Source organism: Mesoplodon mirus, assembly GCF_964341445.2.
Source record: "Mesoplodon mirus genome assembly, chromosome: 3".
NCBI lineage: Eukaryota > Metazoa > Chordata > Mammalia > Artiodactyla > Ziphiidae > Mesoplodon > Mesoplodon mirus.
The window spans coordinates 176,889,475-176,959,681 of NC_138978.1; the positions used below are offsets into that span (position 1 = coordinate 176,889,475).

At 48.2% G+C, this 70,207-nt stretch overlaps 1 protein-coding gene across 2 annotated transcripts; it reads left to right on the forward strand.

Annotated features, from left to right (window-relative positions):
- The first annotated feature begins 4,793 nt into the window (after positions 1–4,793).
- Positions 4,794–46,984, forward strand: PARP1 (poly(ADP-ribose) polymerase 1). Of its 2 annotated transcripts, none has more exons than XM_082613519.1 (23): positions 4,794–5,090; positions 9,532–9,697; positions 17,591–17,706; positions 19,015–19,229; positions 20,846–20,945; positions 22,797–22,913; positions 23,543–23,719; positions 26,107–26,251; positions 27,894–28,034; positions 28,725–28,967; positions 29,271–29,339; positions 29,528–29,660; positions 31,520–31,715; positions 35,752–35,880; positions 38,897–38,980; positions 40,443–40,565; positions 41,130–41,258; positions 42,748–42,846; positions 43,352–43,504; positions 44,454–44,581; positions 45,365–45,426; positions 46,011–46,125; positions 46,406–46,984. In XM_082613519.1, exons 1-23 carry the CDS (start codon positions 4,971–4,973, stop codon positions 46,485–46,487), a joined length of 3,042 nt encoding a protein of 1,013 aa, XP_082469645.1. In that variant the 5' UTR covers positions 4,794–4,970; the 3' UTR covers positions 46,488–46,984. The 2 variants fall into 2 exon arrangements, with proteins under 2 accessions (XP_082469645.1, XP_082469646.1); XM_082613520.1 differs by lacking the exon at positions 4,794–5,090 and adding an exon at positions 9,185–9,444.
- The last annotated feature ends 23,223 nt before the right edge of the window (positions 46,985–70,207 follow it).

Below are 70,207 nucleotides of genomic sequence, written 5' to 3' on the forward strand. Positions count from 1 at the left end.
CTTACATGAAAACTGGTATTAAAAATACCTAGAGACACTGCCGAGGCAAGTGAGAGCAAGGGGCACCGAGCAACTCTGTGCCTCCCTGGGGAAAAATAACTAAACACGGGCAGAGGAAGTCCTAAAAAGCCTGAGGCCAAATGGCATCATAGGCACTCTGGGTAAACATGCTAGAAGGAGCTCAGGAAAAAAACATCCAGATGCTTCGGTCAACTTCTCAAGATGTTCTTTAAAATGCTCAGAAAGGTGGAAAGCTTTGTCTGTCAAAGAGAAAGGAAATTGGAGGAATGTCAAGAGTGGACAAGGCCCCTTATAAAACAGAAATGAAAACTTTTATTCCTCCCAAAATGGAAACGAAAAGAAGTTCAGGGATTTCAACCACCCAAAAAGCCTCCTATGGCCTCTTTCTCGTCTTCTGAGTACCACCCCCAAACCACAGGAGATCCTGTTCTGTCTATTGTCAATGATGCAAAGAAACTGGGAGAGATGTGAGTGACAGTGCTGCGGATGGCAGGCAGCCTGAAAAGAAGTCTGTTCAGAGGAAGGAAAAGTACCGAAAGGATCTTGCTGCGTCCTGAGCCAAAGGGAAGCTGATGGGGCAAAAAAAAAAAAAAAAAAAAAAAAAAGGAGGCTGTCAAGGCTGATCCAAGAAAAAAAGATAAGAAAAAAAAGGTAGAGGAGAAAGAGAAAGAAGGAGAGAACGATGAGGAAGAGGAAGATAAAGACAACAAAGTTGAAGAAGATGATGATGAATGAAGTGGTTCTAGGGCAGCATTTTTTTTTCTTGTCTATTAAGCATTTAACCTCCCTGGACACAATTCTTTTTTTTTTTTTTTCATTCCTTTTAAATTAAAAAAAATTGAAATGTAAAGCTGGGTAAGATTTTCTTTTAAACTGCCCCTTTTTGGTGTGGGGGGTTATTGTTAACAAGAGTTCCCAAATAATTTTTTATACAACCCTGTCCTGGTGATATTTTCCAAGGCCACTAACCTTACCTGGTATTGTATACAGGTTGTGACCCAGCATGGGAATTCAAAGCAGGTTCTTGTAGGTGCACAGGACAAATTAATTATATAGGGCACTGTCGTTTTTTCAGTTGTCTCTCATGCAGCTTATACGAAATAATTGTTCTGTTACTGAATTTTACTCTGTAATTAGGGGTTGGGGGAGTTGTAACCGTTTTGTGACAGCCTGAATGCTTCTAAGTAAATATAATAGTTTATTAGTTTTTTGAAAAAAGAAAACTATTTTACGGCATTATAATGAGAAGCAAACAAAATAATGTTTGGGAAGGCCCATTGTAAAACACAAAAATCTATATAAGTGTGAAGGAACCTTATTATTAAACAGGTGGGCTGTGCAGAGGAAGTGCCAAATGTGGATTCATTCAATCATTCAACAAAATATTTTTAGTGGGGCTTCCCTGGTGGCGCAGTGGTTGGGAGTCCACCTGCCGATGCAGGGGATGCGGGTTCGTGCCCCGGTCCGGGAGGATCCCACATGCCGCGGAGCGGCTGGGCCCGTGAGCCATGGCCGCTGAGCCTGCGCGTCCGGAGCCTGTGCTCCGCAACAGGAGAGGCCACAGCAGTGAGAGGCCCACGTACCGCAAAAATATATATATATATTTTTTGAGTGCTTGGCACTGTTCCAGGCACTGAGAATATTACTACGTGCAAAATGATTAAAACCCCTGCCCTGGTGGAGCTTATATTTTGGTGAAAGAGACAGACAATAAACATATACATGTCTATGAAATATGCTTAGGAGTAATAAGTGCAAAGAAGCACACAAGCAGGGCAAGAAGTTGAAGATGGCGTGCAGACGAAGCATCTTAGCTGGGGTCATCACAGTGATGTGTGAGCAGAAGCTGAACGAAGAGAGGGAGTGAGCCCTGCACTCACTGGTAAAGACTGTTCCGGGAAACGTAAACGCAAATCTCCAAATCTCCAAGGTGGGAGTGAATTTGTGGCGTTTGAGGAACAGGCAGGAAGCCGGTGTGGCTGGGGCAGCTGGAGCCCCCAGGAGACGGAGGCCGTGAAGTCAGGGTAGCAGACAGGGCTCAGATTCAGCCACAGGAAGAATTCTGGCTTTTATTCCAAGTGTGATGAGAAGCCTTTGGAAGGTTTTGAATGTCGAAGTAACACAGGTTGAGATCTAAAGTGACCTCACATGCTTCCATGGGGAGAAAAGACTGCAGGAAGGCCAGCAGGGAAGGGGACTGTCTCGGAACCACAAAAGATGATGGCGGTCCAGACAGTGGTGCTGTGTTGATGGGAAGGTGGTGAGAAACTATTGAGGTCATGGAAGTCAGGATTCAGTGATGGATTGGATGTGGAACAACAGAGAAAAGGAGTCAAGTTGACTCTAAGGCATTTGGCTTAAGCAACGTGGAGAACCACGGACCATTTCCTGTGGTGGAAAGTACTAGGGGAGGTTTTGGACATCACTGGATATATATATATATAAGACATCCAAACAGAAATATCAAGTAAGCAGTAGAATATACCTGGCTCTCCTTAGTGTTCTATGGCAGAAATTCTTTTCTTTCTTAATTGAAGTATAGTTGATTTACAATGTTGCATTATTTCTGCTGTACAGCAAAGTGATTCAGTTATACATATTACATATATATATATATATATATATATATATATATATATATATTCTTCATATTCTTTTCCATTACGGTCTATTACAGGAAATTGAATATAGTTCCCTGTGGCATATAATAGGACCTTGTTGTTTATCCATTCTATATATAATAGTTTGCATCTGCTCATCCCAAACTCCCAATCCAACCCTCCTCTTTGGCAACCACAGTCTGTTCTCTATGTCTGTGAGTCTGTTTCTGTTTTGTAGACAAGGTCATTTGTGTCATAATTTAGATTCCACATATAAGTGATATCATATAGTATTTGTCTTTCTCTTACTGACTTACTTCACTTAGTATGATAATCTCTAGGTCCATCCATGTGGCTGCAAATGGCATTGTTTCATTCATTTTTATGTCTGAGTAATATTCCATTGTGTATATATATATATGTATATATATATATATATATATATATATATAACACATTTTCTTTATCCATTCATCTGTTGATGGGCATTTAGGTTGTTTCCATATCTTGACTATTGTAAATAGTGCCGCTACGAACATAAGGATGTATGTATCTTTTTGAATTATAGTTTTGTCTGGATATACGTAGGGCAGGAATCCTTAACCTTTGTGTGCGCACCCAGGACCCATTTGTCAATCCAATGAAGTCTGTGGACCTCAAATGCAATGGTAGCTTCTAGATACACTATCAGGCAAGTTATCTAAGTCACAAAACAGAAAGCCCCACAGACCAAATTAAGATGCTTGAATTGTGGGGCTTATTAAATCCATCTGAAACACCTGGTTGAAACTTCCTGTAGCAGGGAACAACATGGGGTGCATAACATACCCAGGACAGGCTAGAGGTGAGGTGGAGCACACCATCTAAACCTGGGGTCATGCAATGTTCATTTTCTGTCTCTTTTTCTCTCTGTCTCTCTGCTTCATCATCCAACCCCACCAACAGTGGGGTTATGAAGACCAGAGCTGAGGATGCTCAAGGCTACTCAACAGAGAGTATCTGGAGCCAACTCACAGTCACCTATCAGAAAGACACAGGGGCAACTACGCCTGGCCACAAACATAGATGCCAATCAGCCTGCTGAACAGACGTGGGTTTTATCTGCAACTCTTGGGCAGAGCATAGGGGAGCCAGAATGGGACCATAGCGTTATCACCAGTGGGTGGTCATTAGGGAGGACATAGTTGTCAACCCAGACGTCGAATGATGATGCTCTTTGGTTTCTCTCCAAGTAAAATGCTTTTATTTGTTCCATCATATATTCCACTTAACTCTATTTATCTTCAACATATCTAACAGGTCACTACTTAAGCTTCTTGCCTATGTCCCACAACCTTCTTGCTTACTCAGCATCCATGTCTCAAAAGCTACTAGCTTTCTTCTTCTCCTCTCTGTTTAACAAGTTTTGTTTCATTCATCCCGTTTATTTTTCTTGTCCTCTATAGAACTGAATAGTCTCAAAGACAGCACACTCTGTTACAATGTTTTAAATGAATAAAATTAAATGCATAGAATTTTAAAAGAAACCAGTTATATAAAAACACAGTTCTACATTAAAAAACAAGATCTAGTAGCAGCAGGTCTCTTAACTACTGCAATTTAAGTAGCGATGGGCTTAATACTGAGTTCTCTCCAACAATCGCAAAGTGATAGGAAAGCACCTGTGCTAACTATTGCTGACAAAGTCACAGGTATTGCCAAGACTCCCAGAATCTGTATCCATGCATTAAAATTCATAATGAAGGCGATGCTAGATTTCAGTTAGTATTGGGTCCCAACGGTCTGCGGACTGCAGTTATAACGCCCGCCGAAGGCCAGCCCAGGTTGACCTCTCTTTGGCAGATCAACCACATTCCCGAGCCAGCCCAGCGCCTTCCAGACCTGTCCGCCCTCAGGGGAGAGAGGATACACGTATTAAAAAGGGACGAGGCTGGAATTAGTTGTGAGAGCACGTAAGCCTTCCTGGGGACAAATGGTTAAAGGGGTGGCGCTTCGTCCTTCAAAGAGCTACAGGCCTGGGGTAAGCCCGGCCTCGGTCCGCAGCAGCCGGGGTCTAGCTCCCGCAGCCTCAGGCGCCGGGGAAACGCCGCCCCACTGCCGGTAGGGGGCGCGCGCGCCGGCGGCCCCGCCCCGTGAGCGCGGACGCCGGGGCGTGCCCGCCGCCAGGCATCAGCAATCTATCCGGAGCGACGAGTGGCCTACGCGGCGTGCTCGGAGGCGGCGGTGGTTGCGTCTCTAGACGCTCGGGCGCCAGCGGGGAGTGAAGCGGCTGGCGAGGCGGCGGTAGCAGCAGCGGGTCTCCAGGTAGCGGCGTCGGGCTCCCGGAGCTGCAGCAGCTCGAGGAGGAGGATGGCGGAGTCATCGGACAAGCTCTACCGGGTCGAGTACGCCAAGAGCGGGCGCGCCTCTTGCAAGAAATGCAGCGAGAGTATCCCCAAGGACTCGCTCCGGATGGCCATCATGGTGCAGGTGCGGGCGGAGAGGCCGCTTTGTGCGAGGCTGGGGCTTCCGCGCGTCCGGGGAGGGTGGGGGGAGGGCTGGTCGGGAGCTGCAGGCCGGGCCGGCCCCTCCGAGCCCGCGCGGGGCCTGCGGGCGCAGCTGCTTCCTTTCGTCCCGTGTATGGCCCGCCGGGTGGACCCTTCTGAAAGGTTTTGCTGATCTTGCAGCAAAAGCCCGGGAAATACGGTCAGGAGCTAGTGGTGCCTTTTACTTTGTAAAAATAAGCAGCCGCTTCTGTCCTTATTTCTGGGTTTGTTTTATTGCCATTCGCCTTGGGAAGAAAACGTACGCGCGGTCTTTTGAAGCTAGTCTGGTTTTGACCTACCTTATTCTGGAAGATTTTTGTCCTACATTGATGGTGGCGACTGGCAAGTGAGGGTTTTTTTTTTTTTAATCTATTTTTGGCTATCATTTCAACACCCACTCACTCTCATTTTTTTTAATTATGCAAAACTATGCAAGTTGGTGTCATTTCAGTACAGTGCATTCACTTTTGGCTTAATTTATGGTTTAACGTTTTTCTCAAACTTTCCAAGTTCAGAGACACGTCCTCCTGATGCTTTTGCAGCTATCTGGTTTGAGTAAGAGTGGCTCCTGGGGTTCCTCAACTGGGCTTCTTGGCAGATTTGGGATTTCCCTCCGGTGGTCCCTGAGGCTTGCCCAATGGCAGGAGGGGTGTTGGAGTGAGGTAGTGTGTCTGGAGGTTCCTGCCTCCTTCAGCTCCCGTCTGCCTGCCTAATCAGGGTTCCCACCTGCCCTGTCTTCCCCACTCCCAACAGAAAGCTTTTATCCAAGCTTAGTGCTCATGGTCAAGGTAACTTGATTTTCCTTACGGGCGGTGAGGCAGTATGTGTTTTATGAAGGACCGGATGGTACTGCTGGATTTGCCGCAGTTACTGGCTGGAGGGGAGTGGGTACCATAGTGTACTTAGGCTGTCTCATTTCATACTATGGCAGGGACTGAGGTTGTCATCTTGGAATCAGCCTCAGGGCCACCTAGCCCAGTACCTGGCACACAATACTTATTCGTTCAGTAAACACTCGCTGAGCAGCTGCTAGGTTCTGGGCACTGTGTTAGGGGCACAAGGAGAGACTCCACCGCTGGGAGCTTCCAGTTTGGTTAAAGGGGTGATGACTGGTAAACATTGCTGTGCAGGGGTGGGTGCCACCTGATGGAGCTATTGCCTAGGCATGATGTGCCCAAGATGGGAGCTCACCACAGAAGTGGCAGGAAGTTGAGGATGGAGAAGTGGGCAAGGCCTACCATTTGAGGCGCTATATCTCCTGCAGAGCATCTTTTCACCCTAATGTTTGGGCCGCCGATCGTATGAAGTTAGTGCAGGGGCTCTTAACCTGGGGTCTGTGGGACAGCAGATAGAACTCAAGAGGTCCATGAGTTTCAGTGAGAAAAAATATGCATCCCTATCTTCACTAGACTTAAGTTACAATTCATTACTTCCTACAATTATGAATGTAACCTGCAAAGCAAAGGCGCATTAGCAGTACCTGTGATTTTTGTCATCAGTAGTAGTTACTGTTATTTTCACATCACTTTACAGTTGTTGGGGATTTCTTAGAATAACCACTTACACTCATCGCCACAAGATCACAGTAGTTATTAAAGTGGGTACTATGTCTCGTTATTTAATGCTTTAAAGCTTGTAGATTACTGTATCCCAGTAAACGTTTTAAATGTTTTGATAATTATTTCAATATAATTGATTTCCTTTTTGAGCCTGTGTATTTTATCATGCGTTTTAAAATGTTAGTCTGAGAAAGGGACATCCATAGCCTTCACCGGACAGCCAAAGATGACCGTGTTCTATTGGGAAAGACAGACAGAAAACCTCAGTCCAGCCAGTGTGTGGAGACAGGGACACTGGTGAGGAATGAAGAGGTGGGTTGGCTCTCTCTATCGGAGTCCAGGCAGTAAGAAAGTCTAACATTCTGGATCCTTCTTGATAGTGAAGGAAATTATTATTAAAATTAAGTGTGGTTTTCTCTAACTGTAATTGGGGGTGGGGTTTTAACTCAGAATGTAACGTTGGTCTTGGAGGCTGAGCTGGTGAAGGCCAGAAAGAAAGAAGCAATTCTTGCCCGCCCGCCCCCGCCCCACTTCCCTTGGATTTAAATACCTTCTCTTACATTTTGTATGGGAGGATTGTTCTCTGTGTATCAAATACCTGATACTTTAGCTGGCATGCCCTAGGGCAGCCTCGAGGGGATGAACTGGGCCTTCCAGCCTTTTGACTTGTTGGTGTTCTTGGGAGGGCCTGCAGCAAACTGCATGGTGACTTTCTTCGTGGTAGTGGTCATTCCGCTCTCTGCGGGGTAGGGTGGCTGTGGTGTGGCCTCCTTTCATGGCCCGTTTCTCTGGAAACAGACTGGGAGTGGCTGGGTGAGAACCCTGGTGTGTAGTAGGCGCTCATGTTTGCTGAGTATACAGCCAAGGATTCTGCTGCTTGCTCGAGCCTGGTAGCTGCCGAGTGGAGCCAGTAGGCTTGTGCCCTTGGTCCAGTTCCCTTACGGCTGTATCATTCTCAGTCCTAAGTTCTAAAGTAAAGCCTTGCCTTGGTTAAGGGGTCTTTCCTCTTTTGCGGGAGGACGGGAGCCCTAACAGTCCCCCAAGCCTGTGCTGTGAGTACACCCTTGTGCAGGCCTCCTCTCTGGTGCCTGGCAGTGAGCCAGTGGTTGGGGGCATGGCACCCAGACCGAAGTTTAAGGGGCAAGTGTCGGGCCCCAGCAGAGCCAGGAAGAAATGCCACGGCCATGAGTTCCAGTGGGGGCAAAGCCACTGAGCCACATGCCCCGCTTTGCTCTTAGAGCAGACTTAGACAGGGGTCCCAGGGCAGGAAGACCCAGGTCGAGGCCACCACAGATGTGGTAACAAGACGTCCAGACGCTTAACGAGGTGTCAGCTGCCTTGGTGAAAGTTTGAGAGCCAGGGCACAGGTCTACTCTCTGAAATACCGTTTGTCGTCTGGTTGGGGGTGGGGAGGGCTGTCTCAGGTTTGGAGGGAGCGTCTTTTCCACGGCAGGAGTTCCTCCATCCCACCTTTCTTCCCTCTTCCCTCCAGACTTGGGGCGCTCCGCAGACACTGTGTGAGTGCCCGCCGTGAGCGGGCGTTGCCGGTTGCTAGCAAGACAGGCATCGTGCCTCTCTGGGAGCTTCTAACCCGACGCAGGACACAGACATTGATCAAATAATAACCCAAATGGATCTTGACTCTGGGGGGCCATGGGAAGGGGTGTTATGGGACCTGAGGAAGTGCCGTTCGCCCCAGGTAGGGCTGGGGCACATTCTGGGCCCAGGGAACAGCTGATGCTGCTGTAAACCCAAGCTGCTTGATGCTGAAGAGTCCTTGTGCCCCAGCCTTATTGACCCTACACTTTATTTAACACCGTATATTAAATCCAGAGAGAGGCCGCTCACCTAGTAGGAGAGGGCCAGTTGGGAGATCTTGTCACTGCTTTTTCAGAGTACTTCCCCTGTCCGCACGACTCCATCCTGAAAGTTCTGCATGGTATTTATTTTTAATGCTGTTTTATGCCATCTGCTTGACATTTGGATTTATGTTCTATCAGAGCAGATGTCTGGGGCCTCTCTTGCTCCGGTCAGACCGTTTGTATATTTTTAAGTACCTCTTCCTGCCGAGCAGTGTAGTGGAAAGAACTGTGGTCACTGTTTCAAGTTGAGGCTGAGTCAGCTGCTGCCTGTCTGACCCCCACCCCCATGCAACTGTGAAATTAGGGTGCTGGTTCCCCAGAGGGAGGCAACTGCAGGGTGTCCCCTGGTGGCTGGTGAGGGGCAGGAGGGGCCTCCCAGCTGCTGGGGGTGAGGTGACACCCCCCCCCAGTCCATCTCACTCTCCCTCGTAGAAATCCTTCATCCCATGCACATCTGTGTGGCTCGCTGCCGGCGTGACACTTCTCTGACACATTTGCTCGGCCCGGCGCCTGAGCTGGGACTTGTTCCGCATTGTTCTAAGTGCACAGAGCCCTTTGGGCCCGGCGGCCGGGCCTGGCGGTGGCGCCTCTCCGCGTGTGGGCGTGCGGGACGCAGGACTTGCGTCTCCCGTGCTCTCACCGAGCTCTGGGCTGAGCCTGTGACTGAAGCACGGCAGCGACTTTGGTAACAGTACGCTGAACTCTTAGCCGAAATGCCGGTCAGTCCCGAGGGATGTCCTGGTCCCTGTCCCCAGGGCGGGCTCGGCAGCAGGCGCGCAGCTTTCATAGCTGAGGGGTGGGTGCTGATTGCCCATCCGTTTGCAGCTTTTCCCCTGCGATGTTGGGGAGTGGAGAGGAGGCTGCCCTTGGTTTACAGGTAAGCAAAAGGGGGCTAGGATGCCAGCTGCTGAGGGCCGGGCCTGAGGCTCACTCTCTTTCTCCTCCTCTGGTTCCGCCCTTCTAGTCGCCCATGTTCGACGGAAAAGTCCCACACTGGTACCACTTCTCCTGCTTCTGGAAGGTCGGCCATTCCATACGGCACCCTGACGTCGAGGTGGATGGGTTCTCTGAGCTCCGCTGGGACGACCAGCAGAAGGTCAAGAAGACGGCTGAGGCTGGAGGAGTGACGGGTGCGTGCACACCGGGGAGGGTGCGGGGGTCGCCCCAACCCCCGAAGCTTCCTGGGTTGTCGGGGGGGAGGGGAAGCTTTTCTGTGGCAGCAAAGAAAAGGGCCTTCAGCTTACCCCTCTGTTATTTCAGCAGCGCCTCAGTGACCCAGTGTTCTGTTTGGTGCAGGATATTATTTCTCCAGATGCTTGAAATGCAGCCTTTACATTTGTTGCGGCTGTTGTCTTTAATAGACCTTTTAGAGTAGTAGTTTTTAGAGTAGTTTTAGGTCCACAGCAAAATTAAGCAGAAAGTACGGAGAGTTCCCATGTACCCACAGAGGCGTGACCTCCGCCACCATCAGCATGCCCCAGCAGATGGTCCATTTGTTACAGTCACTGAACCCACACTGATACATCGTCACCCAAAGTCCATAGTTTATATTAGTCATCACTCGTGGTGCTGTATATCTTATATGGGTTTGGGCAAATGTATAATGACATATATCAATCATTATAACGGCGTACAGGGTATTCCCACTCCCTTATAAAATCCCTCTGTGTTCCACCTCTTAATCCCTCCCTCTCCCAGCCACTGACATTTTTCCTATCTCCATAGTTTCATCTTTTCTAGAATGTCACATAGTTAGAATCAAACAGTATGCAACCTTTTCAGATTGGCTTATTTCATTTAGTAATAATGCATTTAAGGTTCCTGCATATCTTTTCACAGCTCAATAACTTACTTCTTTTGAGCACTGAATAATATTCCATTGTCGGGAGGTAACCACAGTTTATCCATTCACCTATTTAAGGACACCGTGGGTGCTTCCAAGTTTTGGCACTTACGAATAAAACTACTATAAACATCCATGTGCAGGGTTTTGGGTGGACCTAAGTTTTCAACTCACTTGGGTAAATACCAAGGCACACAGTTGCTGGATTGTATGGTAAGAGTATGTTTAGACTGCGAGCTGTCTTCTAAAGTGGCCAAACCATTTACATTACCACCAGCAATGAACGAGAGTTCCTGTTACTCCACGTTCTTACCAGCATTTTTTACCAATGTTTTGGATTTTGGCAATCTAAAATGTTTGTAGTGGTATCTCATTTTAATTTGCAGTTCCTTAGTACCATATGATGTTGAGCATCTTTTCACATGTCTATTTGCCATCTGTATATGTTCTTTGGTAAAGGGTCTGTTCAGATATTCTCCCAATTTTAATCAGGTTCGTTTTATTGAGTTCCTCATATAGTTTGGACAACAGTCCTTGATCAGATGTGTCTTTTGCAAGTATTTTCTCCCGGTCTGTGGCTTGTCTTTTTTATTCTCTTGGCACTGTCTTTCACAGAGTAGACATTTTTGATTTTAATAAAGTCTAGCTTCTCAATTATTTCTTTCATGTACTAGGTCTGGTATTGTATCTAAAAAGTCATCACCATACCCAAGGTCATCTAGATTTTCTCCTGTGTTATCTTCTAGGAGTTTTATAGTTTTGTGTTTTATCAATACATTTAAGTCTGTGATCCATTTTTTTTTCCCCCAAAGACTGGGTGTGGGAGTACTATTGAGACAAATCAGTGATACACAGTATAATTCTGAAAACAATGTTTGTTTGTTTGTTTTTAAATGAAAGCTTCTTTATTTATTTATTTATTTTTGGCTGTGTTGGGTCTTCATTTCTGTGTGAGGGCTTTCTCTGGTTGTGGGGAGCGGGGGCCACTTTTCATCGCGGTGCGCAGGCCTCTCACTGTCATGGTCTCTCTTGTTGCGGAGCACAAGCCCCAGACGCACAGGCTCAGTAGTTGTGGCTCACGGTCCTGGTTGCTCCGCGGCATGTGGGATCTTCCCAGACCAGGGCTCGAACCCGTGTCCCCTGTATTGGCAGGCAGATTCTCAACCACTGCGCCACCAGGGAAGCCCCTATGATCCATTTTGAGTTAATATTTGTGACAGGTTTAATCTGTTGTCTAGATTAAATTTTTTTGCATGCGGATGCCCAGATGTCCCCGCAACACTCGTCTAAAAGGCTGTTCTCCATTGTGTTGCCTTTGCTCCTCAAACATCAGTTGACTGTATCTGTGTGGGTGTACTCCTGGGCTGTATTCTGGCATATTTATCAATTTGTGTATTTCACCAGTACCACACTGTCTTGATTATATAGCTTTCTAGCAAGTCTTGAAGTCAGGCAGTGTCAGTCCCCTGACTTTGTTCCTCTTCAATATTGTATTGGCTATTCTGGGTCCTCTGCCTCTCATATAAGCCTTGGTCAGTTTGTCAGCATCCGCAAACTTGCTGAGATGCCTTTAAATTTTAAACAGTTTTTTTTTTTTTGGTCCCCTTTTGAAGGAGATCTCCTGAGACTGAATTCTCATTTCTCTGCCTTGCTGTGAACTGACCCAGTTTAACCTGTTGTTGTGACTCCAGGCTGTTGATGAGAACAAAAAGTTAAATCGTCCCAGATCCTGTAATTTAGAGAGAACTATCATTAATGTTGCGGGTGTCTTATTCGAAAATTATTTTCTATTCAAATATTGATGCGTGTGTGTTTGTGTGTTTTCATTCCTGCAGAAGTGGGATTCTACCTTAGGTATTAACTTTTTTTAATGTTCAGTCACCTCTTCTTGTGATAAAGTATACATGACACAATATTTACCATCTTAACTATTTTTAAGTGTACGTTTCAGTGGTGTTAAGTGCACTCACATTGTTATGCAGTCATCACCACCATTCATCTCCATAACTTTGCCATCTTCCCAGACTAACACTCCATACCCATTAAACACTCATTCCTCATTTACCTCCCCCCAGTCTCTGACAACCACTCTTATTTCTGTCTCTATGAATTTGACTACTTCTAAGTACCTCATATGGGTGGAATCATAACAGTATTTGTCCTTTTGTGTTTGGCTTATACTGTGTTTGTCCATTTGTGTCTGACTTATTTCACTCCGCATAATGTCTTCAGGGTTCGTTCATGTGGCGTGTGTCAGAATTTCCTTCCTTTTTTTTTTTTTTTTTTTTCTTTAAAGAAGATGTTGGGGGTAGGAGTTTATTAATTAATTTATTTATTTTTGCTGTGTTGGGTCTTCGTTTCTGTGCGAGGGCTTCCCCTAGTTGTGGCAAGCGGGGACCACTCTTCATCGCGGTGCGCGGGCCTCTCACTCTTGCGGCCTCTCTTGTTGCGGAGCACAAGCTCCAGATGCGCAGGCTCAGTAGTTGTGGCTCACGGGCCTAGTTGCTCTGCGGCATGTGGGATCTTCCCAGACCAGGGCTCGAACCCGTGTCCCCTGCATTGGCAGGCAGATTCTCAACCACTGCGCCACCAGGGAAGCCCAGAATTTCCTTCCTTTTTAAGGCTGAATAATATTCTGTTACATGGCTATACCAGGTTTTGTTTATCCATTCATTCATTGATGGACATGTGCGTTGTTTCTGCCTTTTGGTGGTTGGTGAACATTGGTATACAAATATCTGTTCCAGACCCTGCTTTCCGTCCTCTTATGTATATACCCAGAAGTGGAATTGCTGGATCGTATGGTTTTTCTATATTCAATTTTTTGTGTAAACTGCAGTACTGTTTGCCACAGCAGCTGCAGGATTATACATCCCCACCAGCAATACATGGGGTTCTGATTTCTCCACATCCGTATCAACACTTTTGTTTTCTGGATCTTGGTGGGAGGGGAGGGGAGGTTGGTTTTTCAGGATTTTTTTTTTTTTAGTAACACTCTTCCTAATGATTTGAAGTGGTATTTCATGGTGATCTTGATTTGTATTTCCCTGTACTTACCTATTGCATTTTACAGCTTAATATTTACTCTTCATGTTAAAAGTTACAGATTTCCATCATTATTGTTAAAGGTACGTAGTATTCATTTCTTGAGGTCTTGCTAACTTTTGTGCATCATTCAAGTATTTGACATATATTAATTTCATTGAATCCTTGCCCCAGCCCTTTACCAGTTTTTCCAGTTGAGGAGCTGAGACACCTAGAGGTTAGGTAAGTGGCCCAAGGTTACGCTGGTGGTAAATGCTTGAGCTGAGATTCAAGTCCAGACTCTCTTGCTTTTGAAACTAGACTTTAAACCATTTGGCTCTATTACACATAGAGCTGCCACAGATTTCTGGTATATCCTGGGCACCTGTCCAGTTTTTTCTTTAATTCCAAGAGGGGGAAATACTGCTGAAAGAGATGAAGTATTTGAAGGCCTTCTGTGTGTGTGCCAACTTGCCTTTCAGAAAGGTTGTATCAGGTCCACTTGTACCAGCAGTATGAGATGTACCCATTTCTCCACTTCCACACCATCGCTAAGTATTTTCATTCCTTTTCATTTTGCTCCTAGTGACATGGAACATTTTGTCCTGTGTTGATCAGTCATTTGTGTTACTTTAATAGTTGTGTGTGTCTTTTCCTCATTTTTCTCTTAGGGTATTGTTCTTTTCCTTAGTGAAGTACAAAAGATACTAATTCTTGGTCTCATGTTTTGCAAATATTTTTCCTGGTTTGACATTTTTCTTTTAGATAGGTTATTTTCTGTTTCATCATATTGAAGCTTCATCTTTGACTAAATGTTCTTGTCATATCTGTTTTCTCACTTGAAGTACCTGTTTTTGGTATTTTGAATAAAGTATCTGTTTTTGGTATTTTGAAATCTTTCATCCGGAATTTTAAAAATAATGTACATACAGTTATATGCACAAACTTTACGTGTACAGTTCAGTGAGTTTTGACAAATGCATACACACATCTAATATTCACCCCATCAAATTTCTGTACCCGCCACCCCCAGAAAGGTCCCTTATGCCCTTTCCGAGTTATCCTCCCCCTCAGCAAGGTAACCAGTGTTCTGATTTCTATCCCTTTGGATTAATTTTGTGTGATTTAGAGTTTCAGGGAAAAAGGAATAGTATCTTTTTCTCTGGTAAGCTGCTTTCGCTCAGCATAATGTCTGTGAGACTTATCCAGGTTGTTTCATGTGTCATCAGTTCTTTTTTTATTACTGAGGGGTAGTCTTTTGAGTATATCACACTTGGTTTATCCATTCCCCTGTTGGTAACTTTTAAGTTGTTGACAGATTGGGGCCATTACAAATAAAGCTGCTACGAGCACTTGTGTACAAGCTCTGTACATACATGTGCTCTCATTTCTCTTGGGTATATACCTGGGAATGGAGTGGTAGATCATACATTAGATGTACATTCAGCTTTTTTTGTTTTGTTTTGTTTTTTTGGTGGTACGTGGGCCTCTCACTGTTGTGGCCTCTCCCGTTGTGGAGCGCAGGCTCAGTGGCCATGGCTCACGGGCCCAGCCGCTCCGCGGCATGTGGGATCTTCCCGGACCGTGGCACGAACCCGTGACCCCTGCATTGGCAGGCAGACTCTCAACCGTTGCACCACCAGGGAAGCCCGTACATTCAGCTTTTTAAAGAAAGTGCCCAACTGTTTTCCAAAGCGGTTGTACCATTTTACATTGCCACCAGCACTGTTTGAGAGTTCCTCCACACCCTCGTCAGCACTTGGTGTGGTCACTTTTTTTGATATTAGCCATTCCAATAAGTGTGTAGTAGTGATATCATGGTTTTAATTTCCACGTCTTTATTATTGAGTTGTAAGAGTTCTTAGAATTTTCTAGGTACGTGTCCTCTATTAGATATAAATAATGCAAATACCTTCTCCCAGTCAGAGGTTTGTCTTTTCATTTATTTACTGACTTTTTTTTTTTTTTTTTTTTTGGCTGCATTGGGTCTTTGTTGCTGCGCGAGGGCTTTCTCTAGTTGCGGCCAGCGGGGGCTACTCTTCATTGCGGTGCGTGGGCTTCTCATTGTGGTGGCTTCTCTTGTTGCGGAGCATGGGCTCTAGGTGCACGGGCTTCAGTAGTTGAGGCTCTCAGGCTCTAGAGCGCAGGCTCAGTAGTTGTGGCGCATGGGCTTAGTTGCTCTGCGGCATGTGGGATCTTCGCAGACCGGGGCTCGAACCCGTGTCCTCTGCACTGGCAGGCAGATTCTTAACCACTGCACCACCAGGGAAGCCCTACTGACATTTTCTGAAGAACAATAGTTTTTCATTTTGATGAAGTCCAATTTGTTGTTTTTGTGTGTGGTTTTTTTTCCTCCTTTTTGGGGTAGTAATTTCTGTCTCCTAAGAAATCTTTGCCTACTCTTTAAGGTCATTGAAGGATATGCTCCAGAACTTCTGGGAGTTTTGTAGTTTTAGCTTATCTTAAATTATTTAATTTTATTTATCTTAAATTAACTTTTGTGTTAGGTGTGAGGCACACGTTTTTTGTTTTTTTTCCATGTGGCTATTATTTTGTTCCAGCACCATTTGTTGAAAAGACTTTGGCTTCTGTATCAAAATCAGTTGATGATAGGTCTGTATCTGGTCTTTATTTGGTTCCATTGATTTATGCTACTCCACTGTCTTAATGATTGTAACCTTAGAGTAAGTCATGAAGTCTTGTAGTGTAATTCCTCTAAATTTGTTCTTCTTCAATAGTATTTTGACCTTTCTAGCCCCTTTGTCATCTCCTTACAAATTTTGTGGTAAACTTGTCAATTTCTCCCTCAGAAAAGCTTGCTAGGATTTTGATTGGCATTGCATCAAATCTGTAGATCCAATTGGGGATTATTGACATCTTAGTAAATTTAGTCTTTCGGTCCATAAACATGATATTCAGTTCTTTAATTTCAGCAAAATCTTGTAGATTCAGTGTAGAGAGAGATCTTGTATGTCTTATTGTCTTATTAAATTTATCTCTAAGTAGTCTGTGTATTTTAATGTTGTTTAAATAGTAGTGTGCTTTAGTTTCTTTTTCCAGAATGTTTATTGCTAATATATAGAAATGTTTTATATTGACCTTGTGCTCTGCAAGTTTGCTGAATTCACTTAACAGTACTAGTAGCTTTTTTGTAGATTCTTAAGGCTAATCCCAGTTACAGTCATGTCATCTACACATACAGATGGCTTTACTTGTTCTTTTCTACACTTACACGTTTTGTTTCGTTTTCTTGCCTACTGCACGTATTAGAACCACCAGTACGGTGTTGTCTGTGGTAAGAGAAGGCAGCCTTGCTTTATTCCTGATCTTAGGAGAGAAACATTCGGTCTTGGAGTTTATTTTTATATAAGAAAAGAATCTAGTTTTTGTCCCAAATGGTTGGCCATTTTTCCCCAAATTCTTTATTGAATGATTCAATCTTTCCCCGCTAATTAGGAATGCCACCTTACCACATATTTAATTTTTTTCTCTCTTGATTATGGAGGTTTTTTGTTTTTGTTGTTGTTGTTTGTCCGCTCTCTTGTTTTCATTTTTTTATTGAAGTATAGTTGATGTACAATAGTATATAAATTACAGGTGTACAATAGAGTGACTCGTGTAATATATTACATTTATATTTATAAAATATTGGTTATATTCCCCGTGTTGTACAATATATCCTTGTAGCGCCACATGTTTAATGCTTACATATACTTTTATCTGTTCCTATATCAAGATACTCCCTTTAACTCATCACTCAACTTTGATAAATGAAAGTGTAATGGAAATTAGAAGGCAGTGTTGGAATTTAGTATGCTACAAGGTTTTCATAGTAAGCACTTAGGTTCTTTCCAGAATGAAGAAGGGGGCTACAGAGGAAATGGAGAGGGGGGGACAGTGAGACCACCACCAGCTAACATTGTGCTGTTTCCAGAAGGCTGTCTGAGAAATTTTTTTTATTTTATTGCCAGAAAAGAACCTCTGTTAACCATCCACAATGGTTAGAAACAAGTGTAGATGAGATGGACCAGCTGTGGTCACCCAGAACACAAGGTGTCCTGGTAGAGGAATCCCAAGAGGTAGAGGAGGAGGACAGGGGCTCCTTGGAGCTGCGCGGAGGCCGCTGAAATGAGCGTGGCTGTGTTTCATGCTTCAGGCAAAGGCCAAGATGGAGTTGGCAGCAAGACGGAGAAGACACTGGGCGACTTTGCGGCAGAGTACGCCAAGTCCAACAGAAGCACGTGCAAGGGCTGCATGGAGAAGATAGAAAAGGTGAGAGCTTTGGACTTCACCTGTCTGACTTTTTGGATTTCTTGCATTGGATGTCATCGGATATCTCAAAAGAAAAGAAAAAATAGGGGCTTTAGGTGCTGGCTCAACACTGGTGGTTAAAAATAAAGTGAAGATCTTAGTAGAGACAGGAGATGACAGTGAATTTTCTTCCAGGCAGGTCTGGCCCTGATTATTCATGGTCCAGCCAATGTACGTCGCTGCACCTGCTTTTAGGAGACCTGGGAGAGTTTGAAAAACATTTACACAAGGGCTGTCTCCTGGGCGCTGCAGTGGCTGGGGGAAAGCTGTGTTTTATGGTAGCATTAAGTTTAAGGAGTGTGTTTCTTTCCTGGTGTGAGCCTCCAGGTTTCTTCCTCTTAACAGGAACTTCATTAACCACCCTTCCCTACCAACTCTGGTCCCTGAAGAATGACAGCTGGTCTAGCAGAATGACGGCTATCTGGGTAGCAGGGACACAGGTGGAGGGGTTGGCCTGTGCCCTTTAGCCTCATTACCCAAGATGCTCTGATCTTAGGTAAACATGCTGGTTGATTAATTCAAGGCATCGATTAAAGGTTTCTGCATCCTTGGTTTTATACAGGAAATTGAGGTGAGTCAGTGGGTGTTTAGAAAGGAAAAACATGAAATTGCTAGATCTTTTCCAGCTACCTTCAACCACAAGAATTTGAGGTAAAAGTTAAGGTTCCAAAGGGAATGCCCGAGACTGTGTGCTGCTGAGTGTTGCTTGGCCTGAAGTGGAGTAGTGTCGGTGCTCCTGTTCCGAGGTTTCCAATCTGGGCTCACAGGCATGAAACTCACTCGGAATGTCAGGCCTGGGAATTGTAAACCTGGGGAGGATGGCAGGACTAGATTCTAGCTTATAGATAGTTTATTACTGCATTTTAGGGGGTCTTCATATGTGTAAAGAGACTGAAGAGTCTGGGTGGGGGGATTGCAGAAAGTCCCTGCTAGAACTGGGGCCTGCACTGGCTCCTTCGGAGCCTGCGATAGAGCAACCCAGGCATTGTTCTTATGTCTGCACCAGGTCAGCAGAACATCCTCAGGGTAACGCCGTTACCTCCTCACTTGCCCAGGCAGCTAGGTAGTCGGGTAGCTGGTTGGACTTAACCCCTTCTTAAATGGGGTGCTGAGGCTTGAGGGAAACACAATCCTTGGTGGCATAAAAGAGCCAAAACCTCCCAGCAGCCCTCCCATTGCCTTCGGTGTGGACCTGGTCGCCCCTGGCCCCCCGATGTTTGACCATCCTTCCTTGTCTGTCTTCGGTAACACACGTGGATTCTCCTGCAGGGCCAGGTGCGCCTGTCCAAGAAGATGCTGGACCCCGAGAAGCCCCAGCTAGGCATGATCGACCGCTGGTACCACCCTAACTGCTTTGTTGAGAACAGAGAGGAGCTGGGCTTCCGGCCTGAGTACAGCGCGAGCCAGCTCAAGGGCTTCGGCCTCCTCGCCGCGGAGGACAAGGAAGCCCTGAAGAGGCAGCTCCCGGGCATCAAGAGTGAAGGGTGGGTGCCGGGGCCGGCAGGGTGGGGGCTTCACACAGGCCCAGAGTCCATATCACTCCTGCGTTCCCCTGGCTGCCCGTCAGAAAGCTGGGGGTGCAGGCGCTGGGAGGCAGCAGAGCTCCGCCCCTTCCCCAGCTGAGGCGGTGGGGGGACAGGGCAGGGAAGTCCTGGGGAAGCTGCAGTGCGCGTTCCTGCCGCTGCTGGTGGTCTGTTCCCTGTCCTGCATCTGACCTCCGTGGACAGGCAGAGAGCAAATCCCACTTCCCCCAGCTCCGTCTGAGCGTTCCCCTGGCTGGAGTCCACCACCGCCACCCTTCCTCTGACCCCTGCGTGACCCACTTTCACTTCCCCCCGATGTCCTCGTGTGTGGATGCGTCCCTGTGCTTCTGGGTCTCTCTTGAGAGCGGCGCTGGGAGAATCTTGACCATTTTTAAATGGGGGAGGGGGCGGTCGATAAGTTATCTGGTTGAGAGTTCAGAATGGTATGGCTTTCATACGGTGCTAACATTTAGGTCTATGTTGATCCTGTGGGCACTTCTTTCCTGTGTTCCCTCTGCCGGTCCCTCGGCTCCAGTCTTGTTGCTTGGTGACGAGCCCACCAAGGGGGGCGTGGCAGGGCTGTGGTGTACACTGTGCTCCTTGGACAGTGTAGGGTTGGGGGGACCCCACCTCCCCATCATCAGGCGGCCTTCGCGCAGTATTTCAGTTCAAAACGCACAAGTTTATTGCACCGCACACGTGGCTCTGGAATGTGAAAGAAAACTGGAAAGTTGGACCCACACATTTAAAAAGCCTCAGGGTGCTTTGATATGGGGTGTAGGTGTAGGAGTGAACAGGCTCACATTTATGCTTTAACAACCAGCATTGGTTGAGCACTTTTGGCACGCCGGGCACTATGCTAAGCCTTTTACAGAGGATATTTCATTTAACCATCACCGTGATGCTACAGAGTAGATGGTATTCTTTTCCCTGTTTTTACGGATGAGGAAAAATGCAAGGGTTTGATCTCAGGCCTGTGTGATGGCTGAAAGTGAGTATTAACCACCGTGGCTGACCCGCCCTGTTTCTAGGGCCTACTGATGACCCTCAGTGCCCTCTCTTAGGTCAGGAGTGATGCTGCTGATCTTAGTTGGCAGCGTTGGCTGATCCAGCTGAGGCAGACTGGTTGGCAGTGCCTAGACCACCGCTTCTTGTTGGGCTTCAAGTGGCAGCACAGCCTCCCCGGTCTGAGAACAGCCTCTTGGCCTCAGGAGCAGCCCTGTGTCTTAGATTGTCTCAGCGCCTGGCACTGATGCTTTGTCTTTCTGCAGTCCCCGCCCTCAGTTATGGTCTTACCTCTGGCATAGTCCCTGCCAGAACCTTCCAGGCCATCTCATCTGTGCTGCGCCAGGTTGTTCCAAGGCCCTGGAGGGACCGCTGGCCCCTCCTGGCAGCTGTGCTTCCTGAAATGGATGACGTCAGCCACAGACACTGCCTGAGCAGAGGGCGAGCTCCTCAGTGGGCAGGGCCTGGCTGAGCCTCATGAGAATGGCCTTAGGATGCTGTGTCCCAAAGCTGTTGGCTTTCAGGGCTTTAATGGCTCTGGTTCTTTCCCTTACATCCTTTGTCTCTTTCAGAAAGAGAAAAGGCGATGAGGTGGATGGAATGGAGGAAGTGGCCAAGAAGAAATCTAGAAAAGAAAAAGACAAGGAGAGTAAGCTTGAAAAGGCCCTCAAGGTGAGTCCCGAGCTGGGCGTCTCCTCTCGCCATTCAGTCTCACCTCTCTTCCTCATTCTGGGAAGAAAGTTCAAGGAGGTGCGTGTGTCCTGCTTAATGAGAGCTTTAAAAATTCCCAACTTCATAGCTGTTGTTAAATAGCCTGGCTTTTCCCCCAGGTTTTCTTCCCTCCTCACAAAGCAACAGTTCTTATGTGAAAGCACCCACAGTGGGCTCTAGATGCCTGAGCGGCAGTAGCCGGGCTCGGCAGGAGCTGAGCTGTCGCTTCCCGCTCAGCAGCCTCGCGCTGGGATGGGCACGTCATGCTTCAGCCACGCTGTGCATCACTGTGCCTCCCGGACCTGTAGCACGTTGGAAACGGCGTATTGAATTCAAGGATGCCACAGGTTCTTGGCACAGACAATGGCTGGAAGAGATGAAGTTCCGTGTTCTTTAATGAAAATCCCTTGTTAAAAAAAATAATCATAAAAGGCATGTATTAAGAGGAGCAAACTGCCCATTAGGTCAGCGGTCACTGACCAGAGAAATTCGTCACTGTGTTGGTTACGTGTGTATCGAAACGAAGTAAAAATTGTTAACCAGAAAATGGTGAGTGTTTGGGAAACTAGGGGAGAGCAGTCAGTCGCTTCTTGGGAGCGTGATTTCCACGAGCCCTCTGCTGTGCTCTTACGTGAGTATTCCGTTTTTGCCAGTGGTGTAAAAAATTAGAAGCAAGTCCTGGTGTGGTTCCAGCTGCTTGATAAGAATCACAGATTCGGTGTGGTTGTTCTTCAATTAACAGTGTGTCAGTTCGGTGCCAACCCCAGCTGCAGTGGAGCTGGGGTGCTCTTTTGCATTCGCCCGTCGTGCCCACCTTCCCCGTCTCCAGTGTTGTCAGAGGCAAAAAGAAAGGCAAGCTGGGAACGCTGCCCATGGTCCCCACCCTGGCACACCCATTTGTGCTGGCCTCCCGTCCTTGGTCGCGCAGATGAGATAGTTCTGCTTCTCTGATCTAACCTTGTACCCTTAGACTTTTGCCTCGTGCTCCCTCATCTCCGTCACCGGTGGCCCAGCATGTGGCGCTGCAGGCAAGGATGTTATCGAGAGGCCCTTACAGAGGCTGGGAAAGGGCGCGTGTGTGATGACCGTTGTTGTCAAGCAAATTTAACTCCTCCTCGCTCGGTGCAGAGAGGGCCGGCATTTGCCTGTTTTGCAGAGGTGGTGGGGTCTGAGGCTGAGACGTGAGTAACTCGCCCACCACCCTCAAACGGGAGGACGCTCTTCCCTGCCCCGCCTCTGACGTCGGGAGACTACTGCCTTGCTGGCCAAGGTGGTCGTGAGAGTGCGTGCGACGGCGTGAAAAGTGTCCCATGCAGAGTAGGCGCTGCATGAATGTTACCACCGAGGTTTAAAGTTCCATCTTCAGAGGAGCCTAAGTCTGTTCCTCCGCGCTACTGAGTATTGAGGAGGTGGGAGGTGTTTGGGGCTCGCCCCTGCTGCTGGCTTTCAGGTTGTTGAGGAGCCGCCCCTTCCTCCCTTAGGGGCCGGGTCTTGGGGCACATGAACCTGGTGCTTCGGGCGCGTTCCTGGGTGTCCTGGGACTTGTCTCTGAGGGGCTGGTTCCGGGGACCCCGGCGCCTGGGCCGCGGCCTCCCCACCTGCCTCGGCCCTCCCTGAGCGCCCACGCCCCAGGCGGACACCGCTGCCGCGAGCTGGGAGCGCGGTCCTGGGGATGCGGCAGCCCTGGGGCAGCTCAGCTGAGCGCGGGGCTGTGACTAGAGGCAGAAGCAAGCCAGGGTGGAGTCTTCCTCCAGTTGGGTGTTTCTTTCTTTGAGAGGAGCTGGTCTCTCAGCTGCTGGCTCTCGTGCACAGGCCCAGAACACCCTGATCTGGAACATCAAGGACGAGCTAAAGAAAGCATGTTCGACGAATGACCTGAAAGAGCTGCTCATCTTCAACAAGCAGCAAGTGCCCTCCGGGGAGTCTGCGGTGAGCTGCCTCTGTGTTACGGGCGCCGCGAGCCGAGCGGCCAGGCCGTGCGCGGTCACTGTCCCGGTGGAGTGCCGGAGGCCCTCCGGGTGAACACCTGCGGGTATTAATCGGGAGTGAAATTCCATAGTCGCGTTGCATGGTCATCGCCATCAAGGTCGCTGCTTGCGGGGGGCAGGAAGGGGCAGGCGCTCAAGGACCGAGGTGGGCTGCACATCTGCCTCGTGTGTTCATGCCACAAACTTCGGCCCGAGGAGCCCTCTCTGCTGCCTTCTTCTCACAGACTTCCCGAGGGCTGCGAGGGCTGTCTCCCTGCAGGCCCTGCCCTGCCGTCCCTCTGGTGCAGAAACAGTGGATGTTCTGGGTTCTCCCTTTATTTCTAAGTCACCGAGGGAAAGGGGAGCTGCAGGAACCCCTCATGCGTGGAAGTAAGGTCTCATAAAGCACAAAAATGCAAGCTCCAACTGTAAACCGCCTTCTCCGGGGAATGTTAGGAACCTCAGGGCAGTCCCTCCCTTCTTTTTTAGCGAGTGGAGTCCGTGCAGGTTCTTCATCCCACATTGGTAAATGTCCTCTCCTGTAGTTGCCCCTCTCCTCCTTGACTTGCTTCTCTTCTTCACTGGCTTCAGATCTTGGACCGAGTGGCCGACGGCATGGTGTTCGGTGCCCTCCTTCCATGCGAGGAATGCTCAGGCCAGCTGGTCTTCAAGAGCGATGCCTATTACTGTACCGGGGATGTCACTGCCTGGACCAAGTGTATGGTCAAGACACAGACGCCCAACCGGAAGGAGTGGGTGACCCCAAAGGTAAGTGGGGGTGTGGATCCTGGGATATATTTGCAGAAAAACCTGGTCCCATCTTCTGGGCTTGTCCACACTCCAGGTCACCACGACTGCAGAGCAGTTTCTCAGACCTCTTTACATCGGGGCCATCCTCATAATCAGATTATAGAATTATGTCCTTGGTTCTGTACATTTGCAAACTACACAGACGTAGTACCAAAGCACTTCCAGCTGGAGCACAGGTTTGTCCAACTGGTGTAAAATCTTCTTGCTTGCAAAGACCGTGAGTTACTTTTATTTCTGTTTATCAAGTGCCTACCCTCTGCCAGGCACTGTTCTGGGCACAAGGTGGTGAACAAATGGTAATTCCTGCCTTTATGATGGGAGAGTGTTTCTCAGAGCAAGACATTTCCTTGCCTTGGTGCTAGACGGGGTGTTGGGTCCAGAGTTCACGTCTCCTGTTGATCTCTCTCTCTCTCTCGAATTCTCAGAATGTAAAAAACCTCAGTTGGGGGACCTTGTTTGGAGCCGCACTGTTGGGGGAGCCAGCAGTGTCTTGGGGGGCTGGCTGCTGGATGGACTCCCCTGTGCCCTCAGACTCGGTGCGAGCTGGCGCCCCACCACCTGGGGCTGTCGTGGGCTCCCTGGGCTTGGGATTTGATATCCGTCAAGTTCCCTCACCGCCCGTGCCTTCTCCCCGGGTGGCTGAGCATTTGGACCAGTGGCACATAGTAAGCGCTCCATAATTGCTGCTTGTGGGCCCTGGTGGCACTATCACCTCAGCACCCAGAGCTGAACTCCACTTTCCCGCTTGCCCCTTCCACTCACTCTTTCCTTGCCCTCTCTGTTCACTACCATAATTACTGTATACGTATCTCTGTACTTTTGCTTGCTCGGTTGCTCTACAACAAGTCTGACCTTGTCCTTTCCCCACCCTTAAAACCTTACAGTGATTCCCCATTTCTTCTAGAAATATTTTCCCAGTTTTTCTGAGAATGCCATTGTTACAGGCCCGTTTGTGGTATTTGTATCCCTTTTAATATCTTAGGTTAGGAAAAAAGTAAGATCGTGATGTGAACTGTTTAGTATTTTGTATGTCAATTGCACTGCATCTATGTATATTTTTAAAGGGTTATTTTAAAACGGTACCTACAGGTGCAAGACATTTTGTCAGGTGGACAGTACTTGCTGCCCATGCAAATTCATTGATTTACAGACCATGGGTAGGGACTGTGCTGCCCCCAGGGGCTTGGATCACAGAATCATGGTCATCTCCTTAGCTTGAACTCCCCTCCCCCAAAGCCCTCCATGATCTGGCTGCAGCTACCTTCTGCAGCCCCTCTTTCTGCCACCTTTTTTCTCCTCACATGCCACTCACCACGCCTACACACACACACACACACACACTCTCTCTCTCTCTCTCTCCCTCTCTCTCTCTCTCTCTCTCTCTCTCTCTCTCTCTCTCTCTCTCTCCCCCCCTCCCTCCCTCCCTCCCTCCCTCTCCCTGCCCCTGACTTGGCAGGTCACTGCCTCCAAGGAGCCCTCCCAGCATTCCCAGTATTGCATCGCTTCAGCACGCCTCTGGTTTAGAAGCTAGCTCCTATGTAGAAGTTGCCTTCGTATATCTGACTGTCAGTCAAGGCTGAGCTTCTTTCTCAAAGGCAGAAACTCTTTCTAAACTCACTGTGATATGTGGCACTGTGTTAGATGCCCAGCATACATTTTATCTACCAGGCAGTCGTTGACCATGGATCTAGCAGGGAAGGGCTGTTTCTTGATGGGAAGAAGACTTAGGAGGGTAGGGACCTGGTCCCTGAGCCTGGTGTATGTGATGTTTATTGAGTGAATCGCCCGGAATGCCGGGGGACCGTGCTGGTGGCAGAGTTAATACTAAACACTGACTGTTGATGGGCCCCCTGCATTCACGGTCCCTTCTTCTAGGAAGGGAAGGGAATTGCCCTGATTTCCTTTCGGGTAATCATCTCTCTCCCGTGCTCTGGGGAGTCTGGGGGGGCTTTTGGTCATGGAATGGACATACGACCCCAGGAAGAGGCCTCTTCATTCTTGAGGGGAACAACTCCAGAATGAGGCCTGGGGGTTGTAATCAGGTTCCAGCAGTGGTTCCCTGACCAGATTATCAACTGGGTTTTTTTGTTTGTTTTGTTTTTGTTTTTTTAAGGAAAATATTTTTTCTCTTCAAGCGTCACAGTACCAGCTGTATTATAAATGTAGAAGTATTGCAAATAAGCACCATATCAGCAGTAATACTGTATTTCATGCTAAAAGCCTCACATTTTCCTATTTTGTGTTATTCTTTATCGTAAGAAGACAAAGATTCTTAAGTTCTTTTCTCTATCAGGTGGTTATTTCAAGGGAGAACTTGTTTCTTAACTAAAACTTACACTCTTTAGGAATTCCGAGAAATCTCTTACCTCAAGAAATTGAAGATCCGAAAGCAGGACCGTATATTCCCCCCAGAGACCAGCGCCCCGCTGGCGGCAGCACCCCTGCCCTCTGCAGCCCCAGCACACGCCACTGTGAACTCCGCTCCCCCAGGTGCAGCTCCGGGCCAGCCTCGGGGAGGGTGGGGGGACTGGGGCCCTGAGCTTAGGGTGGAGAGGGTGTCCGTCTGGGTTCTTCGCTGGCTGATCCTGGGGGGAGGCTCTGCCCTTCTTCTCCCCATCCCACCCCCAGCAGGAGGAGGTAGGTTGGGGAGGGGGGCTTCTGAGAAAGGCCAGGGAGACAGTTACCTGCAAGGGGCATTCGGACTCTCCTGCCTGACTGTGCTACGCTACAGAGCAGCATTCCAGGGCTCAGCTTTGTGCTTCTGGGCAGCCCTGCCCCCCACCAGTCATCCTGATGTGATGCTGGGTCTCTGTCGCCTGCAGAGACTTGCCGTACTTGTTGTGATCAGTGTCCGCGAGAAGTACTCCACACCAACAAAGACAGTGAGATGAGTTTGTGTTTTTGTGGCAGAAGATACTCCTGTCTTTGTTTACTCAGGGACACGTGGCGTAGTCTAATGGTTACGGCCACCGTGTGCTGAGTGGAGGATGAGGATTCTTCCGTGAACGTGAGCCCAGCAGTGACCTCCCTCCATCCTCTGGGGAGGGGACGTGTGGGTGGTCATCCCGAGTTCACCCTGCTACCTGCAGCCTGGGTCCAAGAGCAAGTGTGGTGGGCCCGGCGGGGTCGACATCCGGGCCCTGCCCTGAGGGTCCCTTCTGCTTTCCCCTCACTTGCGGTTCACAGCTAAGTGAGTCCATTCCCTGCGGAGACCTCGGCCAATGTTCAGTTAAACCCTATGGGTATCCCTATTAGTTCTCCCTCACAGGGACAGCTTAAAGGACTCCTCCCCACAGCATCTCTTGTGGACATGTGTAACCAGCTCTGTGTGTTCCCGTTTGCAACAAACAGAAGGCACACCCCTGACCCGGGTCTTTCTGGCCGGGGTCAGTGCTAAATACCTAAAATCCCAGGGTTCTTGGTGCCTGAGTCAGTTCTCTCAGCTCAGTGTGGTCCTGCTGACCAAAGCTCTCAGTGACTGCCATGGACAAGGCTACCCTTTAAATTTTTTATTTTTTTTTGGCCACGCCGCACGGCATGCAGGATCTTAGCTCTCCAACCAGGGATCGAACCCATGCACCCTGCAGTGGAAGCGCGGATCCCTAACTACCTGACTGCCAGGGAATTCCCCAAGGCTAGTTTTTTTAATGGGGTTGATTAATAAGCGTCCTGTGAGCAATGTAGTTTGCTTTTAGGCATGGGGTGAGGAGAGAATAACAGAAGGAATCGGGAGTTCACGTGACCCCGGCATCCCACCCTCTGGCCAGCCTCCTGGTCCTTCCTCGCCTGTCCGTGGAGCAGCCCCAGGGTGCCCCCGGCCACCTCTACTCGAGGCCTGCTGTGGAGCAATGTCAGTTCATGGCTTCTCCCCGGCCGGTCCTTTCTGTGCTGAGGACTGCGTACAGGTTGCTGTCCTGTCCTCTGCTTTCCTGCTACTCTTACTCTTTTCTTCTGTTTACGTAGACTTCTCCTCAAGGAGATCCCTTTCTCCCTGATCAAAGAGGGTGCTGAGGCCTTTCGGGGGCCTTGCAGCTGGTCTGGCTTTCCCCTGGGAGCTGCTGCCTGGTCTCCTGCTCCCACCCTCCACCCCGGGCAGCAGCCCTGCCTAGTGATCCTTTTCTCCCATCCCCAGACAAGCCGTTATCCAACATGAAGATCCTGACCCTTGGGAAACTGTCCCAGAACAAGGATGAAGTGAAGGCCACAATCGAGAAACTCGGGGGCAAGTTGACAGGGACTGCCAACAAGGCCTCCCTGTGCATCAGTACCAAAAGTGAGTTCAGTCTGCCTGTGAACCAGAGGGATCCCTGTCTGTCATGGTTGTGTTGAACATTAAATGAGGTGAGGTGCCAAGCACAGTGTCTGACACACAGAGGGACCCCAAAAATGTGTCTCTTATCATCGCTGGCATTGTTCAGGTTCTCTGGAAAGGGGTGTGGGCACTTGTACTTGTCACTGCTGCTCCGTGTTGTCTATATTCACGTATCTAAAACTCCCAAGTACAGACTGTAACAGCCCACTCTTCTCACCTTGTTCACAAGATGTTGGTAGGTTTGCCTCCAGGCAAAAAGTTCACAGCCTAAGCAGGTTTGGAAAATGCAGAGTTAAAGGAAGGTGAACAGGTGTCTTTGCAGGCTTAAGATGCCGACGACCATTGTAAGTCTCCAAGACCAGAAAACAGTACACTGCTCTTCCCATAGGAATCTCACTTGCTTCTCTATGTAATACCTGTTAACATCTCGTTCTTTAGAAGGGTTTGGAGAAAGGCAGCTCTCACTCATCACACCTTAGAAAAAGGGGGATTGTTGCTGGTGAGAGACGACTGTCGAAATGAACCAAGGCCCCAGGCACTAGATTTTGAAGGAGAGGAGAGCTGTGGGTGACGAGGGTTGGGAAGTACCCAGCAAGTAATAACTGTGTAGTGATGTGAGATTTCAAAGTTCTTTCCCTCCGATTTGAACAGAGGAGGTCGACAAGATGAATAAAAAGATGGAGGAAGTAAAAGAAGCTAACATCCGCGTCGTGTCTGAGGTATTCCTCCAGGACATCTCCGCCTCGACCAAGAGCCTTCAGGAGTTGCTCTCAACCCACCTCTTGTCCCCCTGGGGGGCCGAGGTGAAGGCGGAGCCTGTTGAAGCCGTGGCCCCAAAAGGGAAGTCGGGGGCTGTGCCCTCCAAGAAGAGCAAGGGCCCCGTCAAGGAGGAAGGTGAGGCCCCGAGCTGCCCCGCCCTGCCGTGGCCCCATCCTGCCGGGGGCCGTGGCCTCTGCCAGGCTGGCCAGGTCCGCCTGTGCACAGCCTCTCCCTTTGCGCCCGAATGGTCTTTTGAACGCTGCCCACACCAGTTTTCTCATTCGTTTTCCCTGGGCGCAGGATGGTGCAAGGCAGTACACAGATGCCATGTTGACATCTGACACAGGTGAAGGTGACCCACTCGCCCTGCCTGCCACCTTCCCCTTACTTTCTATTTATTTTTAATTTAATGTTTGCATTTCTCTATCCCCTTCCAAGGTACCAACAAATCTGAAAAGAGAATGAAATTAACTCTTAAAGGAGGAGCAGCTGTCGACCCTGATTCTGGTAAGGAAACGGGAGTGAGCAGAGTGAGCTGTGGGCACCCCGTTGATGAGGGAAACCATGTGGGACAGGGCTGCGCCTCACCCTCCGGCCTCAAGGCTCCCCGGTCCTGAGGACGCACACGTCTTGTGGGGAACCTGCAGACCCCCTTCTCCCTGTGGGACTCATCACAGGAGCTCTGTCCATGACAGGTCTGGAGCACAGCGCACACGTCCTGGAGAAAGGCGGGAAGGTCTTCAGCGCCACCCTCGGCCTGGTGGACATCGTCAAGGGAACCAACTCCTATTACAAGCTGCAGCTCCTGGAGGATGACAAAGAGAGCAGGTGCGCCGGGGCGGGAGTGTCCAGCAGAGCTGTGCTCCTGAGAGGCTCCCAGTGCTCCTGGGGAGCCAGCCGCCTCGCGAAGAGCATGGGTGTGTCGTGAGGCCTGCAGTGAGGGAGGGAAGCGGCCCTCGCCCCCAGACAGCCTTTCAGTCCTCACTCATCAGTGTTACCTCGGGCCCCCCAGTTAACTAAAGGCGTTTGGGTTCGCATCTGTTTGTGTGTTTTATTTTGAACATAGTGGAGGCAGGTAAGAGCCAGTTCTGAGGTGCTGAGGGGCTGGGCTGGCTTGGCCACGCACACTTTTCTAGTAGGGGCAGTTCTCTGCCAAGTCGATGGGCCCTCATTGCAGCCAGCACAGAGCAGGAGCTGCATGTTAAGTGGGGAAGGTGTGTTAAGTTCTAAAGCGGGGGGAGCACTTTCGTATATTAAAGTGACCTTTCCTTTTTAGCAAATGAAAACAGTTTACACATTGGAACTCCAGGAGATCCAAAAAGCTTTCCTCGTTGAAAGGCAAACCCCTGTGAGAGTGGCAGCCCCCGGGGGATACAGTCAGCGTCCGGTGCATCTTGGCCAGCTGCAGGTTGTAGGCACTGGCAGGCTCAGGCTCTTCACATCTCACCAAACCTTTCATTGAAAATGAATGTCAGAAGTGACCCTTAAAAGAGCACACGATATCTGTGTGGCTACCTAAAATTTCTGAAGAAGTAAAATCCTGCGTCATTTACTTTACTACCTACTCTTGTTGGAGATTTGAAGGTCAAAGTAGGGTATCTTGCTTGTAAAACATACCTTCCAAAAGCTAGGTGTGTGTTGGAGTGCAGGAGAAGGGATAGGGTTTTTGTGGAAATGTGCTGAGTGCCAGAGTGTTAAACAACGGGCAAATGAGAACAGAATTGTCCACCTCCAGCAAGCAAATTCTAATGGTGATTTTGGACATGGGCCTTATTCTGGTGGCCTAGATTTATTGGTTTTTAGAGGGAAAGGACAGTGTGGGCTGTTAGAGTCAGAAGGTTTTTTTCAGGATAGGTCAGCGTGCTGTCTTCCAAACATTTCCAGAGGGAAATAACCCAGCAGAGAATGAATTTGTATTTCTCTGGGCAGTAGCCCAGAAAACCAGCAGGAAGCCCCAAATCTTCTTTGAAATCTCTGGTTTTATTTTTTAAATGCATCCAAATCTTTCTGGGTTTCCAATATATCTGTGTTTATTGTGATGTAAAATTTAACTTATGCATGATTTCCACTAAAAAAAAATGAACTCGCCCAAAGCTAGGCAGCACAGCCCACAGAGTACCCAAGACTTGGCCCTAGATTGAGATAGAAACTGAAGATGCTAGCCTGGGTCTGTAGGTGGCTGACCCTGCAGGCTAGTGGCCCGCCCCGTCCCATTTCATCACATCTCAGCCTCTGATCTGAGCCAAAGGTTCTTCATTATTTTTAATACACGTCGTTGATGGTTGCATCACCTTGAACGCATGACTTCCAAGTGTTACTTGCCGTGTTTCTTTGGGGAGAAGAATTGGATATTCTTATGTAAAGTTCTGTAGGTCTCAGGATTTACTCCTCAAGTTTGGCTGCCAGATCCAAGGTTAACCTGTTCTTTGGTACTTTTTATAGCCCATTTGCCAATATGATTTGGAAGGGCATTTTTAAATTACTCTAAACTTAACAATGCTCAGTTTAATAAAAGTAAAATAAAGGTCCTTCATTGTAATACCAGTTCCTTTTGTTCCTCTTTGTCAGTCACCATCAGTTTGGGGTGTTTCTCCCTCAAGGGGAATGGCAGGGAAGGGAGACTCATCCTGAAATACAACAGGCTGACCCATGAATTTGTATCTGATGTTCCCCTTCTCCTCCCACAGGTATTGGATATTCAGGTCCTGGGGCCGTGTGGGCACGGTAATTGGTAGTAACAAACTGGAGCAGATGCCATCCAAGGAGGATGCCATTGAGCATTTTACGAAATTATATGAAGAGAAAACCGGGAATGCCTGGCACTCCAAAAACTTCACAAAATATCCCAAAAAGTTCTACCCTCTGGAGATTGACTATGGCCAGGTAATCACTTAATGCTCTTACACCTTCTAGTTCTGATAAAAGGAAGGGACACTGTTCTTTTAAAAACATGCCATGGATCAGATGGCATCATTGGTGAATCCTATCAAATGTTTAAAGAATTAATACTGGTCCTTCATAAACTTTTCCAAAAGAGAAGAGGAGGGAACACTCTTCAACTCATTATGTGAGACCGGTATTATCCTGATACCAAAGACGAACAAAGACATCACGAGAAAACTCCAGTCCAATATCCTTATAAATATAGATGCAAAATCCTCAACAAAATACTAACAAACTGAATCTAGCAGCACATGAGGATTTATGCACCATGACTGAGTGGGATTTATCCCAGGAATGCAAGGTTGGTTCAACATGCAAGTCAAGTCAATGTAATATAACATGAATAGGATAAAGGAAAGAAGCCACACAGTCATCCAAATAAACATAGAAAAAGCATTTCATAAAATCCAGCATCCTTTCATGAATAGAATCTACACCGTGAAATATGAGATGGCGCTTAGATGAGAACAAACAGTGTGAGCGTTTTTAAGACTGTCAAGGAGCAACAGTCTTTGAAGTTGCTCCCTAAACACAACAGGGAGTAATTCACAGATTCCAGGTGAGGTTTCTTATCTGAAGCTGCGTTGAATCATAGATCACGTGACTTGCTTTATCATCAAGATAGAATTATAGTGACGTGACGTGCTCCAGTAGGTCCCAGTTTTTAGTCCCAAATTATTTCCTAATAATTTCCCATTATTTATATTTGTTGCTTGACCATCTGCCTATATATTACCAGACAGCCTTCTGTTGTCTCTTGGCTGATACTTTTGTGGCCACTGGTTTTGACAAAATGCTTACCTTGTTTTTATTTTATTTTATTTATTTTTATTTTTGGCTGTGTTGGGTCTTTGTTGCTGCATGTGGGCTTTCTCTAGCTGCAGCGAGCGGGGGCTACTCTTCATTGCGGTGGGCGGGCTTCTCATTGCGGTGGCTTCTCTTGTTGCGGTGCGTGGGCTCTGGTACTTGTGGCTCGCGGGCTTTAGAGCGCAGGCTCAGTGGTTGTGGCCCACGGGCTTAGTTGGTCCGCAGCCCGTTGGATCTTCCCGGACCAGGGATCAAACCCGTGTCCCCTGCATTGGCAGGCAGATTCTTAACCACTGTGCCACCAGGGAAGTCCCACCTTGTTTATATATGAAAACTTACTGCTTTTATAATGGGGAGTGGTGCACGCTTATGTTGCAGAAAGAAAGAGATTTGTAGATGGTACAGATTTAATTCCAAATTTTTGAGGCCTGACATGTCTTAAAGGGGGAATTCTCTAGTTTATAGAGAGTATCATGAGCTCTACCATTAAAAATAGAAATTAGCTCTTGTATAACGTTGAGGTGGAGAATTTGGAGTTTAGAGTTGCACAGACTTGGTCTAACTCAGCAGTGCCCCCTACTGTGTTTATTTTTCCCATTTCAAAAATACATACAGTTGAGCAACACAGGTTTGAACTGCATGGGTCCACTTACATGTGGAATTTTTTTCATTAGTAGATACTACAGTTCTACACAATCTGTGGTTGGTTGAATCCACAGATGCAGCACTTAGGATAGGGAGAAACCAGGAATATGGAGGACCAACTCTGTTATTCTCGGATTTTCGACTGCACAGAAGATTAATGCCCTTAGTCCCTGAGTTGCTCAAGGGTCAACTGTATTTGTTTTAGAAAATTTTGAGAAAGAGGCACAAAGAATTAAAATCATGGTGTATGTTTTTATACACTTCTTTCACTTCACAGCTACTTTTCTCCACTGTAACACTGGAGTCTTTCCTTACATACTGTGTTGCCACCACCAGCTTTTGGCCTTACTGTTCTAGGAGCATTTCCCCATGTCTTCTAGAGCGATGCTGTCCAACAGAGAGAGATAGGCAGCCACTTAGGCAATTTTAAATATTCTAGTAGCTACATTTTAAAAAGCAAAATGAAACAGTGAAATTAATACTAGTTACGTATTTAACCCAGAATGTCCGAAATATTATTTTGATATATTAATATCATTGAGATATTTTTACCTTTTTTTTTAACTGAATATTTGATAGCTGGTGTATTTTTAGCTCTTACAACACAGCTCAATTCCGAGTGGCCACATGTCAAAACCAGTGACTACTGTATTAAACTGCACCGAACTAGAGCATCATTTCTTAAGTCTGTATAGAATTCCATCCTGTGGGTGGCCATTATTTGTAATTTACCAAACAACACCCTCCCAATGCCCCAATTAGATATTTAGATTATTCCCAGGTATTTGCTATAATGGTGCTGATACACTTATCTCTGTGCTTGTTATCATTAGAGATCGAGTTACCTGGTCACAGAGTATACGTATTTAAAGAAGGCTTTTTAACATACTAATAGTTTGCCTTCAGTGAAGTTACAGAGCAGGGGTCCCCAGTCCCTGGGCCATGGACCAGTACCTACTAGGAACCAGGCTGCACCGCAGGAGGTGAGTGGCAGGTGAGCGAGCCAAGCTTCGTCTGTATTTACAGCCGCTCCCCATTGCTCCCATTACCACCTGAGCTCCACCCCTGTCAGATCAGCAAGGGCGTTAGATTCTCATAGGAGCGCGAACCCTACTGTGAACGGCGCATGCGAGGGATCTAGGTTGCGTGCTTCTTATGAGAATCTAATGCCCGATGATCCGAGGTGGAGCTGAGGCGGTGATGCCAGCGCTGGGGAGCGGCTGCCAATACAGATCATCACTAGCAGAGAGGTTTGACTGCACAGAGACCATAATAATAAATCAATTGCTTGCAGACTCATATCAAAACCCTATCAATGAGTGGCAAGTGAAATGAAGCTCAGGGCTCCCACTGATGCTGCATTATGGTGAGCTGTATAATTATTTCATTATATATTACAGTGTACTAATAATAGAAATAAAGTGCATTATAAATGTAATGCACTTGAATGATCCCGAAACCATCCCCCCACCCCCAGTCCGTGGAAAAATTGTCCTCCACAAAACCGGTCCCTGGTGCCAAAGAGATTGGGGACCACTGAGCTAGAGGATAAGAATGCATTTAAGACTTGTGTTGAAGACTTGTGTTTCAGCATTAAGAGTAGATGTACTATGCCCCTGACAGCAGCAGCCCTGAACACTAGCACACAGGTTCTTCTCTGCAGCTTTGTTAAGCCAAGCAGATTCCAGGCTCAAGGCCCAAAGCCAGTTACCTTCATTGAAAACAAATACCAAACACCGTCAGTTGTTAGGGACACCGTGATGGTCATAGTCCCTGCCCTTGTGGGTTCAAAAGTGAGAAGGGTTCAGGCATTTTCAGTATAGCCGGTCTTGGCTCAGCCTGGATTCCCCAGATGGCAGGGGTAAAGTCCTGTGCTAGTAGAATATTAGGGAGAGTAATCCCAGGGAACAGGGGTGAGGGCTGCAGACTTGAGAGGGTTGATGCTGGGATGCGCTTTAACCGCCTGGCAGGAAGTCAGACTGTTAGCTTGGTCCTCTGGCACTATAGAGAAGGCTGTGTGGATTCAGTCTTGGGGGAGGCAGGGCAAGAGAAGAAAGGAGACAAGATTTGTCCATCAGTCCAGTGTCCCCTGGGTCCAAGGATCACCCTCATAGCTGCCTAGCACTTCCAGGTTGGGCATGAGTGGGCCCAGGCAGGTTCCCAGGCACAGGGCACCAGCAACCCTGGCATGGGAGGCAGTGAGGGAGGAGGTGAGGGCATGAGGGGAGCGGGGGTGCCTGTGGGTCTGCCTGTACAGAGCTGGATGCTTCAGTGGCGTCTGGAATAAGAATCTGGAGCAGCCAAGAGGACTTGGAGGGGTGCACAGGAAGTATCTGATCCTGTACACATTCATACATGCTTCTCCTGGCAACTAATGCGAAACCTTTTTGATTAACACTCAGCTTTTTTTTTTTTTTTTTTGGCTGGTGGCGCTCCGTCCTGTGTCCCTTCTCTGCCAAACACCACCACCACTTGGCTTAGGTTGTTGAATTGTGTCCCTTCCTGGTTTTCTTTTTCCCTGAAGGATGAAGAGGCCGTAAAGAAGTTGACGGTAAACCCTGGCACCAAGTCCAAGCTCCCCAAGCCAGTGCAGGACCTCATTAAGATGATCTTTGACGTGGAAAGTATGAAGAAAGCCATGGTGGAGTACGAGGTCACTGCACTTTCGTTTCATTTGTGAGCGTCTGCTGGGGTTGATGATTTGAGCGCCGAGTTGGCAGCGAGTTTGGTGGCTGGTCTTCAGCCTGAGACATGCAGGCGCTCTGAGGCCTGGGGTGCTTGCTCTTTTGCAGAGGATCGTTGGCCTGCTGTGAAGTAGATGGTGTGTTGTCCCCTGGGTCCCTAGACACACTTGCACTTTTCCCCTTGTTGCCATGACGGAGTGTGGGCACGGTCTATTGTGGCCCAACCCAGCGGGCCACCTGGAGCCGTCATGGGAAGTCCCAAGACGTAGCCCGCTTACGGTAAAAGAACCGCCGCAACCAGCATTGACAGAAGTGCAGAGGGCTTCTGACACTTGCTTCATCAGATAAAATTCATACCAGCTGCTTTTAAGAAGAGGTTGGGCTGGGCGGGATGGGGGTGATGGTAGACGTTTTTGTCCAGGAAAAGTGGCGGGGACCCTGGCCAAGGCCGGGCGTTTTCGGTTTGTTTCCCTGGGAAATGAGTGCAGAAGGGGCCCTTGCTCCTGCTGCCTCTGGCATCAGAGCTCTTGAGTGCTGACCCAAGGGGCATTCCCACAGAGGTCGTCCAGGCGCTGCTGGTATCTGGCTGGCAAACAGACTCTCCCCTCTTCTCCAGCCACCGAGCCCAGAAGCTTCAGGCTGCTCTGAAAGACAAGCAGGGACCAGCAGAGAGAGCAAGAATTGCAGATCGGCCTTGGTCGTTACGCCCCTTCGCGGCTTGCTCCCTCCCTGCTTCTTCCCAGGGTCTTCCTAGAGGCTCCAGGCAGCCTTGGAGGGGGGCGGGACGAATCTGAGTGGTATAATCCACTGGCAGCCTCTCTTCTTCAGCCCCGTATCTCCCTGCCTGGAGCTCAGCCTGGCAGGACTGCTCAGGCTCCACTGTTGTTAGAAAACTGAGTGTTGGGTCACCTCCTAGGAAACCCCTAATGGGTTTCAAGATAGCCAGGGCTTGTGCGGATGTCTTGTTCAAACAGATAAACAACCCGGCTTCTGTCTGGGAGGTCTGACTGGTTTGAACAGCTTGTGGGTGGGCTCACCAGGAATGCTGGCAGAGAGATGCGCGGAGGCGGGGAGGAGGGCAGGAGGCATCTTCGTTTCATTAACGTTTCAAAAGAAATGTCCCACGTATCATTTCCGGCTTCCTGTGCTCTGGCTTATCTGTGATTCATAGAATTTCTCAACTGTGATCAGACCCAGTCTCTTTCTGTGAAAATGACATTTTTTTTTTTAGCTTGTTTTACACTTAAGACAGGGAACTAGTTGATTAGCAGGAAGCAGAGGGCCAGGGGCCTGCTGCTGGAAGGCAGCCTGTGTTGAGAATGTGGAGAGTGGGGCGCCCGCTCCCAGCCTGATGGGCTCTACGTGGGATTGGGTGGCCAGGTAGGTGAGTAAACATGGTGCCCAGGGGAACTGAGCGCTCCTTGTGAGGCAGGTGAGTCCTGAGCCCAGAGCAGAGTCCCAGCTGAGGTCGGGAGGGTGTGTGCTGTATCCAGAGTCCGGGCTACCGCTCTCGAAGCCTCCCTCTGGCTGCACCTGTGGCTCTCAGTGCCCTGACCCCAAGGCATCTCTCCCACTTTTCACTTTCTCCCTAAACGCAGCTGCTGTGGAGCCCCTGCCCCCAGCCCACAGTCGGGAGGGGGGAGGCAGCTTGTGTTGGTTAAGCCCTGTTCCTGTTCTTGTGGCCTTTGTGTGTGTGTTGAGGGTGTCAGTTAGAGAGACCAGGTCTTTTTTTAAATAAACACCGAAATGAGACAGCTCAGGGAAGTCGCTCCCCTCAGAGCATGTGCTTTCACTCTGGTCACACTGCCCTTGGTCAGAGCATCTTCCGGAGTTCCTTCTTTAGAATTGCTTTAGAGCCAACTCTCAGTCCATGCTAAGGTCACTCTGTTCTTTTATTTTACTGTGGTCTTGGCTCAAAATACATTATCCACCTCCTTCCCCGCACTGAGCGCCAACTATTTAACTCTTCCCAGAAACAGGCTCTCCACTGGGGATGGACAGTACTGAGGGTACAGAGACGCTGACGTGCCATAGCTTGTCATCATTAGACGCTGTCACCACTGGCCCCTGATTGGTTCCTGATGGGCTGTGAGCACTTTCACATCCTGTTTCATTTAATCGGCATGGTGGTCTCATCTCAAGTGCTTGTCCAGCTCAGTCTTTGTTCCAGGCCCTGCAGGTGCTGGAGATGTCAAGATGGGCAAGGTGCAGTGCTGGGGCTGGGAGCTCAGAGGGTCCACTGGGAACGACCCTGGAGACAGTGGCTCAGGTTTCAGGGTGAGGGCCCCGTGCGTCACTGAGGCGGGAGAGGGGCCGAGGCAGCGTTCGGGCAGGTCACTGCCACGGGGAGCGGGTGCCTCACGCTACCTGGCGACCAGGCCTCGGCCCCCAGAGTTCATGCTTCTGCCGCTGCAGCCAGCTTGCCACCTCCCTGGATGCTGGTTCCCAAGGTATTGTGAGCAGCACTGTCGTAGGGACGGATGTTTAACCTTTGGGGTGACTGATTGGAAGGGCACACTATTGATTTGGTATAAGCATGTATGTTCAGGAGTGTGTCCTCTTAAAAATAATTTTCACCGCTTTATGGTTCTTATTTTCCGGGTGGGAATGGCCTTGGCTGTGAGACCCCAGGGAGGGTGCACCTTCATCCTCACTTTGGAATTAGATGGGAGTCCTGCTGTGTCACCTTGTTCCAGAAGCGTGGGGCTGTTTCAGACTGAGTGCAGGGGTGGGCGAGCCCTGCTTGGCTTTTCCCTGCCGTAAATGCAGTGAGCCAGAATCTTCCCTCACAGACTCCTGTCCCCTGCAGTGGGGGCGAGGCTGCAAAGCCTGTGGAGCTGGGTCACCGGGTGTCCCCGGGAGGACCAGAAAGACTTGTGACTGCTTCTGTAAGGGCCCAGGAGGCCTGGGATGCTGCTTGGTCTGGCTCTCCCATCATCTCGCTGCACAGTGCTTTCAAAGGGAAAAATACCCCTGTCTCCTCAGATTGACCTTCAGAAGATGCCCTTGGGGAAGCTGAGCAAAAGGCAGATCCAGGCTGCATACTCCATCCTTAGTGAGGTCCAGCAGGTAAGCGAGGGACCGGCCTCTCCTCCAGCTGCCCAGGGGTTCTCCTGGCTGGCCTGCCATGGCGGGGGGTGGTGGAGAGCAACAGCAGCACGTTTACTCGGGGTTACATGAAACAGGCGTACTGATTCATGATGATTTAGATGTTTTCAATTCAACAAGTATGACAAGTGCCTGCCACTTGCAAAAAGATGGTCAGAGTACTGATGATTTAGCGGTGTTTTCAGTTATCAGCTATGCAGTCAACTCCCTCTACACCTAATGAGGAATTTTGTTCTCCTGCCTCATAAAAATGTTCTCATTTTTATTGTGTGTGTCTTTAAGAGAAGCTGAGTTTATTTTGCAGTTACTAGGAAATCATCAAATAGGAAGTTAAATATTGTCTTTCTTTCATTTATGTTCATTCAACATCAATTGGCTGTCCCCCAGTCCCCGGAGCCTGATTTAAGCCTCTGCCCTGAAGGGGCTGGAGGGTTCCACTTATATATGGGAGTGGCGTGTGAAAGAAGAAAAGCAAACAGGAAGCTGAAGTGGGACCAGGGAAGTGGGCTCTGGCTGGTGCTAGAGAGGAGGCCCTGAAATGTGGCAATTAAATCTGGTTACAGCCGGTCCTGAGCAGTGACCCCTTTCCTTGTTCCCCACTGCCTGAGACCTGGAAGGCTTTCCTCAGCCCAGGCTCTTTCCTGTTCCAGAATGTTCAGGCGGAGGGGCTGGCATGGTGTCCTTTGCCCATAGCACAGAGCAAACTGCAGCACAGGCAGAGGTTTAGGGTGTGGACAAGCCCGTGTCACAGTGAGAAGCGGACTTGGAGCTTCGTGACCGTAGGGTGCCGAGTCATTGCCCCTCTGCCATCCTGTAGGCCCCCAGGGTGTCTGCCAAGTATGCAGTGACTAGTCCAGCTCCTCCATCTCTTTGTGCATTTACTGAGCCCCTTCTGCACAGAGCGCTGATTGGCATTGCAGCATAGGGAGGGGCTCGCCTTTCTGTGCCTGGCCCTGGCCCTCCGGGGGCACCGAAGACGAATTCCCCACCTTAAAGATGAAGGTCAGTGGCCAAAGGGGCCTGACTGAATTTGGTAGCAGTGGGGTTTTTTCTCCCTTTCAACATTTTATTATGAAATGTTTACAAACATACAAAAAGTTGAAAGCCATGAGCCCACCACCTAGATGCGGCAGGTGGCGTTTTGCGGAGTGGTGGAGGTTCATGTGTCTGTAACTACACAGCTCTCTGTACAAGTGATGTTGTGTACGAGAAGCCCCGTGTGTGCCAAGCCGCACAGCTTGAGGATGAGATCCTGCCACCGCCCAGTTGAGTGACACTCCAGGAAGGAAGTGTCCTGGCCTGTGCGCACCGCAGGCTGCCTCGGGACTCGGCTGCAGCGCCCAGCTTCCAGAGGAGAAAGCCCAGCCAGGCGCTGGGGACTCAGTGCTGCTTCAGTCTGTTCCCTGTGTCCCCTCTCCTAAAGGCAGTGTCCCAGGGCAGCAGCGACTCCCAGATCCTGGACCTCTCAAATCGCTTCTACACCCTGATCCCCCACGACTTCGGGATGAAGAAGCCTCCGCTCCTGAGCAACTCAGACAGCGTGCAGGTAGCACCGAGGTCCAGCAGGGAGCCCCGGGTCCCGGGCTTTGCAGGGCTGGATGTCACTCCTGTGCCACTGCCCCTCCGTGTCACGATCCCTGAGGGCAGCGGCCAATGCTGGAGGCCCACCACTGGGCCCTCATTTTGAAGTGGGGTTTCGACCCGTATTAGGAGCCTGCCCAAGGGTAGAACGGTTGGTTTTTCCTGCCCTTGCTGGACCACGTCAGTCTGGGGAAAAGGAGCCTTAGGAGAGAGGGAGCGTCTTCCTCCCTGCTTTCCGTCCCTCCCTGCTTCATAAGGGAGCCAGTGATGAGTCCCCACCTGTCAACCAGTGCGTGCAAGAGGAAAGGCCATTCTTACCGTCACCGTGTGGCTTCTGCCTCTTCTCCCCCAGGGAGCCAGCCTCCTTAGCGTTCCAGAAATCCTTAGGAGTGTTCATCTGTGAACGGATGACGGGCTGTCCCTGAGCAGCTAGGAGGCACCTCTTCACTCTCTGTGTTGGACGTTACCTGGGTGAGTCTTTCTCCCTCACCTTGGTCCTTAGCTCAGGGTTTTTCTTGTGTTCCTCCAGGCCAAGGTGGAAATGCTGGACAACCTGCTGGACATCGAGGTGGCCTACAGTCTGCTCAGGGGTGGTTCTGATGACAGCAGCAAGGACCCCATCGATGTCAACTATGAGAAGCTCAAAACTGACATTATGGTAACAGGGCCTGCCCTTCCTGAAGCATCCAGACCCTCCATCCCAAGAGCAGTGGTCCCCAAACTTGACTGTGCGTCAGGATCTCCTGGAGAGCTTGTCAGAACAGATTGCTGGGGTCCGAGGATTGACCGTCCTAACAGGTTCCCCGGTGTTGCTGCTTGTGGTACTCTGAGAACCTCAGAGCAGTTCACCTGTATAGAAGTACCTTGTTTGCGAGGCAGGCTTCCAGGTCAAGGCCTCAGCTGAGTGTAAAGACCTGTTTTTGTGGGGCCTTCAAGTTTTGTTTTTCCCCTTAATCTAGAGAGGGTCTCTGTTTTTGGAGGTTGTTGAGGTGTGAACTCTGCAAGTTCTGTTACTGGTATCCTACTTCAGACGTAGAAGTGCCTGATGGCAGCTGTAATAAGACTATGGTGCCTGGGTTCATGTCCTCTGGAGTCGAAGTGGCTCTTCAACTGGTGCACATAGTTGTTGAACTTGGGTGTGCTGGAGGCTTGGGCAGCAATCACCCCGCCTAGGCCACCCGGAGGAGAAATTTTTGCCTCAGCTCCAAGCTTGCCCTGGCCTTGAGCCTAGTCTCACATCTCCCGTGTGCCTCTCACTTCCTCAGCCCCTGTGTCCTTCCCTGCAGTGTTAGGAGGTTCAAGTGCACCAGGATCTGTCGAGCCTGGCATTGTGTGTTTACGTCACTAAAAGAGTCTTTGCTCCGTGCTTAGGACAAAGTATAGGTCTGTGGGTGTATGCGGGGTAGGACACCAAGCGGCCTGGTTCTTCGTGAAGGGGTTGTTATTCTCTCCATCTATGATTCTGACGCCGTTTAATTAAGAGGCAATGAGGAAGACCAGAATTCCTGAATTCTCTTAACTTTGGATAAGTGTATGAAAATGGAAGAGAACACACGTAGTATTTCCCATAACACAGTCATTTATTTAGGCAGAGATTCCATTATTTGATGGTTACTTGGTGGGTGTTTGCTCTGAGCCGTGATGTGCATGGCCCTGAGGATTCAGAAGAGGTGGAGCATTCATCCCCATCATCCAAACCCCTGTAGTCTGTCGGATCCCTGCTGCTTTTCATTGCAAGTTTTGACTGCAGGGTGTCTCCTGGCCCCCGTGTTTTAACTCTTGGTGAGCTGGACTGTTACCTGAGAGCCAGCTCCTTGTTCTAGAGGCTCCCTCTTCCCAGACAGTGAGCCCCGTGTTTCTAGCTTTCCTGATATCCCAAAGCACAGGGTTTTAAGGCAGAAGGAACACTGGGCTCATCCAAATAGGTGATGAAGAAGCCGATGCCTGGGGAAGTGGGGGCACTGGCCTGGCACCTGCCCCGGAGCGAGCGTGGTAGGGCTCGGAACACAGGCTGGCTCTGTCCCGCCCGGGCTCCACGTGGGCCGTTTATTACCTGTGCATCAGCTGAGCCTGTGATTGTTCTTCCTGCCTCTGTGCGGCTCTCTTGGGGTCTCCCTTGCTCTAATTTCCAGATGCCTTTCTTCTAGGTGGTGGACAAAGATTCTGAAGAGGCTGAGATCATTAGGAAGTATGTTAAGAACACTCACGCGACCACACACAACGCATATGACTTGGAAGTCGTCGATGTAAGGCTCTCTCCTCCCTCCGCCCCCTTTGTGTCCTGCCAGCTCTTCCCTGCTCATTCCTCCGACCTGGGCCTGGGTAGAAAGGAGCAGTTAACTTTGCTTTAAATCACCAGAGGAAGTGACTCAGTTGTTTGTGGAACACAAAAGTTCATAGTCCTGTGGTTTGGGGTTGCCTTTTTATTCTGTTTTTAAAAGACATTTCCTACCCCAAGACCTAGTTTTGCCATCAGAACTGTTATCAGAGATCCAAAACAAAGTGCCTCAAGTGTGCACCTACACGTAGCATTAATTTTAATAGCTAGTCTCTGCTAAATGGGACCTTGACTAGCAGCGTTACTCCATCCCAGCCTGATTGAAACACCTTGCATACTGCAAAAGGCCTTACAGTGTTCCAGCTCTGGGGACAGACAGCTGGTCGGTTCTCCTGTGTCTAGTCAGATCTCCAGTTAACCAGAGTGACAAGTGGTTCCTCCTGCCTCTCTCCTTTATTCAATGCTCCGACCAGATCTTTAAGATAGAGCGTGAAGGAGAGAGCCAGCGTTACAAGCCGTTTAAGCAGCTGCATAACCGAAGGTTGCTGTGGCACGGGTCCAGGACCACCAACTTCGCTGGGATCCTGTCCCAGGGTCTCCGGATAGCCCCACCTGAAGCACCTGTGGTACGTGCCTGGCCCGGGAGCTGTGGGGAGCGAGGGGTGGGCGGTGCCTGCTTCTGCTGCTGCCTGCGCCAGAGCTTTGTGGGTACTTGGCGTGAGAAGCGCACGTGCCCCGGTGAATAAGGGGCCTTGTTGAAAGGTGTAGGTGTAGCCATGGTCGATAAGGTGAATGTTGCCAGAGGTCCCTCTCCTGACCCCCACTATCGAGAGCGTAGCTGCACACGTATCAAGCACAGTTTCCGGAACAAAGGAAGTAAGGGTCCAGGCCCTGCTTTGAATGCTAATTGGGTGTGTTGACTGACAGAGAGCAGACTTTGGCCGCAGGCCAGGCCGAGTTCAGACCTGCCTCTCCCACCTCCCAGCGGGGGACCTCCTTGCGCTTCAGCATATGCCTCTGTGACATGTGCCGATAAATGAGTAGAGCCTGGCCCAGACCTGAGCGATTGCTATCTCACCTGCTGGGTTACAGACGTGACCCACCAGGCAGGGACTTAGGAATAGTCTTCTAAGCCCCTCGTCTTCCAAGCCCCTCGTTTTGTACTTGTAAAAAGAGGGGAGCAAAGAGGCTTAATGACTGGACTCAGGAGTGCTGTGTGGTAGCAAATGCCCTAACCTCTCTGAATCTCGTTTTCACTTACAAAAAGGAATAAACGTAATAGCCATGTTTACTGGGTGCTCACATGTGCCAGGCCCTGGTCTAAGGAGCTGTTATTAACTCATTTAATTTTCACAGCAGCCCCCTGGGGTACTTTCCCTTCAGAGAAGAAGTGGGGTCCAGAGAGATTAGGTAACTTCTCCCAGCCCCTGGGTACCCGGCAGGGCTGGGGATCTGAACAGCCCGCTCCTGAGCGCGGGCCTCTACCGCCTGCCGGGGGCGCTGTGGGAAGTGGGGACACGCAGTCCGTAGGTGGTGCTGAGAAGGTCTTCAGCGGTCCCTTTTCCATCCCTCCAGACGGGCTACATGTTTGGTAAGGGGATCTATTTCGCCGACATGGTCTCTAAGAGTGCCAACTATTGCCACACGTCCCAGGGAGACCCGATAGGCTTAATCCTGTTGGGAGAAGTTGCCCTTGGAAACATGTGAGTAACCCTGGCTTTGGGGCTGGTGGCACTTGATGGGGGTGGATGGGGGGAGCTGGAGGAAGGAGAGCTTCCCTTGGCTGGGGGTTGACCCTGAAAATTCCCCACCATGATTAAGAGGACCCACCAGTTAGGCAGTGGGTATCAGACGCCAGTGCATGTTAAGCAAACAAGACACAGGAACGCCTCACAAAACCAAGGACAGGAATACAGCCAGGCCTCAGGAACTGGCAGTGTCCATTCTTTCTGTGGACTGCGAAACAGAGAGGTTGACTTGCACAAAGGATGGTCACCTCATGGCCCCTGTCCCCCTGATGGTGTGTACATTTTCTGTCTGAGACCGACTCAGATTGAACTGGAATCTCAATCCCAGTTCCAGATTCCCTGCAGAGGAAGTCTTACTGGCCCAGCTTGGATTGATTGTCCACCTTGGTCCTATCAACCATCACCCAAAGAGAGCAGGGTTATGTAACAGACCAGGAGGGGTCCCAGGTTCATGAGCTGGACAGAAACCTCCAGAACGGCCAGCCACACCACAGCTCTGGACGGGCCCTTTCCTGAAAGCGGCCCCGTGGCAGTGATCATGGGCATCAACTGTTCAAAAGGGGCGGCGCTGTCAGTTGCCAGAACTAGAGAAGGAGGGAGTTCCTAGCAGGGAAGGTGGACTGGGTTCTCTGAGTGTTTATCTCAGCAGCTCCCGTGGCCTTGCTCTGCTAGTCACACTGTTGGTTTGAGAGCCCAGTGACCTTGGAGGCTCTTCTGAACCTGTCTTTTCTTAAATAGGTATGAACTGAAGCACGCTTCGCATATCAGCAAGCTACCCAAGGGCAAGCACAGTGTCAAAGGTAATGTGTTTTAGAAACTTGGCTGCTGCAGCCCCAGGCACCCTGGATGGCGCAGGGAGGGGGCTTTCTTTCCCCCAAAGCCACAGTTCCTGTGGCTAGCTATTACAGGTTCATTAAAAAAAAAAAAAAAAAAAGACTCTCTGTGCCTGCCACTAGTATCGCAAATGCCATAGAAGAGTCCCGGTTGGAGCTCCAGTAACCAGGTGCACTGGCTCTGGGTTTTAACCTGACTCTTAGCTTCAGCACTGAGGGACCTCTGGTGGCCTAGTGGTACCTGGAGCTTCTTGAATTGATGCAGCTCATAGCCCGTGATGATTAGGACCTCCTACTGACTAGTTGAAGCAAGGGCTTTGGAATCCTGCTCAACAGAAAGAGGGGCAGGGGTACTGCTATGCTTATGAAAATCAGTTAAGGCTGATACCCTGGAATTTGGTAATATACCTACAGCTTTATGTCTGGAAGAAGGATGCAGTATGGGATAGGATTTGTGTGTCTTTTAAATGAACACATAGATCTCATCTCTCTGGAGCATTTTCAACATCTTTTGCCACAAATCATTATCACTTCTGCCTTCTGTTTTGCAGGTTTAGGCAAAACTACCCCTGACCCTTCAGCTAGTATTACTATGGATGGTGTAGAGGTTCCTCTTGGGACCGGGATTTCATCTGGTGTTAACGACACCTGTCTACTGTATAACGAGTATCCTTTTACGAGTGTGCTGTGTGAGCCCAAAGGAACGTTCTGGGGCTGTGGAGTCACTGATACGCAGCCAGTTAACCTGCGGTGGGCTGGCTAGAGACTATCCTGTTGTGTGTCTCATGGTGAAAGAGTTTCCCCCAGTGGTTTCCCTGGTCGGGGTGAGAGACCTGAACCCCCGACCCCAACCCAGGGTTTGCAGGGTGTGGCCAGCAGGCCAGCTTAGGGGCAACAAGCTCACTCCACGTGGAACCGTTTATACCTTGACATGCTTCTCCTTCAGGTACATTGTCTATGATATTGCTCAGGTCAGTCTGAAGTATCTGCTGAAGCTGAAGTTCAACTTTAAGACCTCCCTGTGGTGAGCTGTGAGGCATGGTAGCCCAGTGACTGCGGTGTGAATTCACCTGACATGCTTTGTACTGACTGACCAGGCAGAAACTTCAGCTGGGTTGCCGAGGGATAGCACCTTCACTAAACCTCCTTAGAAGGGATTTTATATGAACACTAGGTCACATGTTAAATGATTCTCCCAACTTTTCAAATCCCTTGTTTGTGTTGCTGGGGTGGGGGGGGCGGGGGGGGCCGGGGGTTGCTTTGGGTTTTTCTCTTGCCAGCCATAACCCTGGTAGGTACACCTAACAATAGAGGAAAAGTTGGGGAGGGTTTTTCTGTGTGTCTAGATTAGTCCAGTGAAAGAACCTTGCAAGCCACGTTAGAACGCCTGCCTTACTGGTTTCCCCAGGGAAGGAAAAAATAATCTTCCACCCTTATTTCTAAGTGTTCATCTTTAGTTTTGGAAAAATGTTAAGCATTTATTTTGAGGTTAAAATAAAAACTAATTTCATACTATTTAAATTTCCTTTTTTATTTTGCATTTGTTGTCATCCTTTTAGCTTTTTGTTGGTGGTGTTTGGTGAGGAGTGGGGGGGGGGGACCAAAGGGAGGAATGTGAACAAGTTCTCATACTTAGAAACGAGAAGTGCTTTCCTTTTCTAGAGACACTGGAACGTGGCAGCTCGCAGAATATGTAGTGTAGTAATTTTAAGTTGCATTTGAAATTCTCAACTTCCCTCTCAACAATTTTGTCTTCTAACTTAAAACTATATCACCAAAATACCAAAGGGCTAATAGTAATTCTGAATTAAAATTGAAATGGCTTCTGTACTTGTGTATTGTGTGTCTGGTCTCATTCTGAGTGCACATCTTTTCATCTTCACAGTGCAAGGTCCACAAAGACTGTAGGGGGATTGTTTGTACCCGTATCTATGAAACCACAGAATGTGCCAGGCAACAAACGGCAGTGCCCAGTAGGAGTGCCGTGTCTAAGTGACAGAAAACCAAGCATAGGAGGGCATTCTTCTTTTTCTTCAGTTTATCAGATACTTAGTGGTGATAAAACACATGTCAGCATGTTGTTCTATAGAGCACCATTTTACATATACTATATTGCCTCATACTACTGTATATTTGAGTATGGTGCTTATCAAATATTTACATTTAAGTTCCCTGAGAGCCAGGATGGTATCGTATGACACTTTGGACCTTTTACAAAGGAGAACAGGAAGTGTGGGCCAGAAGGTAGGGTCACAGGCAAGAGAAGGCAGCAGAATGAGCTGCAACCCAAAGTTGCACCGGAATCTTTGGTCAGAGAAACGAAGGGCAGACGTCATTCCAGATAGGAGACAAGAAAAACCTTTTCTCTGAGCTGAGCTACATTTTAGTGATGACAATGGCAGGTGCAGTTTATGAACTGTGGCTGTGTCCCGTCATAGGCATGTTTGTGACTTTATGCAGTCAGCAAACTTTGAGGGCCACACAAACCCACGTTAGGGTGTCGGATTTCAGATACGGGCAAATCAACTTGATAACAGAGTCTTTGTGTTTTTTCAGTGTCCTTACATTTTGATGAAAATCCTTAGCGCCATTGACCTGAGGGCCCCTCTCCTGATCAGCCAGCCATTCAGTAATTCTCTCAGGCTCCATAGATCCTGAATATTCTGTATTCTTGGCCTTTTTTAAATCAGCACAGAGAAAGGCAATTACCTCCACCTGATTGGACAGTATTTTTAGGTTGGAGTGATTGCTTAATAGGTTCTCTGTAATCAAAACTGATCTCTTTCTTAAAGAGAGATTCACATCTCTGATTCCATATTTTTCTTGTAAAAGAGGGAACCTGCCATGTTATGATTCAGTATTCATATTTTGGTTTTCTTCACTTTATAAAAATTCCAGGTAGCGAAAATGTGCGCAGTTTAAAATTTAAATCATACAGCACAGGGTGCTCGGTGAGACGAGGTACTGCCTTCAGCCTCTCCTGGGAGCTGCCAGCCCTCCTGCCTTTGCCTGGAAATGCCCTTGCACGACAGCCGCTTCTGCCCAAGGCAGCACTTGGCTCACGTTTCAGTCCACACCGTTCCACGCAGTGTAGTGCACATCCGAGGCTTAAACTTTGTGAGCAGCAGCACCCCCCACTGATCCGACGTGTTAACCAGTGGGTTTGGTGTTGGCTCTTTTCTCTTGCCGCTCTCTCTTGGAGGCTGAGAACAGCTCCTCCGACAGCCCAGAGGACTCCTGTGAAGCTGCTGTCGTGACATGACTGGAACTTCGCGCTGGGGTGAACCCCAAAGCACTGTGCTTTTAGGGAGTCCCCTGAGTGAAGCCCGTGGCGTGTGCAGAGTGTGTGCTCCGTGTGTTTACTGTTCACGCTGGAAGCTCTTCCACCTCGTGTAAGTTGCTACAGACACCGTGTCTTCTCTCCACGGAGATCTGAATATCAGGAGCGGTTATCTCCAGCCTGTTCGGCTCCTTGTCACCCGGCTACTTTAAGGATTCCACATTTCCGAAGGGACCTCACTTCCTTCCCCTTCAATTCTGTGTTTCAACTCCCCAAAGATCGGGAGTTGTTTTTTTAAGGAATAGTGTTTCTACCACTTCAAACAAGGCCTTTTATATTGTGACTTACTGGGGGTTAATAGCCAGTCTTGAACCTCTGCCTGGAAGATGGGACAGCAGCCTGTTTGCCCGTTTCTCTGGCTTAAGAGAGCAGAACCAAGCCAGGATCTAGGTTATAAGCAGGTAGATTTGGGGAGACTCGTTTTGAAAAGTAAAAAGAAAATAGGGCCTGCAAACGTCTTCCTCAGGTAAGAGGTTGCTGACGGGTGGACGGTGCTGGCGATGGGGACACCTGGACGTTAGCCCCGCTCCACCACCGTGCTGCCTGCGCAGCCTTGCTTCCGGGCGAGGGGCTCATCTCAGCACAGGCGGTGCGTGCGGCAGTGCGCTCGTGCCTGCGAGTCCACAGGTTGTGCCCGTCGCCGTCCCTCGGAAGTGGCCTGACTGAAGGCGGAATGGCTTCTGACGGTTCGGCTGTGAGGGAGCACCCTGAGGGGATGGGGCTCGAGCTTCTAGGCCCCAGAATATGCTTTTTTCTTCTTTATAATTTTTATCGGGGTAGAGTTGGTCTACAGCGCTCTATTAGTTACACGTGTACAGCGCAGTGAATCTGTTATACATATATCCACTCTTCTTAGGTTATTTTCCCATATAGGCCATTACAGAATGTAGAGTTCCCTGCGCTCTACAGTAGGTCCTTAGTTACCTATTTTCTATATAGTAGTGTGTGTGTGTCAATCCCAATCCCAGTATGTGCTTAAGATCAGAGACCAGTCTATGGGAAGCAAGGGGTGGAGTGGGAGTAGCTCCTGGCTCTTGGCACGTATGACTTCCCCTGGAGCTCTGCTGGTTTGGAAGTCCAAGGTCCTGAGGGAGACATGCTTCCCTAGGGGCCACAACAGTGGTTCCAATGAATTGGAAGATAAGGCTGCCACCTGGCTGTTTGGGGCTCCTGAAAGGCCGCCATCCCCACAAGCAGATAAAAGGGTTCCTCTACTGGCTGGAGTGATTACCAAGTGGGAAATTGGGATGCTGGACCGCAGAGGCGGGAGGAAGGTGTCTGCAGCCCAGTCGCTTCTCAGCATCACCGCGCCCACGGGGGGTGGTCGGTGGAAGTCAGCAGCTCATGACAGTGGTGGGGCTTTTGAGGACTCAGACCCACAGGAACGAAGGTTTGGGCACTTCACCAGGTCAAAAACTGATCAGCTACAGTTCTGGCTGAGGGCAGAAGAAATAGGCAATGGACAGTTGAAGAAGGAAGCTTCAGGTAACAACTGTGGCTTTATGGCCAAGTATAGAAATGGTTGAAGCAACCAGATAGGGGGCTGGAGACAACTGGCCTAAATGGCCTGAGTCTAGGATTTGAGATGTTGGGTTAGAATGACTATAAATATAAAACTGGACTCTTGTTTATGAAGTATCTGTAAATGGCAATATAGGTTACATTTGTACCCCCAAGCTCCCCCACCCCATACGTAATTCAGTGGATCCTGAACTCTGAGGGTTACTGTTGCCCCCTCTAGAGAACGGATGATGGGCTCAGCTTGGGGGAAGAGCCCAAAGGAGAGAGCCCCTGTATTCCCAGGGTCATCTGAGCCCTTTCAACCAGGGCTCTTTCTCTTCACCGCAGAAAGATGAATCAAGCCATTCTGAATCCCTGAAATCTTTTGGTACCTACCTCTGAGTGGCTCTGAGAATGTGTGCTAATTCCTGTAAAGTACTTAGCGTGGTTCCTGACCTTGATATGCCCTCAGCAAATCTTGGCCACTATTGCTGAAATCCTAGAGAATGCCGTTGCTGGGGTAGGAGTCAAAACAGGAAGCTCCAGGTAAAAAATGAGAAACCAGGGGCCAGGACAAGGAAAACAAATCCTGTGCTCATTGGGAGCCGTTGGACAGTCAGGAAGAAGAGCCCAAGACTATGAAGGGGACCTTATGCCCATGTTTTCAATCTCCTGTGAAACCTCGCAGTGACACTGGCCTCCCCTCAGTGTGGCTTCATCTTCCCGTCCCTCCCCGTCACCCACCTTAACTGTAAAGGGACAGACTCTCCAACAGTGTTCCCCCCAGGCCCAGCCCCACTTCCAGCCAGGCCTGCTGGGGCTCAGAATAGCCCAGCTGCCGTCTCAGCAGATGGCCAGGCTAATTTTAGCCATGTGGTGCTCACCCAGAGACCAGGCTAGGCTTTTTAGATTTGAATAAGCTAGTGTGCAACTTTGGTTTGGAGCCAATAACAAAGCTTTGAGTTGTGATCTGTGTGTCTGCCTAGCGCTTTACAGGCATTCCAGAAATATAATTTCTAAAGGATTTTGTTTCTCTGAACCAACAAGACCCCAAACTGTAGAGCCAGCAGGCAGTCAAGCCTGCGAGGTGCTGGGGACAAGCCAGGAGGATGGTGAGAAGCAGGTGATGACACCAGCTCCTGCCCTGGGCACACTTACCCCTGGTTGGTCTCTTGGTCAAAATGAAAGAAGCAAGCCTTAGCTTCCCGGTTCATCTCTGGAACCACTTCTGGTTGATGGGCTGCATTTTGATGCCGTGGAAGGACTGTGATCAGGAAGAAATTAACCACAGATGCAAACAAGAACCTACTTTGGCAATTTCACATACAGTCCCTTAAGGTAGCATGAAGTAGCAGGTGTGGAAACAGTGTCAGAGAGGTGAGACTGTCCCAAGTTCCCAACAAAGGTTGGAATCGAGCAGGTTGAGAACCTGTATTTTCCAGCAGGATGTTTCTTATGCATCATCCCCCGTATACGAAGACTGCCTTGCATACAGATTACCTCAGAAAATTAAGAGACAGCCCAGTGTGGCTTGGAGATCTGTGATCCGGCCTGTCTTTGCCTCTCTGTGTGTGGGCTGATGCTTAGTCACTGAAGGAGGTTGAGGACCTGAGAAGACATCGCTAGAATGATGAGACCAGACTCTAGTTCATGGCTTCCTAAGCTGGGTCTGTGAATTCTTAGAAGTTGCTGGATGGTCATCAGGGAATCCACCGTGTCAACGGCTGCTTTCAGCGACAAGAAAAGGAAAGCCCAACTAACAACTGCTCCAACCGTAAGGACATATGTAATCTCTGTCAAGAAATGGTCTTGGTAATTCAGGACTGGGTAATTCAGCTCTGTATTTCTCTTGGCTTTCCCTTCACGGTTGCAGGATGGCAGCTGGACTCCTGACATCAACATCCAAAGGAGAGGGTTGCCCCCTCATCCTTCTCTTTTTACCAGAAAGACAGACTTTTCTCCATTGCTCCTAGTAGACCAGTCTCATTGGCAAGGGTTGGGACACAGCTATAAGGGAGGTTAGACATGGAATATCTGGTATTTTCAGCCTGTTTAGAGGGAAGTGGGCTCTACCAGCAAGGATCAAGGGGGTCAAGAATGGTGGCCGAGTGCATGTCAGTCCCTGGGAAGTGTATGGGAAGGGAGTTGAGGCCCAGGCACACTTTTTTCTGGGCAGTGGGTCCATAGAACCTACCAGATTCTCAGCAGTCTGTGAATGCAAGGCTTTTCCAGAACTGCAGCTGTGGAGAATCACTAAGCCTCACTCAGCTGCTCTAACATTCTGTGATTTTCGTGAAGAAAGATGCAGACCCTCACGATAGAAACAGTTGCCCAGAATAGTTTAAATGGCAGTACTTAGTGTTCATCTCACAGACAAAGTCAGGCTTCGATGACACTGCGGAGGTCATGGTTAGAAACCCCTGGGACCACCAAGTTTTTCTTTTCCTCCTTAGCTTTATTTATTTATTTATTTTGCTGTGAACCCCAGTGTCCTTGCCCAGAGGATGGTCCTGCCCTGCTTGTCTGGAGCTGAAATCCTTCATCTGAGCGGGTATTGGATTTCAATTGCACTAGTGATGATCATTCCATTCCTTCCTGGGGTGGGGCAGCCACTGGCTGTGACAATATCAGGGGATCTCCCAGGGCAGGGTTAGTGACTCCCTAGGGATAAGGGCCTGTGAGCCATAGGCGCCAAGAGCTGCATTGAACCTGGTGACCTGCAGCCTGGTCTCCTTGGTGAACCCCCAAATTATCCCCAGCGCGGGGACCTTCTCCTGGCAGGCCCTGGCTTGTGGCAACTACTGCAAAAACACACCTAACGCCCCTGCCAAACAAAACACACCTTAATCTACATTACGCTGAACAGGCACAGCCTGTGATCAGAACCATTCCTTTTTCTCCCACTGCCCTTTTTTTTTTTTTTTTTTTTTTTTTTTTTGCTGTACGCGGGCCTCTCACTGCTGTGGCCTCTCCCGTTGCGGAGCACAGGCTCCGGATGCGCAGGCTCAGCGGCCATGGCTCACGGGCCCAGCCGCTCCGCGGCATATGGGATCCTCCCAGACCGGGGCACGAACCCGTATCCCCTGCATCGGCAGGCGGACTCTCAACCACTGCGCCACCAGGGAGGCCCCTCCCACTGCCCTTTTAAAATTGTTCAGTGAAGGAAGCTTTCTGCTGCCACCAGAAGAAAATTCTGCAGGCAGGCCCTCTGACGCTTCCCTCTATAAAGACAGATGGTCTTTTACACCCCATGGTGACTCCAAGATTCAAACCGTTTCAACTCAGCAATTGGAATGCCGAGTCCAAGATTACAATCAAATCTCCGGATTTGGTTTAGCGTTACCATTTCTCCCTTCCTTGGCTCTGTTGGACCTATGTCAGGCCGGAGGCCTGTGGCGGGAAAGGGACACAGTTGTTCTCTATTTGTCGGCCTCTCCTCTTCCTGTCTGAGTTTCTGGCCAGTTTCAGGGCCCCGGGGAGGTGAAGGGGAGCAAAGGCTGAGGGCTGGGAAAGGTCTCCCCTATGCTGGCACCTGCTTAAACTGGCTCTGGCAGGTATGTGACACTGGCTCTTTCTTAGGGTGCGTTCTTTGTCTTTGCAGGGGTTCCCCGGGTGCGTGTCTATTGTGGTCGCCTGGGCAGGCTTAGCAATCAGACGCTCACCTCCAGCTTCCTGCTGCCAGGCTCCTCCCCGCACACAGGCAGCCCCACTGGACAGGCCCCGAGAGGACCCCCACCACTGCACTCCCCCTGGTCCCCCACCATCCCCTGCCCTGACCGTCTCTAGGAGCTTGGCCAATCCCACTGCAGTGGCACTCCCCAACCTCTCCTGCAAAGCATTCTATCTGTCCTATCTTTACCTGGTGGGAAACAGACCCCAGTCCACCAAGCCCCCAGCAGAGGGATTCCAGATAAACCTTCCGAGGAGGCAAGCCCCCCACTTCCCCTTCCTGGGGGAGGAGGATGGGCTCTCGGCACAGCTTTCTTCTAAGATGGCCTTCTTACAAGATGCTCCCCTGCCACACGCTGATTTCCTTTATATCCCCGACCTGGCTGAAGGTTCTAAGAGTCATAAAACTCTTCTCAGACTGTTTCCTTTGCACATTGTATTTTGGAATCTCCACCTGAACTCCAATCCTAACATCCTCTTGCACACTGTTTAACTGTATCCTCATACCAACCCTGTGAGGTAGATATGATCCATGGTCTACAGATGGGAAACAGGCAGAGTGAGGCTAAGTGACTTGTCCAAGGTCATACAGCTAGTAGATGACTATTCTACACATGCCTTTCATTGCCTGACCCCTACACAAATCCTGCTGAATGGGTGGACCAAGTGACAACCCCCTTCACCTAACCCAAGGCCAGCAACTGGTGACCAACGTGCTCAGTAATTTGTACAAAGGAAAAACTGATTGCTCCTCCACGGAATCCTTTTCAGGTGATAGAGATGTTATGTATCTTGACTTTGGTGTCAAAGTCACTGAGTTGCACACTTTAAACAGATGTAACTTTTTTTAAATAAATTTATTTATGTTACTTATTTATTTATGGCTGTATTGGGGCTTCGTTTCTGTGTGAGGGCTTTCTCTAGTTGTGGCAAGCGGGGGCCACTCTTCATCGCGGTGAGCGGGCCTTTCACTGTTGCGGCCTCTCTTGTTGTGGAGCACAGGCTCCAGAGGCGCAGGCTCAGTAGTTGTGGCTCACGGGCCTAGTTGCTCCGCGGCATGTGGGATCTTCCCGGACCAGGGCTCGAACCCGTGTCCCCTGCATTGGCAGGCAGATTCTCAACCACTGTGCCACCAGGGAAGCCCTTAAACAGGTGTATCTTATTGTTATTAAGTTACACCTCAGTGAAGTTGATTTTGAAATAGCAGTCAATTAAATAATAATAATAACCTCTTGCCCCTCGGTGGTGAAAACTAGAGCTGAGATGTCATTATGCAGACATGGATCTGGGAACCAACTTGGACTCTGCATGAAGAGCTAGTGGAAGTCATGAAAGGGAAGGGAGGTGCCCAGTAGATTTCCAGAGAAGTCACAGGGCCCACACCTAAAAGGGAAGAGAAGACCTCAGCCCCTGACTTTCTACTTCCCACTTCCTGTTTCCCACAGATCCAGATCCCCTCTGTTTCCTTCCTTTGGACTCCCAAGGCCTCTGTAACTTTATCGTAAGCCTTCCTCTTTTCTTGAGCAGACAGGTGGATGACTGTTCCCCACCCCAGCATGTGCAACAAGGGGACCCAAGTGCAGGCTCTTGGGCCCGAATTCCCCGCCTGTGTTCCCGACTGTCACGTTTCTGCTGGGCTGGCCCTCTCCTTCTGGGGTTTGCGTACTCATCCATGTACCCTGATATCTGACAAGCTCACCCTCACATCCCTACAGAGTGCCACCAGGGCCTCTCTGGGAAAAGGGCCAATGAACAGTGAAATGTATGATGACTGTGTGAGGCCGGACACAGTCTGCTCCCTGCTGGTGTGGCTCCTGCTTGGAGAAATGAGACAGAGAGAAGCCATAGAGACTAACGGAGCAGGTTAGTCAAAGGCAGCATCTGAGCCTGCTCTTTGCATGAGGGGACAAGAGGGATGGAGCCATTGATGCCTGAGATGAAGCAAGCACTGGATTTGCCCAAATGTAGGAGGTTACTGTGACTGTTCTGAACCCTTGTAGCTTGAAGGGCAGGGGGACTGGCCTGGTGAGCCCGCAGCACAAGCCCAGGGGAGGAGAGCATGCTCTCTAGCCACACTGCCTGGGCTGCAAGTGACCTCGGACAGGTTACTAAACCTCTCTGCCTCATATTCCTCATCTGTAGGTGGGGATCACAGTACCTACTCATGGAGTTGTTCTCAGGGCTTGGGGTAATTTTTATCTCTTTAGTTTCCATGAGTTAGAGGTGTGGCGTACTTACATCAGTGCCTGATATAGTTGTGACTTGTGTAGCCACAGCAGCAGGGACCACGTGGCTTCGGAAAGTCCCCTGAGAGTCAACATTGACCACTTCCCATCCCCCCAGCCCCCAACCCTCCCTCCTCTCAGCCACCTCTGTCAATTTTAAACATTTCAACTTGCTTAAAGACATGTCACTTTCAAACAAACTTGCCTTTAAACATTTCACTTGCTTATCACACTATCTGCATATATTCATCTCATTAAAATTGAAATTAGATTCAAAATTTAATTCACAAATTAAATTTTTAAAAACTATATTCTACAACATGATGCAATTCTATAAGAAAAAAATGAAAATATATATGCCTAGAAAAAAAAGGATTGAGAAGAAAACCCCAAAATGTAAAAAGTAGCAGTCTCTACGTGGTAGACTTACAGGTAGTTTTTATCTTTGGGGTTTTTCACATTTTACCACAATAAGCCTTTATAATCAGGTAATGAAAACAGTACATCTTTTTAATATAGTTGGGAAGTCAACCTTCCTGTCACACTCTCATTATCCCTGCTCTTTACCACAGATAAGCACTGGTCCCGGGTCCCCTGAGTCTTTTCTACGTTTTCCCCTTGACAGACCCTGGGTGCCCTCAGCCCGAGACTGAGGTGTGTGGGCACCTGTGGGTGGCCTTCCGGTGCCTCCCCTCCAAGGCCAGCTCCTCAGGCACCCTAGCCAGGGCTGCTCACCTCCGAGATGCTCGGGCCTTCACTCCCAGAGCACAGGCCTGCAGGACTGCCGCAGGCCTTGTTCTCTAAGAAAACGTTTTCCAGGCCTCACCCCCCAGGTGGGTTATAACGGCCCACTGGGGAGAGACAAAGGGGCACTCCTTTTCCTGCACTTTTCTGACTGGGAAGTTGCTTTATACAGAGGAAAAGTTCCACGTGGTCAAAGGTGGACTCCAAGGGGAGGGGATCGGTGAGCTCTGCTGGCTGATTAAGGATAAGGGAGAGGACTTCCCTTGTGGCGCAGTGGTTAAGAATCCGCCTGCCAATGCAGGGGACACGGGTTCGAGCCCTGGTCCGGGAAGATCCCACATGCCATGGAGCAACTAAGCCCGTGTGCCACAACTATTGAGCCTGCGCTCTAGAGCCCGTGAGCCACAGCTACTGAGCCTGTGTGCCACAACTACTGAAGCCCGCGCATCTAGAGCCCATGCTCCGCAACAAGAGAACCCACCGCAATGAGAAGCCTGCGCACCGCAATGAAGAGTAGCCCCCACTCACCTCAACTAGAGAAAGCCCGCGCGCAGCAACGAAGATCCAACGCAGCCAAAAATAAATAAATTAAATAAATAAATAAATAATGGATAAGGGAGAGAGGAACTGTGGAGCGGAGGTAAGCCCTTGGTAAGGTTCTGGAACCTCGGGAACTTCCCCACATCGGCCCTAACTGTTAGCAGTTGCCTGCTCCCATAATGATTAGCAGGAAAACTCTCGAAATGGAAACGGGTCTGCATGCTTGCCTTTGATAGCAGCAAGAAAGAGGGAAGCAGGGAGGTCTGGATGGCCCTCCTCAGCCCTCTAAGGGGTAGAAGGGGGCAGCCGGGTCAAGGCCTCCTGCAGAGGGCGGAAGACTTCCGGGTGGGGGGCCGGTGGTCCTGACCCAGAGGACTCTGGGCCTGAGCAGCGGCAAGTCCAGAGTGGGGTCCCCAGCAAAACTCCCCTTCACAGTATAAATCCCACGTCCTAAGTGAAGCTCAGGAAGTCTGGTTTAAAACCCAGATAGTAACTTGTTGAATTTTTAGAGGTCAAAGATACTTCTTCCTAGTACGTCATCTTTTAAGTTTGTCTATGTTGCCTTCATTGTTTACTCATTTATTTAACAAACACGATATAGTATGTGTTATTTGCCTGGTTCTATTCTAAGTGCTTCAAAGAAAAAATCAACACGTTGAAACAACTATATTTCATTTAAAAATAGAGGAAAAGAATTAATTTTTAAAAATCTCATTCCATATTTTTTTGTAATTTTTAGAGAAAAAGCTAAATATTTCTTTCTGATTGGCTTTTATACAAAATTCAAGACCTTAGGTACTTTCAACTAGGTTGACAGTGTCTCTTCGTAGTTGTCATTTCTTTACAGCATGCATGAAACACTGCCAACTTATCTATCAATTATTCTACAGATTTCAGGAAGTATACGAAACAATGGGGACCGCCCCCTTTACCATGCTGTGTGTCTGGTTAACCTGCCGGGCCCTGCAGGGCTTGGTGATGAATTGTGCCCGCAATTCAGTTGGGGAGCAGCGGGTGCCCCCGTGGCGAGGACACACAGAGGCTTAACTTCCCGTGTACAAGAGATCAACAGGTGGTATCTGGTGCCCAAGGAGTGGGCTCCTTGTCCATTTTCCATGGTGCCTTCATGCCACAAACGCTGTCCACTTCCATCCCAAGAGGGCCTGTGAAGGTGTTAGGGGAAACACTGACTGAAACTGCCCGCCGGGGCCAGGCAAAGACAGCAACCATTTGCATGAGTTATTTTACCACACGAGGTCCTGGTTAGGAACACGGAACGAACAAGCCACCGCCAACCAGAAGAATACGGGGAAGGTCAAAAGGAGAGAGGAGACGCCAGTCCACATGTCTTACCAGGCTCCCAGAATCCTCCTCGCTGGAATCCATCTTGGCTGAACGGTTGTGCGCACCACCAGAAAGGACCCTGAGTCAGAGTGATTGGCCAGAGACAACCGGAAGCTCATCCCATCACCATGAAACCCAAGGCTGCGAGCCGCGTGGCAGAGTAGTTCTCCTGGGGTCCCTCACCCTGCTGCTCTCTGCCCAGGCGCCCCTTCCCAATAAAGTCTCTCGCTTTGTCAGCACGTGTCTCCTCGGACAATTCATTTCCAAGCGTTAGACAAGAGCCCACTCTCAGTCCCTGGAAGGGGTCCCCTTCCTGCAACAAAGGGAGGCCCCCTCCCACAGACCTGGTTTTGCCAGCACCTCCCATTAAAATTAAGATCTCTGGGGAAACCACAGTGCCTGAGCCTGACTGTTCTGGTCACAGCCCCTGCTTGTTCCAAAGGTGATCAAAGGGGCAGCAAGAAGCAAAATCGGCAGCATTTCCAGGCCAGGAAAAACACCTGGACCCTGTTGTTAAAACCCCTTTCCTCCACTGATATTTTGCCCCAAGGGGCTCAGTTGAGGTATTTCAAGGACAGGCACCCAAGTATATTAGAGTTTTCCCCCCTTTGATCTATCAAAGCACTGGGTTAAAAATGCCATTTTATATCCAGAAGCCTGTAAGCCTCTCTGTTCTGAAAACAGAAAATTGTTACCCAGAAATGATTTTGCAAAAAATCTTTTTAAAATCTAGTAAAAAATATATATATTCTGTTCTTTCTTTTTTTTTTCCTTTTAATTAATTAATTTATTTATTTTTGGCTGCGTTGGGTCTTCGCTGCTGCGCGCAGGCTTTCTCTAGTTGCAGTGAACAGAGGCTACTCTTCGTTGCAGTGTGTGGGCTTCTCATTGTGGTGGCTTATCTTGTTGCAGAGCACAGGATGTAGGTGCATGCGCTTCAGTAGTTGTGGCTCGCGGGCTCTAGAGCGCAGGCTCAGTAGTTGCGGCGCACGGCCTTAGTTGCTCCCCGGCATGTGGGATCTTCCCAGACCAGGGCTCGAACCCGTGTTCCCTGCGTTGGCAGGCAGATTCTTAACCACTGTGCCACCAGGGAAGCCCCTGTTCTTTCTTATTCGAAGGAATCTTTCTTATTCTCTTGGAACCACTCTCTTGGAAGTTGCTCATATTTAATGGAAAGCAAATAAATTAATGGACTGGAATTAAGGTGTCAGGAAATCCGTGAATGGACCTGAGTGTATCACTTAACCCGCTGTCCTTCATTTTCTCTGATAGACCATGAGAGCTACCTTTACTTGCAACGTTAATAGTCCTACTTGTTTTATGTCTCATGGGAGGAAGGTCTTGAAATCCCAGCCAAGCTTTCTCTTGAAATGGAGTCTCAACTCTCCCATCTGTAAATGTCAGTGGCCCAGCACCTCTGCTCTGCTTTAGAATGAAATCCAGTGACAGTATATTTAGAATGAAATTCAGTGTAACACAGTAAACTGTAAGGACCTTGGACAGAAAACCCAGAAGGAGGTAAGAAAAGGCATAATGTGAAAACAGGAGCTTGAACTATGGCTGGGTGTAGAATACTGAGGGGTTTTTTGTTTTGTTTTGTTTTGTTGTTTTGCCAGTTTCACCTGTCCTTGCAGATTTCCTGATCACAGGTTGTTAGATTATATCTGCTGGAGTTGGAAGGAATCTGAGGGGTTTTTAACTTAGGGATTCCGTGGAAGGGCTGCAGAATCTGTGAAACCTCAACTTTGACATGTAAAATTTTGTTGTATGTGGGTGTGTTGATTTTAAGATATGCCCACACATTCTTTGATAATTCTTCCCTCAAACAGTGAAAGTTAACTACTCTCCCCTTCCTTGTGGGCTGTATTCAGAGACTTCCAGAAAAACAGTCATAAAGGCGTTTCATGCCCTCCTTGACATCTCTCTGTTCACCCGGAGGAAGCCAGCTGCCGTGTTGTGAGGACACCGCAGCCCTCACCAGCCACAAGAGTGAGCAACCTCAGAAGGGGCTCCTCCAAACCCTGTCAGGCCTGTGGACCAGGGCGTCTCAGCTTCAACACTATTGATATTTGGGGATCATTTTTGTGGGGAGAGCTCTCTTGTGTGCTATGGGAGGTTTAACAACATCTCTGACCTCCACTCACTAGATGCCAAGAGCACACACAACACACTCTTGGAGATAATCAAAGATGTCTCCAGACATTGCCAAGTGTCCCCGGGGGGCAAAGTCATCCCCAGTTGAGAGCCACTGTGTTAGATGATTGCAGCTCTGGTCGACCTCTCGACTTTAACCTCGTGATCCAGGATCACCCAGCTAAGCTGCTTCTGGATCCCTGACCCACAGAAACTGTGAGATAACAAGCCACTACGTTCTTGGGAGTGATTTATAATGCAGCCGTACATAATCAGTTCAATGGACATGTGAATTTTCAGAGGAAAACAAAGGTCTTTACCTTTCTTCAGGTTCTCGGAGGCACCTGACCATAAAAGGTTTAAGAACCCCGGATCCAGCCGAGCCTCCTAACCTATGTAGAAATCCTTTCCACAACATCCTTGAGTGTTGGTCAAACCAACACTACTTGAATATTTCCCGTATTCCTACTTCATAAGCTCACTCAGTTCATTTTTTTAAACATTGACTTGTACGGAGCCAAAATCTGCTACCTGATCTTCCGCCTATGTGGCTGGTGGCCCGCGTTTTTTCAGATTTCCTTCCCAGCTCCTCAGTCCCTATCAAAACTTAGCTTGTCTATGCCCTGCTTCTTTTCCTTTTTTTTTTTTTTAAGACCCCTGTTAACTAGTGAACTGTTTCTTGCTGCGCTGAAAGTATCAGCTCCAGTGTATATTACGTGTAGCACTTCTGGAAAAAAGAATGCCAGGCAAATCAGTGCTATGAGTGGTCCCTGCTGGTGGAAGTCCCCGCTTGTGTTTAGGGCATTAGCAACTGTGAATTGCTGGTCCTTTCTCTCCAAATTCCCTGACATCATGGACTTACTTCAACCATAGTTTCCTCCTGTCGGCCAAACGCCTTGGTCTGCAACGACGTTTATGGTTTCTTTCATCAAGTCAGGGGACTCCCACCAATCCATACTCACCTGTCGATCCTCCTTTCCTGGACTGCTGCCTTGAAGGCCCCTTCAGTCCTTATTGAAATCCAATATGACACTTTTCCTTTGCTACTTTGAAAGGAGTCCAGCCCTATTACTTCTAAAGCCAGCCATTGTGGGTCAGGATTACTTGCCAGAAACAAAATTGATGCAAAAAGAAAGGCCACAGCGGAATGACATCACCCTTTGCAGAACTCACCCAACCAAAGAGAATGCAGAGATACTCACTGCTGAGAGCTTGTGCTATAGGAGGCGCGTGCTCATAGGCTCAGGGTGCACAGCACAGCCTGCTCTCATTGGCTAAAAATGCATGCACAGTACTCTCAGAACAGAGGAAAGTTATGTGAAGAATTGTGCTGGCTTTTTTCTTTTTTTAAGAAAAATGTTTCTAGAGACAAATAACCTCATAATGAATTACTGCCATGCAAGATGGCCTTATATTAGGGTGTGCACCTATAGTCACTCTCCTACTTAGAAAAGAGACCAAATTAAAAGCACGTGTCTCCTGAAAAGCCATAAAAATGTAATCTAATGATAGAACTTTTAGATGCCTTCTACCTTCTTTGGCCACCCCTTACAAACTTGATAAACTATCAAAAGCAGTTGGTATATTTACTTGTGTGTTTCGCTCTTCTAGTCTGAGGTCCTGGCAGGTAGGACCTAAGTCTGGTTTATCTTTGTCTTCTTCAGTCCTCCTTGTGCAGTTAATGAGTTTGTACACTGCACAAGGATGCCCAGCCAAGCGGGTAATGGAGGGCTGAAATCCAGCCTGCTCTTCCTGAATCAAGCTCCATGCCTTGTGGGGTTGTATCTACCCAGAGGAGGTATACTTTTCCTGTTTTATTTGATATATAACTTTTTCTCATTCCTCAACAGTGCCCTTTGATTTCTCATCTCCTGATCATTGTGGGAGCCCAATAAATGTTTGTTGAAAGAAGAAATAAATCAATGAAAGAATGAATGGACATACTTTGCTTTCAAAGGAGGTGAATGGGCAAGGCAGACACTATTTCTTTGCCAGCCCAACAATCATTCCCCTCCTGCCTGGCCCTTTTTTTTTTTTTCTGATATCTACTTCTCCCCAACTCTCCCCACTCAGCTCAGGGTAAATCCTGAGGAGTCTAAGACAGTGGTCCTCAATCTTGGCTACACATTTGTACAACCTCGGAAGATGTTTAAAAATCCCTATGCCAAGGATACAGCCCAGACCAATTAAAGTGGACGGTGAGGGACTGGGCATCAGGGATCAGTGATTTTTAAAGCTCCCCAGGGTATTCCACATACACACAGCACCTGGCTGATAACTGACACCACTGGTCTAAGCCAACTATGGGGGTCCCATTCCCCTTGCTGGCACATCAAGGAAGGAGCATGTGACCCAATTCGGGCCAATGAGGCATAAGAAGAAGTCTGCCAAGAGCTTTTGGAAAAGAGGTCCTCTTTTCCAAAAGAAGTAGAAGAAGGGGCTCCTCCCCCTGGGCACTCTGATGTCTGGATGCCTAGACGTGATGTAATCATCAGTCCCCACGAGAACAGCCCTCTCAAGTACAAGGTGATATGCTGAGGAAGGCAGAACAAGGAGAGAGAAGGGCCCCAGGCCCTGCTAACCTCCCCAGACTGGACACTCAGCAGCCCGAGGCTGCCCCTCCTCCAGGAGTCTCACCGCCTGAGACAATACCATTTCTTTATTGTTTAAAGCCATTCGAGCGAGGCTGTTACAAAGATCATAACTGATACAGTTAAGAATTCTCAATATATAAAGGACTCAATACATAAAGGACTTTAAAAAGATTTTCCTCATTGGAGGGAAAGCTCAGTGTGTGTGTGTGTGTGTGTGTGTGTGTGTGTGTGTGTGTCTAAAAAGATTTTCCTTATTGGAGGGAAAGCTCAGTGTGTGTGTGTGTGTGTGTGTGTCCCCCTAAAGGAACAGCAACCTCTAAGGAACCAACGAAACAGAACAGGAAGGCAGAGGAAGAAAGGGGAATAAAAGCCAAGAGCTAAATGTAGACAAAACCCATATACATCATTTGGGAGGAGATTATGCTTTGGAAGAGGAATTAGAATGATACAGGAAGAAATTAAGAGGAGGTGCCGAATAACTTTGAGAACTTAAAACTGCTGATGATTTACGGAGAGGTAATATGGTTTGTTGAACACAGAGGCCCAGGGGAAGGGCTAGAATTAAAGAGCTAAGGTAGTAGGAGAAAGAACCAGTTCTAGGACCGGAGCTGGAGGCAGTGAATGCAAAAAGAGTTATTAAATACCCATTCCATGTTTGCTCATGGAGCTGACACAATAAATCCAAGAACACTTGCAACCAAAGTACAAGATTTGCTCTCAAAAAAAACAATTGAGAGCACTCTATTGTGTGCTCATAAGATGCACACAGTGACTACTGGCTGAATAAATTAGGGACTATATATGATCAAGAAGCAAATTGTTGGGTAAGGGCTATTGTGTCTTTGAAGCATAGAGAAAGGAAAATTAACAGAGTGGCTGGAATGATTCTGGAAGGGACCGTGGAAATATAGGAGCTGGATCTTGAAATTTACAGAGAATTTATTTGGGCATAGAAAATGCAGAGGGACTTAATGATATTGTGGTGGGTCATTAAATTCTCAGTCATAGATGCCTGGCGGTTTCTGCAGGCTAAATAATTCCTATTATTATGATCCAGAGACAAGCACGTTATCGACGCAGTAGCATTTGATGTGTGACTAATTGTTTTTCATTTGAAAAATAAGAGGTATTTCATTCAAACAGAAAAAAAATGTATGAAAAAGCTTGAGAGTGACTAATATAATCTTTGTGCCACTCTTTTCAAAGTTAGCAGTTTTTATATTTTTTAATTAGTAACAGGCACCATGCAGAAGCTTAACTGAAAGAGGGCCTTTTTTTTTTTTAAAGAAGATGGGGGGTAGGAGTTTATTAATTAATTTATTTATTTTTGCTGTGTTGCGTCTTCGTTTCTGTGTGAGGGCTTTCTCTAGTTGTGGCAAGTGGGGGCCACTCTTCATCACAGTGCACAGGCTCCAGATGCGCAGGCTCAGTAGTTGTGGCTCACAGGCCTAGTTGCTCCGCGGCATGTGGGATACTCCCAGACCAGGGATCGAACCCGTGTCCCCTGCACTGGCAGGCAGATTGTCAACCACTGTGCCACCAGGGAAACCCCGAAAGAGAGCCTTTTTGAAGCTAGGTGCTCATGTCGCTGAGAAATTGAAGCTGTCATAGTCACTCAGTGGTGAGGACCATAAGCTGCCTAACTGCCACTTGCTAGCAATGTGATCCTGGAAAGTTTTTTAAACTCTTGGTACATCAGTAAATTCTTAAATTCTTAACTACTAGTTATTATATAAATGCAAAATAACAATTATCACAAGCATGCAAAATAGTTTAAGGCCTAAAATCAGGTAGGCCAGAAAAAAGAAAAAAGTAATAACCAATAATTATGAAATAATAACCAAATAACCAAAGTTACCTACTATTGACATTTTCATGTATTTCTTTCCTGTCTTTTTTTATATAAAAATTTTCATATAAAAAATTTTAATAATATTATTTAATACATTTGAGACATCATCCATACAAAGTTAGCTTTACTTTATTTATTTATTTATTTATTTATTTATTTAATTTATTTTTGGCCATGCCAAGCAGCACGTGGGATCTTATTTCCCCAACCAGGGATCGAACCCGTGCCTGCTGCAGAGGAAGCACAGAGCCTTAATCACTGGGACCACCAGGGAAGTCCCCATATACAATGTTTGAGTTGTAACCCTACTGTATGTACAATGTTGCATCTTACTTTTCTGGGAGGAATTTCTTAAAATCCACCACCTTCAAATCAACCTACAATATATTTTGAAGTCTGTTCACATACAGTCTTCTGAGCTCTTTTTTTTTTTTAATAACACTTTTGGATTGGCAGAAATGCCCACATTGTTGGGGACTCCGAAGTGTCAACCTGCCTCAGGCAATGATGCTCTTCATCCTGTTCTATGATTCTTGAGAGTAGTGGGCACCGCCTGATTCAACTTTGCACTCTCAGCTCTAGGCAAATAAGTGCCCGACATCAAGGCAAGACTGAGGACACTCTGGCTGAATGAATGAATGAGTAAATGAATTAACAAGGATTTGGTTGCTTGAAGCTTATTTAAGACTAAGGAGACCATTTTAAGTTCAACCAGCTTTATTCTGAATTGGATATTCTCTCTCCCTCTTTCTCTTGCACTCCCTCCTTCTCTCTCTCTCTCTCTCTTTCTCACTTTCTCACTCTCCAGATGCTTATGCACATGTGGCAAAACAGAATCATTTCTAGATTATGACACTCATTTTTACACGACCTTGGCTCTTTTCCCAAAAATTGACATTTGGTGCAGCACACAGATACACACTAGAGATCAGAAGGCCTGACCTGACATCCTAAGCCAGCACTTATGAGCCATGCCGTTTCACACCTCTTTCCTTGGCCTGGAGTGAACTTCCCGCCTGCATTGACTAGATAAATTATCCTTTAAAACTCAGCCCAAGCATCATCCTCTCTGGGAGCCTTTCCTGACCCCAAATACACCCCGAACCCTGCGCTACACCCATTGTCTCCTACGTTTATCACGTTCCGCCTAACTCCCTCACTAGATTGAAAACCTCTAGCAGGCAGGGACTGAGCTATTCTCAGTGCCTTGTAATTAGCAGATGCTCAGTAAATGCTCCGTGAATGAAAATGGATGTGATTTTGGGCAAGTTACTAAACGTTTCACTTTTTTTTTTTTGCGGTACGCGGGCCTCTCACTGCTGTGGCCTCTCCCGTTGCGGAGCACAGGCTCCGGACGTGCAGGCTCAGCGGCCATGGCTCACGGGCTTAGCCACTCCACGGCATGTGGGATCCTCCTGGACCGGGGCATGAACCTGTGTCCGCTGCATCAGCAGGCGGACTCTCAACTACTATGCCACCAGGGAAGCCCAAACTTTCACTTTTATCTATAAAGTGGTGATAAGAATAAGATGATGGATGTAAGTGTATTTAATGTAAAATGTAAATTGGCTTAATGTAAAATAGAAAAATCAAGAGCTTCTGTGACATTGTACCAGCATCATCCAGATCCAAAATTACTATCTTTCCCTCAGTAGTATTTATTCAGGGGGCAAGAGCGTCAGGTGATTATCTAAAACATATGAGACCATAGAGGAGTCCTATACACTGAATAACACAATCAGCCACCATTTATAGCAGGTTTAAGCCCAGTGCTGTGTGAGAGGCCTTAAGTTTCTTACTTTTCCACTTTCATTAAAATCCAGTAAGGTGGGTTAAAATGTAACCATCATTTAGCATGAGGAAATGAGGTGCATGGAGGTAAAGTCACCTGTCCAAGGTAGTCGTAGTAGGCTGTTATATTGATGGCTCCCAGTGAAACATGCCTCCCAGTATGTACGCCTTTTATCTTGCATCTGACTTGACCCATGGCTTGCTTTAACAAATAGAATACTGCAAAAGTGATGCTGGACCAGTTCTGGACCTGAGCCTGAAGAGATCGGTAGCTTCTGCTTCTGTGTTCTTGGAAGTCCTGAGGCACCATGTAAGAAACCTGGCTAGTCTGCTGGAGAGGCTGGCTGAGAAGGCTACCTGAAGGAGGAGAGGCCCTAAGCCTGCATGGAGAATGAGAGAATGGTTCTCATAATTTGATAATCAAATGTATTACAAAATAATACATAATTTACTTAATTCTACTACGAATGTCCACTTAAAAGCTTCAGTTCTGAATTACAAAGGAACCCAGATGGAAGATCATCATTTTACTCTATTAATAAACTGAGACTGTCCAGCTTACCTGCTGATTTGAAAGCAGGTGTATCTACCTTGGGCACAGTGAATAATGGATATGCTCAGTATTTAATCAAGGATGACTATGATTACCCAAAAGCAAAATAGAGATCTAACACATCTTTGTAAAAGGTGATCTCGAAGAAAACAAAGTATGTTTCCTTGAGTTGTCCACTTTGTATGATTCACTAATTGAGTGTTTAGAAAACATAAGTACTAAAGAGCCAAAGGAAGAAAGGTTAACATCTGCAAGGCATGTTAAGTAGATGAAATGTTTAAAATTGTAATTATTGGGGAAGATTTCTGTTTCCAGCCATGACAGAGTAACGGATACCATACATGCTCTCCTGCTGTAAGGAAGCTAGGAAAAACAAACTAAACAAATGTTCTTAGACATTGCGCAACACAAAACTGTGATCCTTGAGAAGGGAAAGGAATGAAATGAGCACAAGGATCACAAGGCTTTCTGCCTGGGGATATTTCCCAGACTGCTGTCGTGGAAGAAGAGAGTTTCATTGAGCTGAAGGACGGATTGGTTTCAGGAGACTATGATGGCTGGAATTTGCAAGGCAGAGTAACAGAGAGAAAGGAGCCCAGAGAAAGATCCTGTGCAATAAATCTGCACAGGATCCCTTTGAGTCTCGTGTGGGAGACTAAGCCGTGTATATCTAACATGAAATTCTACAAAGTCGGGCAAAAAATAACCATGAGGAAATGTAAGTTGGACAATTACCAGAGCTCACGCTGAGCTGAGAGATGCTTGAGTTCTGTCTTAGTCTGTTCATGCTGCTATAACAAAATGTCATAGACTTGGTGGCTTATAAACAACAGAAATTTGTTTTTCACAGTGCTAGAAGATGGAAAGTCCAAGGTCAATGCGCCAGCAGATTCAGTATCTGGTGAGAGCCTGCTTCCTGGTTCACAGATAGCTGAATTCTCTCTGTATCCTCACATGGTAGAAGGGGCAGGAGAGCTCTCTAGGGTCTCTTTGACAAGGGCACCAATCCCATTCATGAGAGCTCCACCCTCATGAGCATATCACACCCCAAAAGCCCCACCTCCAAATACTATCACACTAGGGATTCAGTTTCAACATTTGCATTTGGGGGAGAAGCAAACATTCAGTTTATGGCAACTTCCAACCAACCAGAGTGAAAAGTATTGATTAAACACCTAAGATATTTAATAGAGCTCTCCAAAAGGTCACACCCTAGGAGGAGAGCTAGGACTTCCCTGGTGGTGCAGTGGTTAAGAATCTGCCTGCCAATGCAGGGGACATGGGTTCGATCCCTAGTCTAGGAGGATCCCACATGCTGTGGAGCAACTAAGCCCATGTGCCACAATTACTGAGCCTGAGCTCTAGAACCTGCAAGCCACAACTACTGAGCCCAAACGCCATAACTACTGAAGCCCACGCACGCTAGAGCCTGCATGCTGCAACTACTGAGCCCACGCACCACAGCTACTGAAGCCTGCACACACTAGGGCCCGCGTGCTTCGCACGCCTAGAGCCCATGCTCTGCAACAAGAGAAGGCACCACAATGAGAAGCCCGTGCATCACAAGGAAGAGTAGCTCCCCACTCACTGCAACCAGAGAAAAGCCTGCGTGTCAATGAAGACCCAACGCAGCCAAAAATAAAATAAATAAATTTTTTAAAAAAGAGTGGCTGAAATTGTAAATACATGGATAAATACAAAATACTTCTTAAAATCTTTAAAAGACAATTGATTATTTAAAGAAAAATAAACATATATTTTGGGCTTTAAAAGATATACAGAAAAAAAATGTATTACAACAGTAGAATAAAGGTTGTAGGGGAAAGTGGAGGTATACTATTAAAAGTTACTATATGTAAAGTGGGCTAACAATATTTAAAGATATGAGGTAAATTAAAGTTTCAGATTATAAATCCTAGTGTGAAGTTTTTTTTGTTTTTTTTTTTTTAGCCTAAGAGTTTGAAGGGACATTATATTTTTTATTTTTATTTATTTATTTTTTTGTGGTATGCGGCCTCTCCCATTGTGGAGCACAGGCTCCGGACGCGCAGGCTCAGCGGCCATGGCTCACGGGCACAGCCGCTCTGCGGCATGTGGGATCCTCCCGGACCGGGGCACGAACCCGTGTCCCCTGCACCGGCAGGCAGACTCTCAACCACTGCGCCACCAGGGAAGCCCCTAGTGTGAAGTTTTTTAAAAAAGAAGAAAAAGAAGTAAAAAAGAGGTATAGCTAATAAGTCAATAGAGAAGAAAAAAAATGGAACCCTAAAAATAATCAAAAGAAGGCAACAGAAAAAGAAAACAAAAACAAAGAATAAATGATACAAGTGAAAAACAACTAGCAAGTGGCAGATTAAAATTCAACCGTACTGATAATTACATTAATACAAATAATCTAAACATTTCAACTAAAGGCAGACTGATTAAAAGAGCAAGACCAAGGACTTCCCTGGTGGCACAGTG

What these genes read in the sequence shown, in the direction of transcription:
- PARP1 (XM_082613519.1), top strand. Translation starts at nt 4,971, where the DNA reads ATGGCGGAGTCATCGGACAAGCTCTACCGGGTCGAGTACGCCAAGAGC. An exon ending in GGATGGCCATCATGGTGCAG is followed by an intron (nt 5,091 to 9,531) that starts GTGCGGGCGGAG and finishes CCGCCCTTCTAG; the next exon opens with TCGCCCATGTTCGACGGAAA. An exon ending in GGGCCCCGTCAAGGAGGAAG is followed by an intron (nt 28,968 to 29,270) that starts GTGAGGCCCCGA and finishes TCCCCTTCCAAG; the next exon opens with GTACCAACAAATCTGAAAAG.